Source organism: Pyrgilauda ruficollis, unplaced genomic scaffold, assembly GCF_017590135.1.
Source record: "Pyrgilauda ruficollis isolate IOZ18807 unplaced genomic scaffold, ASM1759013v1 scaffold101, whole genome shotgun sequence".
Classification (NCBI taxonomy): domain Eukaryota; kingdom Metazoa; phylum Chordata; class Aves; order Passeriformes; family Passeridae; genus Pyrgilauda; species Pyrgilauda ruficollis.
This window is the reverse complement of record NW_024508213.1, coordinates 948,536-1,016,526: the sequence shown is the minus strand read 5'-3', so window position 1 is coordinate 1,016,526 and position 67,991 is coordinate 948,536. Positions and strand designations below refer to the sequence as shown.

Genomic DNA, 67,991 nt, shown 5'->3' with positions numbered 1-67,991 from the left:
ACAGCAGCTGCTGTCTTCTGTCGTGTTAAGAAACACGTACGACTTATTTAGGGAGTGAGGAAAGGCAGGTTCTTGGGTACGGTGCTCCTCTGCCAGCTGAGGCAAGTCCTTTCCTGGTGCTCCTGGCCCCGGCAGCGTGGGAATACTACAGCTTACCTCCTCGGCTAAGAAGGGGAAGGGCTGTGGGAGACGAGCGCTAAGGGCAGGAACACTTGAAGGCCGCGAGGCCCCCCGCTATCGACAGTACCGAGCCCGAAGCAAGCCCGGGAGGCGGCGGGAGAAAGGCCGGCTCCCTGCGGCGGGAGCGGCGGGCGGGCGGCGCCGCGGTGGAGGCGGGCAGGGGCTGCCGCGGGTTGGGCGTGCGGGGGGCGGGCAGCGGCGGCCGCCCGGCTTTATAGGGAGCGAGGGAGGCGGCGTCTGCGGGAGGGGAGCGGAGGAGGCGGTTCTCTTCCCGTTCCCATCCCCAATCCCGCCGGCCGAGTGCGGGGCTGGGGACGGCGGGGTGGCCATGGCCTCCATGGCGGCGGCGATCGCTGCTTCCCGCACGGCGGTGATGAACGGGAACCGTCCGCTGGACGAGCGGGAGCGCAAACGGTTCAGCTACTTCTCCTCGCTGAGCCCCATGGCGCGCAAGATCATGGCGGAGAAGGAGCGGATCCGCGAGCGCTACGGGCCCGAGTGGGAGCGGCTGCCGCCCCGCCAGCAGGACGAGATCATCGACAAGTGCCTGGTGGAGCCGCACGTCCAGGCCCGCTACGCCGCGCACCGCGGCACCACCCGCCCGCCCGCGCCGCCCGCCTCCTACCCCAGCCTGCGCCTCAACACCGGGCAGAAGGTGGTGCGCTTCGGAGACGAGGTACCGGGCGCGGGGGAAAGGGAAGGGGTGCCGGGGGTCCGGGCGGGAGCGGCGCTGCCCGGCCCCGGCACCGCCGCACGGGCGGGGCGGGGCGGGGCGGCCGCGACCTCCCCGGGCTGCGGTGCCGGCGGCGCTGGGCTGCCCGGGCTGGCGGGCGTTCCGCGAGTTGCCCGGGTGATGAGCTTGGTTCCTTTCCCCGCTGCCTGGCTGTGCGGCAGGGCGGGATGTTCACCGCGCGAGAGGCGCTGGGTCACACCGTAAAGGCAGGGAAGGCGCCGGCAGCGATAGCGCTGAAGTGGATTTTGCAGCAACACTTGGAGACGAGAACGGTCTCAGTTCTCCCGACGGCGGGGCATGGCGCTGGACATAGTCCCTTGCTGAAAATGGGCTGTAGGGAATGTTTACACTGAATTAAATCTCTTCCTTTTCGTTTCTAGTTTTAGACATGGTTAAAAATACAACACTGAAAACATTCCAGCTCTTGGCATGTTTGACACCTTAAAAAAATGCAGCCTGTTCCATGTCACATGCCAGGAAAAACAAGGGTGTAGAAAGATAGATGGCAAAAAGTATGGATTTTGAACCTTCTGAGAGCCATCTATCCAATGGTGAAGCGTGGTAGCCCTTCTGGAAATCCACAGTAAAAGACTACCCGGTCTGGAGCAGTGGGTCGTGTTACCGAGTGTGAGCCCTTGAAGAGGAAGGTCTAACAATGCTTGAGGAGACCTGACAGTACTCTTCAGATATGGTGTCTCTTATTCACTGTATTGATTACCTTAGTTTTCTATTCTTTTACATTTCTCTTATATTCTTTTATTCTCATATGATTCCAGAGCTAGTTTCTTTCATTATGTCCACATAATAACTTTAACTGACCTACTGTTAATTACGTGGCTTCTACCAGAAAAAAATAAAAATCTGCTTCTCCATTTGTAATCATCAATCCAGTTTAAAGAGAGCAGGGCTACTTTTAGGCTCCTCTCCAATATCCCTTGCAATGGGATTTCTAAGAAGCATGTGGGGCATACTGATACTGGGCATCATGGTTCCCAACCGGCTTTATGCCAGGAGACTGCTGCCTGTGTTTCCCCTGTCAGGAGGGTGTGATGCTGTGCTGCACACACATCATATCTAAAGCTAGAGAGATTAGGATGTAGCTCAGGTTTGTCTAGTTCATGATATCCAAAATTCTAGATAAATATTCAATAGTAATGGCCAAAAAGAGGTGTAGAAGAAGGACACAAGACAACAAATTTGGTTGTGCAAACAACCTTTGAAAAGAAACTTAAATCTGAAGTTAGTAGTGAAAGAATTTAAAGAGTGTGGAAAATAAATATGTTCAGTTTTCCCAGCCTTGGAGAGCTCTGCTGTGCTTTCTGCTTTGAATTATGTGGATCTGGAAGGAAAGCAAGCATGTTTGTAGGCTGTTGTGCTGCACTGTATGGAAATAATAATTTCCTAAACATCCAGAGAGTCCATCTGAAACTGGGCAAAATAGTTTTCCTCTCTTCTCCCCAAATACAGTTACAATATGCATAATGTTAATGTTTTTGTAGCCATTAACCAAAGAATGCATGGCTCATCCAAATACTTGATACAAAACATTTAATTTTGGAAGCATCTGCCTCAACTGACTTCCTCTTTGACTTCTAAGCAGAAGTTAATATAAATTGTTTCTATGAAGAAAAGAGATTCCACTCATTTTGGCATTCATCATTGCCATTTTATTTCTTCCAACTGTACTACCAAGCCTAGGAGCCTTTCCTGGCTCTCCATCTGATAGCTTCCTCTCCCCTGGCTCCCTTGCTGGCATTCAACCTGATTGTTGGACATTTGCCCTGGCTGACAAATTGTTCCTCCTTGTCTTGCTGTAGCAGAGCCACCACCACGCCGGTCCCTCGCTGGTTCGGTTCAACTCACCGGGCTCGCGAGCACTCGCCCTGCAGAGCTCAGTTATCTCTGTGTCCTGCTTGGGTGGCTCAGGGATCTGTGCCCCTGCTGCCTGTGTGAGACTCAGCTGCTGCACACACCGTGGTCACCCAGCCCTCGCTCAGGACCATTAGATTGGTCCTGGCTGCTCTCCCTGGCTGTTGGTGTATGGCATCGTAAGGCAAGGAAACGGGGAGTAGCCCGCATGCCTCAGAATCACTTGTGCATGCTGCAGCGCTTTCAGTGAGAGTATTTTGGCTTGATGATGTTCTTGCTGATACACCTGGTCCAAAAGTTTCATGTTTCCAGCCACAGCTCATCTTCCCTGTTAACTGATGTTGAAATGTCGTGATCTACCTGGGCTTGCTTAAGCACAGAAATTTGATCTTTCTGACCTTGTGTTCTTTGGAAGACGTGGTAGAAAGCAAACCAAGGATGAATACTGAAGATACTGATTTGCTGGTCTGGGCCTCTCACTGTTTCAGTCCCATTTTCATGCATATTGCCATTATGATAAGGTGGTCCAGAGGATATGTGTAGTGGTCTTGTATTTCTGGACAGTTGCTTCCCTCTTTCTCATCCCCACCATTTCCTGTGTATCTCTTCTAACAACAGATTTATCTCCTGAACTTGTAGCCCAGGACTGTAAGTTCTCAAACTATAAACATCTCTTACATTCTCAAAACACCTTCAAGTATGTTGGCTGTGTGGGAAGGGTGTAACAGAACATCAATGTGCAGTAACAGGACCGTGGCATCCTGTAGCCATGATCCAGTCATTTTATAATGCTAGAGCACTGCAGCACCATGTGTGACTCTTAGCAAATGCCTGGAGTCACTGCTCCTTCCCTTCCATCTTATCCTCATTGCGGCATCAGCAGTCATGGAGTTGGTAGTGGAAGCCCTGCAGGCACTGTGAACACAGTTTCAAAAGAGAATTGGGCTAACAGGGTCATTTCACACCCCAGTGAAATAAGTTTTGTCATGTTTGCTGAAGACTGACTTGCTATCATCACACGTGAGCCCAGCACAGGAGGCTATTTGTTGCTTCACCATAATTTTCTGTGTCTGGACAGCCCAGGCCTCCTGACCAAGGGCTTTTTGATGCTGCAACAGAGCTTCCTCCTTCCAACAAGCCTCCAATTGCTGGCATCTCTCCATTTATAATTTCTTCATTCTAATGCCCATATCAATAGAAATGGAGATAACTGAGCAGGGAGAAATCTGGAAATACAAGCTGAGATTGAGCATGACTGTAGTATAGATGCATTATTTTTGAAATATGCTGTAAACCATGAGAGGAATAGGTGGAAAACCAGCAGTACGTGAGAGGCTACCACCCTTTGCATGCTGTAGTGGCCAGCCTTTGGTAATGCAGCTGATTTGGTATCAGTTGATGCCACTGGGTTCTCTCTCGTTCAGTGAAAGATAGTTTAGATAGTCAGCTTACAGCAAGTTCTCACTGTTCTCTTAATACCATCCCTCTTTATCTGTAAGCATGTGACGTAGACATGGAATCAAGATCTGATTTTTCCTTTGTTTTTTAAGTTTGGTTTTGTTTTTTTTTTTCTTTGCATGGATATTAAGTATTTGAACAGTAAAAGATCTGGATGTGAAAGAACTAAACTTTACATTGGAAACAATACCATATGCTTCAGGAAGTGGTAAACATTTTATGTGGAGGAAAGACAGGTAAGAGATTGGTTAGCTTCATTAATTGAGTTTTAAGAGGGAAGCTTGACTTACCTGCCTTCAGGCAGAGATGCTATTTGTTTTGCTTAGCCTTAAGAACTTTGGCTTCAAAGGATCAACCCTTTTACCTCCCTACTTAAAATTGCTTTAAAGTAACAAATAATCAATATAGCAAAAACTTTTAAGTTTGGCCTTTTAGAGATTTGCTTTTTAAACGCCCAAAACTAGAAGGCAGCTTTTGAGTGCAATAAAACCTCAATAACCAGCAAGCCTGTTCTAATAACACTTCTGAGAAGCATTTATTGGTGGGTTTGTGTCTTGCCCAGCTACTGTCAGCTGTGCTGAACAATGCTCATGTCAGATACAGGCACACTTCTAGCAGTGCCTTCCATTTTGAAATTCAGATGTTGTTTTGCAGCAAGCTGCCTACATATAGCAAATGTAATTTGTGATTCTTTTTTATGTATTTTGCAGCTGGTTGTTGAAGTCAAGTGTATGACCAGATATTTGCCTCTCTTTCTCACTCATCTTTTTCAGCTTTGAAATATGTTGCATGAGGCCCCATTTCTTACAAATAGGTTCTTTTTTTAACCCTGGTGAACAAAAGTTTATTTATTTGCCTTCTTGCTGGAAGAAGGCATTGTTGTGTGCTGAAAACAAAAGCTGATCAGATATGGATTTTTTCTAATCTATGTTGATGATAAATGGCCTTGAATCCTTTTTCTCTAGAATTTCCAGTCATAATTCACTTTTGTTATTATTGAAATAGTTGATTCTTTTCCTCCCAATTTCTTCAAGCATGTAAGAACTTGTATATTTTACAAAAGAACTAAGTTACTTCTCATATTTTGTTGGTGATAAACATGAATCAGGCAGTTTAGGTAGCACAACACAGTTCAGCAGTATCCTGTATTTTCACTTGGTCCTCTGCATGTTCTCTGTGTGAAGACACATGAGGTTCAGACCACAAACTTCCTTCCCTTCCCTAACAATGGGCAGAACTTGTCAACTGTCTCCGTATCCTAGCCCCAAGTACACTTCAAATAACCACAGACATCAATTGCTTGAAGGTTTGTATCCTCTAGCCACGTCTTATCCTATTTTATTCTTTGCTATATCCCATAGATGATCTTGTGAATGTGGACAGGGTTCCTCAGAGTTAGTCTCTGAGGAGGGCAGGGCTGTGCAGCCCAAGAAACAATGAGCCACCTCCTTTTAAGTTAAAAAAAAAAAAAAAATAGGATCCTTTTCTTTTAATGAACTGCTGCCTAACATGTGTCTACTACTTCCATCTTATATAATCTGTGAAACTCTTAGGTTCTATCTCTGACCAGAACTTTTGACAACTGTTACCCAAATTAATTCATTCCAGGAACTTTTTACTTGCCTGTGCTGGAAGTTGATGTTGGAAGTTGTGGTGCAAACAAGGACAATGATGCTTAAGAATCAAGCTTCTATCAAGTGGGAGGCTGACTTGCTCTGTCCTGCAGGGAATAATGTATCCTGCTGCATGACAGCCTCATACTGCCACTCTGCCTTGCCCAAGCTGCTTTCTCATCCCTCTGTGATCAGCCTTTTGTCCTCAGGGCTTACTCACAGCAGCGGTGTCACAGCTGAGTTGAGGGTGTGCTAGTAGCGTTGGGTAAAGAGCTGCCCCTGCCGTGCTGTCTTCTTGTGCCTCAGATACAGCAAAATAAAGAACTGGATGTCTTGGATCCAGGATGAGGATGAACTTGGCTTACTGCCAAGTTTAAAACTGGTCCCTGGCTGGTTTGCTTGTCCTGTAAATGGCAAGAAGACAACTCTTCCTTTAAACTCTTTAGATAAAACCCATTGGCACCTATGCCTACACATCTGGAGCTTCAAGGTGCTGTGACTGCATGTAGGAATGTTACACTGCTCTCTGGACTTCAGTTCTGTCCTTTACTGCTGTGGTTGAATCAAGCCCTGATTTATCCAGACCCCACGAAGACAGAAGTGTTATAGTCCTGCTTGTGTGTGAGACTCAATCCAATGGTTATGTTCTCCCATCTCTCTTCCCTTCTGGGCCGTGATTCCTCTCTCATGCATGCTTCAGAAATTATGAACTCCAGTTTTTCAGAAATGAACAACTCCATTTCAGAGGCAAAGGATATTGTCCTAGAAGGAGTTTGAAATAATTAGACCTGTTGTGAGGTATCACACGTTGAGTGGTGTGGCATTCCCATGCAGACAGCAGCACACCACAGTGCAAATGCTGATAGATCCTAAAAAGCAGCCTTCTGCTCCTTTTTTCCTGTAAATGTTAAAACATCTGAGAATCTGTTTCCTGAATTGAGAAAACCTGAATTACATTTATGTTCTTGGCAAAAATTTCCTATACCAAATTTCCTTTTGGCCACAATATGTGATTGAGAAGAGCCCAGGCCTTTCCTCTTAGATGAGCTCTACCAGGCCACTTCTTTTTAAGAGCGTGGGATCACCCTCATATATACCACAAATACCTTGCTGCTAGAAACCCTGTATTTCACAGATGAGTAATAGTTGGAGTATGCCGTGTTTTTATGTTTAGGAGATGGTTTTAGACACTTCTAATCATGATCTCATAGCTCTAGGCCATAAAAATCTGCCTACGGTGAAATAAGAGAGGGCAGATCAGGAGAATATTATCAGATGTCTAAGATACATATTCCTAGAAAGGCAGAGACCAGAAATAACAAGAAAAAAGCAGCCACGGTGAAATGTGGGGTTCTTGTGTTGTGTTAAAACTTGGTTGAGTTCCGTTATTCTCTGAACAGCAGGAGTGTGAAAATCCTGCATGGTTACTCCTGACCTTTCCCTTTCCGTATAGTGCTCCCACTCCTGTTCTTCCCTGGTGTGCTGTGGTGTCCACAGGCAGTGACCTCCTCAGCGTGGAGGGTGCAGCTCACCACCTCTACCTGTGGGACCATCCAATGTACCCCTGAGTCCCAGCCGTGACTAGGGATAGAAATGCAATCATGTTGTAATTCTTCAACAAATAGGAGCAACAATAATTTTTCAAATTATTTTCCACCATTTTTTCAGTGTGGGCTGCATGTATTTCTGGAGGGCACACCATGTGTGCAGAGATTGTTTAAATTTCTCTGTTTGGGATCAGTTTCAGAAATGCAGCATCTTCAAATAATGGATTTCAGATTTTGTGCTGTGGATGCCTTGTGGCTCCTTCAACACCACTGAACATGTATTTCAGAGCGGCCGTCACTGCCCTGGTGCGATGATGTGTCCTGTTGGGGCTGGATCCGGCTGGGGCTTGGCCCGATGGCCATGCAGCTGTTTCACTGCCCCACTACTGCCTGGTTGTGCATGTGCTCTTTCGTCTGCCGAAGGGAGTAAATGGCACTTGATTTCCCCTTCTCCTTTTGTTGTTTCTGTCCCTGTGTGTTGCTAGTGGCTACCAAAAAAAAACGCCTAGTAGAAGACTGGAAATCTAATACATTTTAAAGCTATTTGTGGAGAAACCATTTCAGGAGATTTAGACCAGGTTAAACCTTCATATATTTTGTAGATTGAATTGGTATAGTATTGATAACCTTCCCCTCAGAGGACCTGCTTTCAATCAGTCTTAAAATGTAATCAGTGCCATCTTTAAGTAGTGCTTTCACTTTCTAGTCAGTTCTGTAGCAGTGGGTGTTACAGTTCCAGCAGTGTAACAAAATGTCATCTGTGTGATGCTTCTGAGAAGATGAAGCTACTCTTCTGATTTTTAGTCATTCTTCAATTTTATTTCAGGACATAACTTGGCAAGATGAACACTCAGCTCCATTCTCCTGGGAAACAAAGGTAATTAAACAGCTTTTTTTGTTTTTTTTCTCTGTTGCTTTGTCATTTTATACCGCTTCTACTGCATTTATTGTCTTCATTTTGTTATTTGATAGATTAATGTCACCTTTATTCTATGCAAGCGGTATGAAGTGACCATGCTGCAAATCAAACAGGACTGGTATGCTTTGATTTACATCAGGAGAAACTCAAAATGTACTTCATGAACTAATGTTCTGGCTTTGAGTGCAGATGTAAAACCAATTCATTACAATTTTATTTTTTGTTGCAAACTTTTTGATCAACTTTCCATGTTTAGTAAGACCCTTGTCTCAGATGCTGTATAAACATAGCTGCATTTCACTTTTAGGTCAGGAGTAAAGTAGCTAGAAGACGGTGTGAGAAATGTGCAGGTATCTCATAACTTCACTGGATTCTTTCTGAAAACCTGTCTAGTACTTCATCTTTTTATTATGAACTAGAATGTTGTCTTAGGACAAATATAGTGAAACTTACTAACCTAGGGCCATGCTAGAAGCACTATGTTATTTTCTTTCCAGAAGTCTCCTTAAAAGAATAACATATTTTTCTGTGGTGAGTTGGTTTGGGGTTTCTTTTTTTTCACTTTATCTCTGGTATTTTGTTAAAGCATTATTTATGATGGGATTCTCATATGGCTAACACAGAGCCAGAGTTCTCCATCTTTCTGAGCCTGCAGTGTGAGGAAACACAGTTGTGCCATATGTATGGTGGGAAATCAAGTTTAGTTATTCTTGTTGGAAAAATATTGGGAGCAAAACCACAGCTCATTGTCTTTCTCAACTGGGTATGGCAGGCATGTTAATTTAATCACACATTTCAGACTTTGTGTTTTCTGCCCTTATCTGCCAGAGAAAGCTGCTACTGCCCTGTTCCCTATTTCTTTCTTTTTTTTTTTTTTTTTTTGCCCTTGAACTATGTAGATAATCATGTATGACCTTATGAATATAATCTTAGCCTAATGCAGAGTAATTATTTGGAAATACCAGTGAATACTAAATTAATCCAGTTGACCTGAGACTTAGCCCTCCCTGCTCAAGGTCACTGCCTGTAGCTGCACCCCATCTGTGCTTTGCAGAAGCTGATTAACCTATAACTTGATGTGACTCCTGGGTCCTGGCAGCCTGCAGTGCTGCAGTTTCAGACAAACCAATGCCAGTCTTCACTTGCCTTAAAACTCCCTTAAAAGCTGTGAAGGTTGAGGAACCAGTAGAGGATTTTCTGTGTTTCCCACTTTCCCCTCTCCCTCCTTGCTGACCAGAAATAAAAGCTGCGCCGCAGATGTGGGCTGAAAAGTTGCATGACACCTTTTTCTTTAGCAAAAGTCTAGAGAATCCATGTTGTCTGGATTTATGTGTATGGTTTGGTCAGTTCCTGTGGATTCTTCCTTTTGGTTTTTCCCCAGTGTATCAATCTTTCAACCAAATCCTTCCACTGCTGAGTCTTCCTTTTCAAAAGTGGGGATCTTGCTTTGTGCTTACTCTTTGATCTTCCCTAACTTTTATGACCTAATACTGGAAGGCAATTTTTAATGAGGTATCAGCTGAGGAAAAAGTAGCCTTACTCAAGTGGTCCCATGTGAGGAAACCTGAATGAGCTGTTCAAGAAGGTTGGTGTGTTGTAATGCATTGTTCAATGTCCTGTGAGCCAGACCTGTTCCCACTGTTATTTAAAGCTGTCAGGCTCTTTCCATTCCATGGGCTCTCATGGAACAACCCATCCTGGGTTGTTCTTTCCATAACACTCTTCTCCCTGATCTCCCTTTAATGCAGAGCTTTTTGTTTGGTTTGGGATTTTAGAATGTTATTGCCTGAATGTGCACAAATATGCTCTGGCTTACCCAAGGAAGGGAACATGGCTTTTGCAGAGCAGAAGAAAGTAGAGATGTAAACAGTAAAACCAATAGGCTTTTTTTTTTTTTTTTAAACACTGAGACAGAAAAATAAAGCAGCAAAATGAGTATTTTCTGTAACTAACATGAAGGAAACTGTGAGGGTAGTGAGAAGTGTAGAGAAGAGGAGAGGGTATGTATTCTCCCAGGCTGAAGGCTCTCAGCTGTAACCGTGATGCCAGCAGGGATTCTAGTTGATAAGGTATTGACAAATTTTTCTCATTGTAGCTAGTGCCAAAGATTCCCTACTTCCATGGCAGTCAAACTTACCCAGAGAGCAGTGTACTGAATTGCTGTCATTTTGTTCAGAACATTGTTGAAGGGCTTGGTGACTTCACTTGTGTTACAAGTAAACTTTCTGTATTCCCATTTTAAACACAAATGTGAGATAGGGCTGCAGTTGTTCGTATCACAACAAACACTCGCATGAATATCTCCACTATTTTTAGATGATGATTTCTTGTCTCTCCTTTTTATTTTTAAATCCTCAGACAAGGCAAACAAGGTAGAACTACAATGTAAATGGCCAAGTTAGCTGTTAGACAGCATTTAAAATAATATTTTCAGTAGATAATGATAACATTTCTCAGAAGGAAAATTTGGGAAGCAGTGAGTTCACTTGGCACTGCAAAAGGGCTGACACTATAAAACTAAAGATTGAATTGGAGGGAGCGATTTGGTTCATGGGTGGAGCCCTCATGGACATAACATATCTTGAAATGTGGATTACATTTTTAACTGGAGCTCTACCCAGGTTTATGAATTCAGGGCATTCTGTTTATGGCTTCAGGTTTACATGAGATGAAAGATGACATTTTGGCTGAGTTTAGCCTTTGAGGTTTCTTGGTTTGTTTGAAGCAAAAATTCAGTGAAACTCAGCACGAACCTCAAGATACAAATGGAAAACAAGAATCATGCCTGAACTTGGAAGTAAAATTTCTCTGCAACTCTTCCTGAACTCAGAACTTTATGGGTTTTGTGATTTTAGATTTGGGCAGGGGCAGGGGGGGCTTAATTAATTTAGTAATGGGCAGAAAATATTTCATTTTGCCACCTCAGTTAACACACAGAATGCACTGAGCAGCATGGGAATAAATTGCAATTTACCTCTAATTAATGCTATTAATGAAAATAGGTTTTATTCCAAATACTTTAAATTGACACATGCATATCTAAAGATTTATTTTTCTTGATACAGGTAGAATAGTTGCCAATTCTCTTCTGTTTTCAACAGGCCCTCAGGTATTTGTTGAAAAGAGAAGCCTCTGAGGTGTGTTTAAAATAAAACAAAGAAAAAAATCCCCAAAAATGTAAAAAAAGCTAAATGAGGAAGTGACAGGCTTCAATCTCTTCAATAATCGGGTGCTGCCTCCCTGTCTGAATTCCCTAATTATGTTGCTACAGAAGTGATCTAATCCCAGCAATCATTTAGGAAGAAAACAGCTATGTTCCACTTGTAATAAACACGCTTTACCAACTGTTTCCTTTATCTAAAATCGAGGCAGTCTTCAGTATCCTTCTTTGTACAAGCCCTAGTTAGTGTTTTGTTTTAAATAGGAACACAGTGGTAGAAGAGAATTTTTTCTGTCCTTCCTTAGCAGCGTTACATTATAATTGTTTGTTACAAGCTATAATTTGGTGTGATTATTTTTACCAAGCTGGCCTAAATGGCAGCACTTCCTCGGAAGGAGAGTGATCCCTGAGCTTTTGAGATTAGCCCTCTCTTTTTGATTTAGACTATATATGTTTAAAACACAGTGCTGTAAAACTTCTGTTGACTATTAGTTCTTGAGCAAAAAAATAGCCCCACCAAACCCAACATGTGGTAATAGAAGCTGTGCTCAAGGTTTATTTTAGTCTGTATGGCCAAGTGTTAGGATTTAGTTACCTGCAACAGTCTTTGTTGGTTTTGAGCATAAAACCAGGCACTGTCAGTACAAGCTTGCTCAGGCTAGCCAGAAACAGTGGCTGGCTGGATTCAGTTCATAGCAGCAGGGTATAGAATGGAATTTCCTCCAAAGGTCCATACTATATAACATTAGCATTGTCCTTCTGTATGGACTAAAATTACTTAGATTGGTTTTGAGTGCTTTGCTCTATTTTTTGCCCTTGCAATTTGCCTCTGCTGACCTAAGAATTTCTTTCTGACTCTGAAAAAATCCTGAAAACACCCACGGTGTGCACAGGAAGCAAAGCAAAAACTGCAGCTGCTTTGAGCCCTATATTTATTTTGGTTCTGTCTATTCAGCAAAGCAAAGTCATCTTCTAAATCTTTTTAAACTGGCTTTTTTACCTCTGCATTTATCAGGCTGTGCTTAAAACAAGTTGCTTTTGACAGTGTTTCTGTAGTCCTTGTCTCAACAATTTGGATTTTTCAGCCTGCCAAGCAAAACAATTTGTTTTGGCTCTATTTGCATGGCTGCTTAGTAAAATACTACACATTCCTGATGAGTGAATAAGAAGCTTTAAAAGTTCCTGGGTTCTTTGTGATCATCTTGCTTTTAATATGTACTTATGAACTGAGACCTGATTTCATACAGCATAATTAAATCATGACATTCTCAGTGCCTCTGTTGCCTCTCTTTCAGCATACGTTGTCTCCCATGAGTATATACAGCCACTGTTACAATTTAGTGGATTATTGCTGCCTTGAGACTGAAGTTTGGTCTAAATTCTTTAATCCAGTAAACAAAATTCCTAAATACCTTTATATGGTCTTTTTAAGGAAAGATGGACATGTAACCTCCTAAAACCTGCAATTTGTAATATTGTTTATATTTATGATACAGAAAAATGATCAAGACAGGACATCCTTTATTTAAACCCTTGCAGTAGTTTGGGACCAGAGAGATAAGACTGAAAGGAGCACAGGCTTCTAGCTTTGCTTTACCTCAAAATACTTCTTTGTGCATGCTTTCACATGCACTCTCTAGCCCCTCTCTCTTAATGAGTTGAGAAAGACTTGCTCATGCAATATCTTGAAAATACTGCTGCTGTTAATAGCTTTTATTTGAATTCCAATAATTTCTAGAAATTACAGTTGGGACTGTACTAGTCTGTCTGTAAACTCTTGAGACTTTCTGGGCTGAACAATTCCCAGAAATACCATTTGGACAGATGGTAGGAAAAAGAAAATATTTTTATTTTATTCCTCAGATGGGGATTTATACGTACAGAAACTGCAGCTCGCGTAAAGTAATACAAAATCAATGAAAGCAGCAGGGAACTGAAACCCTCTCTCTAGAATCCCAAACTGTGCCTGAAAGACAATTCACGTTTGACCATGAAATCACACCCCACTTTTCAGTGTTTGCCTCCCCAGGGTGGCAGCTGGTAGAGTGCCACAAGTGCAGTTCTGCCTCTGAGCGCTGCATGGGCAGGTGCAGCTCACAGCAGCTCTGCCCCAGCCTGGGGAAGGCAGATCTTTACAGGTGAGCTGCTATCCTAAGTTTGACTGGGGCCAGGAGAGATGTGCATCAAGATATTCTCATAGCTGGCAAACCTAAAGGAAAAGGACATTTTTTGGGAGGGAGGGAGGGAGGTTGCTGTCTTTTAAATATAGTTTGCTTCCTTCTCCTGCTGACGCAACCAATTGCCAATTTGCAATCTGATGTAAGAAACTGAGAGTAGAACTCTAATTAAAATCACATTTGTAGTGTCTAGTGACTCATTAGAGTGTACAGTACTATTCATTACTTCGATATCAGCATAGGGCGTTTCACACATGGGCCTTTTTTATCTCTGTTAAATTATCTTCCTACTTGGGCTGCTGCTCTGTTGTTTGGTTTGTTTTTTCCTTGCGGAGGAGGGTGTTTAATTGCCAATTTTTTTAACTGGAAATGTATTGCCTATTAATCATTTTCTTTCGTCAGCTACATTTCTTAGGGGTTTAGATATGTTAAATAACCTCAGAAGTCAAATAGAAGCATTATGTATTTCAGGGAAAATAGAATATCTTGTGACTGGTCCACAGAAGTTCTTGGCTTCTGGAATTAAATGCTAGAAGCAGAATTATCCCTGTGACCTCTCAGAGCTGTATTTACATCATGCTGAGACACAGTGCTTTCAGAACCTGTCGGGGTAGTCTTGTCTTCTTTGCCTTCCTTGTGGGAGAACAAAAACTCTAGAAAAAGTATTTTCATTTGGATTATTCTGTGTCAGGCTATGAACTGTTTGATCTCCAGAGCATTCCATGAGACAGATATGCAATCTCAAATGTCAGGTGGTCCTGTCTTCTGAAATGGGTGCACCCCATGGTCTCTGCACAAAAGGGCAAAGAGGACATCCTCTCCAGAATATGCATCCATGAGCAGGTTGGAAAGGTACAACTGCCTGAAGTGCTGCTGCAGTGCTACGCTCTTCTCTACACTAGGAGCGATGTGCCACTTCCAAACCACATCTCTGAGTTGATATTTTTCCCCATGAAAAGAACATAAAATATCACCACAGTCAGTGGCTTTAGCTCCACAGCCTGAGAACTTCTCAGAAGGCCTGGCTTTGCTTGTCTGGCTAGGTGCTGTTGAAATGCAGAACCATCTTCTTGGTTTACTTTTTTTCTAATTTTTGTTCTAACAGACCCATACTTCCCTTCCGTGGGTGTTTTTTCTGGATTTTATTTCCAACGCTGCCCTGGTGGACCTGGGGGCTATGATGGCTCTTCTGCACTCTGGGCACTGATCTTCCCTCTCCCTTGGGCTGGGGGGTGAAGGAATCATTCTACTGAAAGTGACTGCTGCTGTGATGGCCTTTAGCTACTGTCACCCCCAGTGTGAGCCCCAGGGCAGGCTATTCAGAAGACAGCAGACTGCTGCAGGACAAAAAGTAGTACTGTTTTAATTCCTACATAACTTAAGTCTTCCAAGATGGATTTTCTTTTTCTGAACCTGTCTTTGATTTTTAGAATCTGCCTTTTCTTTTTTCTCTTGGCTGTTGGGGAATTGCAGGTCTATTTTATATTGTGTTGTGGGTTTTTTTAAGCTGGGATTTTATCAGTTCTAAAGTCTTAAAGCATCTTAACTTCAGGGTGGTAAATCACTATTCAGTAGTACTGCCAAATGAGCTTAGGGAAATAAATCCCTATATTTTAATATAGGGAATGGCAGTCACTGTAATTAATCTTCAACACATTGCATCTATGGTTTGTTTGTGCAAAATTTATCTGTGAATAAATATCCTGCTCTTAATTTTACGTCATGACTTGTTTAAAAAAATAAATCAGAGCAGTAAGGTTTTTCCTCATAGTTTTTTGCAGGCAGGGTAGGGTGTTGAGTTGTTTGGTAAGACTTGCGTGTATCCTTACCCTCACCTTATTCTAGCTGAGCTATAATTACTTGCAGCTTGTTTATGTTCTGCATCTTTTGATAGCACAGTGTATTCTTCATGAGAACACGGAGCTTGGTGCTCTCTTGCCTACAGCCTTGGAAAAATGATGCATCTAATTCTTTAGAAAGGTCAGATCTAAGTCCATGAATCAAATTATGTGTAGTCAGCTGCTGACTATTTAAAAAAAATGTTTTATAAATAATCAGTTGCTGGGTTAACAGTTGTTCTTTGATGAGAAGTTTCTGAATATTAACTACTAGGCATGTGAGTCCTGCTAGATCTAGAGTCCCTTTGAACTTCACATGCACAATAATGTAGGACTCATGATCAAACACTTCAGTGAAAATTATATGCAACTAGGACTTGTTTTAGACTGAAGTCCATAGATGCTATTGCTGTTTTATTCAGGAAAGGCTCAGCAATGAAGTAGAATGGTGAAGAAACATCACAAATTTGTAATGAACTTTCAAAGTGTCTTTCAACCATTTCAACCAAAAGCTAAAAGTCCTCTGGAGTTTTTTCAAACCCAATCAGGCCCATGATGACAACAACCCAGCTTTAACAGTAAAAGCATTTTTTTCCCTTGCATTTTTTGTTCCTTTTTACAAACACAAGTCTGTGTATTAGGTTGTTCTTTCCTGGCACATATGCTTACATGTTTCTCAGAGGGTAATAAGGCTTAACTTTTATTAGCCTGAAGAGTGTCTAGCTCATTGAGAATCATTTTACTGAGGTGGCAGTAAGTAAAACAAATATTTTGAAGTACTGTTCACTTTTCTGTGACTTGTAAGATTTTTTTCATGCATTAACTGTGGTCACTTGCTTCCTTGGCCCAGTGTTACCTCTCAGAAGTGGGTACAGCTATCTCAGCACTCCAAGTGAAAACAAACCAGGGCTCTGGAATAGGTGAAGAATGGTCCTGATGGAGTTATTTCTCTTCGTTCAGGGGCATTAGAATTATACAATGATTCACCTATGCATACCCATTACATCTAATCCTTTATATTGGAAGCAGATGGACCTGTAGCCAGCTATTTCAAAGACTATAATGGAAAACTGCCTTTTGAGCTACACTCTGAAGCTTTTTTTGCTTAAAATTTTCATGTAAAACATCTCTGACTTTCAAAATGCATCTGCAGCTGTTGTAATGTTTTAGTGCCACTACTCTAATGTTTCAGTGCTGTGCACTGCTGCCTTAGATGGCACTGAGTAACTCCAATACAATTGCTTTCCCTGTCTCCTCTGCAGCAGCTCTGGGACTTTTATGTTTGCTTGCAGTTCAGACTTTTAAAAATCATGATTTTTATGAAACTACAAAGATAGACATTTATGGAGGAATTAAGTTAGCTTTGCTGTGGTATCTGTTGTCTGAGAGCTGTCTCACAGTGGGCTGAGGTGTTATCTGTGTGCACCAGGGTCAGAAAGTCAAAACTGTATCTGTGTGAAGCTCTTTGAAATGCTGTTTTTCTGTCCCTGAACAGAGTCAGATGGAGTTCAGCATTGCATCTCTCTCCATACAAGAGCAAGGTGGTGCCCAGATGCAGAATGAGCAGAGGCAGCCTGTTAAAGCAGCACCTGGTGTCCAAGTCCCTAAATCTTCTCAGGCCAATAAGACCCCTGGCTCTGAGGGGTTGATAGCATCCAGAAAGGAGGAGGAATCATCCTTCTGGAAGATAAATGCAGAGCGCTCGAAGTTTGAAGGAGACAAGTCTGAGTTCCAGTCCCTGACCCCCAGCCAGATCAAGTCCATGGAGAAAGGAGAGAAGCCCCTTCCCTCTTTTTACAGACAAGAGTCTGCTCCAAAGGAGACAACCAAAGCTGAGAAGCCCAGCATAATTAAACCAGAGAAGTCTGTCGCTCCCAGCACACCTTCTGTGTCTCTCGAGTGGGAGAAACCTCGACCTACTCAACTCCCTAGTTCTCTAGATGACTTCTTTCTTCCCGATCCACCACAGGATCTGGCATCTTCTAGGACAAACAAGGAAGATACTGATGGTACTATACTTACAGACCCACAGATGCCTGGACAGGTGAGTACTGCTATACCCATTGTCCTCATATTAAAAACTGTACAACAAGTACAGTTGCCAAGGCCCCTCTGGAAGATTAGGGACTCCAAAAATCACTAAGCCATAGCTCATCTTGATGGCTTTTTTGTCTTTCAAATGTGAAGAAGTCTATTTAATCTGTTATTTAACAGTCTGTTCAACACGTTAACTTCAATTAAGTGCTTTTTAACATACAGGATAAAGGCACAATTTAAATCTAACACCAGAAATGCTGACAAGGCACCAAGTAGATCATTGACAGCAACCTAGCAAGTAGCTGTATCACATAAAAGAGGTTGTGGGGTTTTGGGGTTTTATTTGAAAAAGCAAAATACTTAATGAAAAGAATAAGCTTTTTACCTTGCAAAGTAGGTGAACTAGGGTCTAGCATACTTAATTGGTACAGCATAGTGGTGAATGGTGAACTGGTTCTCAGCTGTTCCAAGCAGTAGCCTGACAGCCACTTCCCAGTGCTTTGTCCCAGGCAGCTATGCTGCTTTCAAATGTGTTTTCTGTTAAAGTCCAAAATAGAAATAGAATGAGCTTCCAGAATTAGCCTTCTCAATGTTTTTTTTTAATGAAAAAACCCAAACAACCCAACAACAAAAAATAATCTTAAGCAGCTCAATAGCCAGTTGAAGCTATTTTAAAAAGCAGATGCTGATCTGTGAGAAAAGAAAGGAAACAGCAGGATATGGTACAGGGAGGGGGAAAAAAAGAATGAGATCAAAAGCTTGAAAACTATGAAGTAGAGGAGTGGTGCTTCAAGCAGAGCTGTGCAGTTCTGTTTGAAATCTGTGGCATTGCTCTGGCAATAGCCTGACACATTACTGTACACCTTCAGTGCTTCACACAGCTTTTTCAATTTTCTGTTTTTCTATTTTTCCAACTGTGATTGTTCAAATTCGAAACAAGATGCTGTAAAGTCAGAAAGATGCAGAGTGAGGTAACTGGTTGCAAGAAAAGTAAGTGACAGCACTTAGGAGAGAACAATACTTAAGCCACTCCAGTATTTGAAGCCCTCTGTTTAGTTACCATCTTCTGAAGCTGAGGGATAATGTTTCCTGATCTGCCTAGCTACAGTTTGTGAACATGGTAGTCCTTTAATTTGAGTTAAAGGCTTTATCATGTTTTCTTACAAATTAACAGTTTCAATTGCTTTTTGAATGTTTTCAAGATAACTGAAATAGTTTGAAAAGCATGTTTTTTCTATTTGTGGAGAAACAACCCTCCCATGTGAAAATGGGAACAGAGGAGCAGAGAACTTAATGTATTATAAGGAATTCTTCCTTTCTTCTTTTCTGGATTATCTTCCCTGTTCTGGGAAGCCATGCTCTAAGAAGAGAATCCAGAGATTCAGCTCTGGAATACTCTTCCTAAACTCTTGAATACTCTTCCTAAACACTAGAATCACCTTAAATGTCATGGCTAACACTGCAGGAATGAGTATGTTCTGGATAGCCTAGTAAATAACTTGTCATCAAAGTTTAATCTGTGTAGTTTTCTGCAAACAACTGACTCTAATTGCAACAGACAATCTGTTGAATTAATGATGCTTGCCTTCTGTGTTTGTTTCATTCTTTGTAATTCCCAATGTAGTCTGAAAAACTGATCTTCATTAATTTTTTCCACAAGGAAAAGAATCAAAATATTTTGCCTGCATACCACAAGAATAATTTTATTTTTATCTGGAATGGCCTTTTTGGGCATTGTGAGTATTTTGCCATGTCATGTCTAGCATTTTATGGTGTAGGTACTTAAGTATGCTAGAGCATAGTAAACATCTTGAAATATTGTCAGACAACATTTAAAACTTTAGTTTTTAGATAGGCAGTCAAATATTGAGTTTGTAATACCATAGTTAACAACTACATCTTTTTTTTTTTTTTTTTTTTTTTTTTTTTTTTTTTTTTTTTACCTTGCAGACTAGTACAAGCAATGTAATCTTGAAGACTGGCTTTGATTTTCTAGACAACTGGTAAAAGATACTGCAAAACAGATCAAATCAGTTTTGGGGAAGGAGTGGAACACCCTTCTCCTTGTATGTTAATTTACTAGCATTTGTGTCTTTTTCTAGAAGTAACTTTCAAACTCTTAAATGTTGCCTTTGTATAAACTTTTGTAATACCGTATATGTTTTTGTTTTTTAAACAGTGATAGAAGTGTGGTTTCATTTGGATATTTTTTTAATATCTGTTAAAATTTTTAGTAGCTACTGTATTGAGAGGATGGGAGAAGTTACTGTATACATGTTAAAGAAACACAAACGAGTCTCTGTATCCTAGAGATGGAACCTACAGGACCAGATTGCAGTTTTCAGTGGAAACCTTGCTAGCGTGGCTTGTAAGAAATAGTGTTGCACCTGCAGTGGTTCCAGCCATACTTTAGATAGCTAGCAAAAAAACACTATGAAAGCAAGCGCCCAGAATTGCTTTGATTTGTAGATTTCGTTTCCTTTGAAAGTATCTTTTGTACCACTTACTGAAGACACTTTTTCTTCTGAAGAAGGCAAAGGCATTGCCAAAATGATGGATCCAAAAAAGCACTGTGTTTGTACCTACAAATCTGCTAAAATAACTTAAGAGTGTTAAAAAATTACCTGGGGAAATGGTGTTTCTGGTGTTTGGATTGAAGATTGGGAAGTGGGTAGAAAGGAGTGGGACAACACCTAATGAATTGGAGAAATTCTTCAGGGAACACAATTTCACTGCCTCCTTACTAGAGCATAACTCTTCATAATACTAGTGCTGGAACTACAGCACTGAGGATTTCTGGAGTGTAGATTACCTTTGTGTCGGTAAACCACTATGTTTATGGGAGGTCACAGCAGTGTGAGGCTTTTTTGTTTTTTGAGCAGCTTATCGTCTCAAGGACTCATCAACTTTGGTGCTTTTTCCTCCTTGTGGGTTCATCCTCTTTAGTGTTCAACATCTGGCTTACATTTATGCCTAAGGTGCAGAGAGGCATCTCAAGGTGGCCCTTGGCAGTGTTGCCTCCAGTTCTGCTTTTGAATGATCTTTGGTGTTTAAAATGTAGAGAACAAGAGTAGCTGTCCTTTGGATCTGTTGTCTCTGAAATGCAGCATGATTTACACACTGATTCTCACTGTGTTTACCTCACCTTGAAGCCTTAATTCCCCTACGCACAGCCAGTGACTGGTCTGCTCCAATGCCAAAGGTTTGACTTTTCCCTTTACCTCAGCAATAGTCCCATAGCATTTGTTTGGGGTAGAAGGCAAAACATAGGGCTCTCATGGGTCCCAGCCAAGGCTGTAAGAAGGTCACCATCTCCTAAGCCATAGCTGTGCTAGGCTTCTCATGGATTAGCACTTGACATTTGGTTCAGTGCCAGGGGCAGTTAAATGTGCAGAATTGGATGCAGCAGGATTTTTTCTGCTTGTTACGGGAAGAGTTTGCAATGTCCTGGAAGAATCCTTGCCTCTAATTGGTGTGCTGCTTGCTCTGAACAAGCAGTGTGCTGATAGAGCATTAAAATTTACTTGTTGGACAAGGAAAATGCTGTAAGCATATCCCCCCTTTTCTTGCCCCCCCACCCCATCAAAAAAAAACCTAAAAAAACCAAACCACCAAGGCCAAAACCTCCACTTTTTATAGTGTTTTCTTAAAGGGTTCCTTAGCTAAATGGTAAGATCACCACAGAGTAGAAGCCATTGTATAGCATATTCTTATTTATAGGCTTCTGAAAGCTTTTTACATTGTTCCTGAGATGTACAAACTCCTTGTCATGGGTTGGCGCTGGCGCAGTGCTAGTGCACCTATGAAAATATATTTTTCTCAAATGACTGCTGTGATATGTCATCAGGAACAGAGCAGAGCAGGCTTAAGCTTAGAAATAAGGAAAAAAACTTTATTAAGCTACACCATTAATAAAAGGAACACACACAGTTCAGAATGAAAACTTTCCAAAACATTTTTCCTCCTTCTACCTAATTTCTACTAAAGCACAGTGAGACAAAACCTTGGATTTTCAGTTGTTACCACCTCTCAGATAATCAATTCTCAGTCTATCAAGGGAGAGAGGAGTTTCTCTTGTACCATAGTCTTCTCTAGGAAACACAGTTGAAACTTTTTGTTTCCATGTCACACATGGCACCACCCGAAGAAAATCTGCTATCATGACATCCTCCTTCTATGTACAATGCTCTCACTACTGTCTATGGACTAAAACTGCTTAAAGGTTTCTTTTTAAAGATGCTTTGCCAAGTACCAAAAAACAACAGTCTCATTTTTGTGACAACAGTCCCCCCTCTTTTCACCGCCCCTGGTGCCGAGGGTCTTGAGAAAAGAGATCTTCTTCTCTGAAGACAGAGGGCACCACTACACCCTCCTACAACAGTTTCCCATTTTGGGACAACAGTCCCCCTCATTTTCACCTCCCTGAGGCCGAGGGTCTTGAGAACATCATTTTGGGAAAACAGTCCCCCCCCCATTTTCACCTCCCTTGGGCCAAGGGTCTCGACAACAGCAGGTCACACTCTCTCCTGCACGGGCAAACACTACAGCACGTCACTCTCTTGGCTCAAACCACTGCATCCCCCAAAATGCAGTCTCTGTGTTACAGGAAAATTGGTTCAGTCTATGGCTATACAAAAAAGTCCAGCTAAAGGCCACTCCATCATTTCTTCCCACCTAGAATTCTTTCTCATCTTCTTCTGACAACTCAGGTCCCAGGCTGTTTCTCTTCTCTCTCAGATGAAGGAGGATTAATGTTTCGCAAAATTTTCTTTGTGTAAGGGAGGGTTAAAATCTCGGGCTCTGCTGCCCTCAGGACGGCTGAAATCTCACAGCGGCCTGCCCGGGATTCCCACGGCTGAGCACCTTCCCCCCCTTCTCTTTCTCCTCTGCCTGCGTGCTGCTAGCATATGATACCAAATTTCAGGGTGGCACAGGCTCTCTCTCTCTCTGGGGGGGCTGCCTGGGACATCCCTGTGTTTCTCCACCCTTCTGTCCTGCAGGGGCCGGCCCAGTTCCATTCCCTTCACCATTCCCTTCAGCCCCCGTCTCTGTCCGGGGCTCCTGGCCTAGCTGAGCCTAGGCCGCATGGCTTCTCCTGCCCCACGCACCTGTGGCTGGCCACGGAGGTCTGAACTCTTCCTGGCTGCAACAAAAGCGGGGGTTTCTCTGGGAGTTCTCTGCTTTTAACGCCATCTTCTCAGAGGCGTATCCATGTCTTTAGTGGTTACGCCAGGTGTCAATATTCAAACCTGACCACTGATTGGTTTGGCTATAACTTCCTAAAAAACTCACTTCCTTGTCAATGTACGACACTCCTGTAGTTCATGGATATTATCTCTGCATTCAGCAGTTCAGAAAATATTTGTTGTTACCATCCTGGACTTTTCTGCTGTTTTTTTTTTTTTTTTTCTTTTGTAGCATTTGCTACAAACATCCAGAGGTTAATACAGCTTAGAATAACTTTAACACAAATTCTTTAGGTGTATGCTTGATATTGACCTGCACCTTCCTTCTAAAGCTAACAAATGTTAATCTTGGGGTTTACAGTTACCAGTGAATCTGATTTGCTGTACATTGAGCTGCTGAAAAGTAGTAAATCCAAAATAAAGATGCACATTCTAATCTTATTCTGATTTGGGGAGATCTGAAAACAAAGTCTCCTACTGTCAAGGAGTGTTACTTTAAATCTCTGGTAATACCTTAAAGCTTCTTAGGGAAGAATCTGGGCTGCCTGTCTCTTCCATTGGCTAACTTGACCCTAATACACATTGGGACCAGCTGGTAGAACATGCTGCAGAACTTTTTACTTATCCTGGTAGGTTTTTCCTGTGCTTTGACAAGAGTTGATGCTCCTTCTTTCTTGAATATGTTTTTATTAAACATTCTTACAAAAATGAAATTGTATTTGGTCACATTTTATATTAACAATGTTTTAATAAAGTCACTTTAAATAGAACTGTCAAGATTTTTGTGCTGCTTTGTATGTTGTCCTTGATACTCTGCTTTCCTCGGTGCCATTGGAGTTGTTTGAGGCATCTTGAATCTGCCTGAGAGACAGCCAAGGATGATTTGATCGAGAATTTAGAAACCAGATTTTTATATTTGGGAAAAAAAAAATCAACACACTTCAGCTGTTTTTTCAAGCCTTTAAGTGACTCTGTGTGGGGAGGTGGGGAGGTATCCTTGCTTTATAATGTAATCTGACAGCTGGGGGCAGGATGAGATTTGGGAAGACCAAAATCTATTTGTACTTCACTGTAAGAGATTAAACCTAACACACATGCTCTCCCACCAGTATCTGCAGGTAATCTGAAGCAGTATCTGGATCATTATTGCAGAAGCAATTTGAAAACTTCATGTTGTGGTTTAGCCCCAGCTGTCAATGAAACACCACACAGCTGTTCCTTCACTTCACCCAAGCAGGATGGGGGAGAGAATGGGTTATGTGTGGGCTTTAAAAGTATCTCACAAAAAGGAAGGTGCTAGCAGAGGCCACTGGGTAGTCTCACTGCCTGCCTTTTGTGATATGCAGCAAGTTCCCAAAGTGTAAGAGAATCAAATGTGCAGCCACAAGGATAGTTTTTCTTCTGCATGCTCACATCTACTTCTTCCAGAAATGTATTTGGAAAAACAATTTCATTTGTACTCGAGCTGGATTTCCAGCAGCTAAAAAGGCATTTGAAGAAGAATTTGGTTTGGAAAGACTCCACAGCCAACTAAGGGTGATATTCCAACTATATTTAGGATCTGGCCTACACATAATTTGCTTCAATCTTGTCTAAGCTCCCTCTCAGCTTTTTGAAGTTCTCTGCTAAAGGCAAATCTACAGCATGTGGACACTGTTTCAGCATAAGGAGCCAGCAGGTCCGATGTATGAGTGAAGACTTGTAAGGGCAGAGTAGAAAAGATGCTGTGGCTGAAGAATGGTGATTGACTGATTGATTGATTGATTGATTGATTGATTTAGTGTTTACTTTGGTGGTATTTGCTGAGGTTGGGATAATGTTTGAGGTCATAGTTGTGGGTGCTGGTGCAGCACGCAGCAGGCAGAGTCCTGCTGATCACTCAGCAGCAACAACACCCACAGAGTGTGCAAGTCACGTCCCTGGGGGACAAACCCAACTTTGTAGGCATTATTTACAGACAGACCCCTGGGCTTTGCTGTCCAAATTTGCCCATCACCCATGTGAATCAGTATGTTACTGTATATGACTCTGAGATCAAAACCATAATGTGGTGACCAGTGACAGGGCCTGAGGGAATGGCCTGAAGTTGTGTCAGGGGAGGTTTAGGTTGGATATTAGAAAAAAGTTCTTTACCCAAAGGATGGCTGGGCACATGGCTGTGAAACTTGGACCTTATGGATCAAGATTTAGGGCTAAATGCCCTTTGCAAGTCAGGATTTGACTGGGATGCCAACAAAACAAAAAACATATAGCTGCCCTGAAAATAGCTTACTGTAGTTTTCCTATAATGCTTGTCTCCAAAATGAACAAGGGAATGAAAAGAAAATAAAATGCAGAGGGAAGGAAAGAGTCTTCTGTGCTTTTTGGATGGTTTGACTTCAGTGACCAAACAAGGGCCTGACCTGAACTGTAGCTTCTCTTCTTACCAAAAGTGTCGAGTGCCAGTGACCCTGAAATTCAATGGGTCATTTGTCTCCTGAGTTTGTTCTCTGAAGTCCAATAACCAGAGTTGAAGGCAGTGTTTGAAAATCTCCCACTTGTAGTAGGTGCAAATTATCTCAGGAGAAATGTTTTTGTTGCTGTGAAGTGCTGGCTTCTATGAAAAGGTGCAGTGGCATCCTGATGGAGATAGGAGAAAAAGAATAGGTGATGGAAGAAAAACCAGTATTCAGCTGGGAGGAGAAAATTCACCGCATGTGTCCTCTCCACCCTGACTTTTCCAAGCTATGTGAGCTGGAGCACTGGCTCCAGCTGGCTCCACTTAGCTTGGTGGCAAAATTTATTTTGACTTTTGGGAAGCCCGGGCTTTATTACAGCTGTTTGTTATTAAAGTTCTAAATTAACATCCTGCTATCCTTGACATATTTTTCAGACCTTACATCTGCCAAGAAAGAAACTTCTGGTGTGTGTCTATAAGCTTATGTTTAAGAAACCCTGCTCTGGCCTGAGTGTTGCACTGATCCCTTTGGGTTCCACCCGTTTGGCTGCAGCTCAGTTGCTCCAGGGCAAGAATACTGCAAATGTTTGTGGCCAGTAATTAAAGCTTTTTTTTCATAACTTCTCTGTCCTGGAGCTGCTGCCAGTGATTCAGAGCACGTAGGAGGGCATCTTTGAGCTCCCACCAGGCTGGCAGCAGTGCAGGCAGAGACTGCTTCAGGGACTGAGGGATTGGGAGCTGCTGCCCGGGGCTGTGCCACTGCCTCTAAGCCCTCAGCACACCCCATGGCCTGAATCTGAGACGCACTGAGAAACTGAGTCTGGCCAAAGTCCCTGCAAAAGTACTGACTTCAATACTGACTGAAGATGAGAGCTTCTTGGCCCACCATTCTGCCAACACAGGAGTACTGCTTTGTGCTTGTCCTCTGTTTCATCCTCTCTGTCTCCCATCTCACCAGGAGAGTGGTTTAGCAGTTACTAAGAGCCATGCAGTGCCTTATTAGTGAGAAAAGTTAAAGTTGCAAGACATTTTGATAACATAGCGAGGCATCAGGGACCCAATTTCATTGGGGCACACCTGGCATGTTACATTTCATGCAGATCTTAACTGCTTTTCCTCCAGAAACCACTAAAAAGAGTTGAGAAAGGGAAAAAATCCCAGATAAAATAATTTTGAATCCCCAATCTTAGGGCAAGTTGTACCATGTCTCAACCACTAACCTTGACCCAAGCTTTGAGTCAACCAGCTAACTTAGGCATCAAATCATCTGAGTGTGGAAATCCCACAGAAGTCCCAGGGAAGCTTCTCATCACTGAGGTTCCACAAGTAATATTTCAGGAGCACTGGTGACTAGGAGCAAGCTTAGCAAAAAGCAAAGTACCCTCCTGGATGTTCTTTTCACAGCTGGTTCAAAACCAGACCTGTCTGGCAACAAGTAAATCTTGCTTATGACTTTGAACAAGCTTCTTCCCTCCAGTCACGTGCAGTTCCTTGTCACTGATGTATCCAGCACCCCTCCACCAGGAATGACACTTGCTCCCCTCCTTCCCAGCAAGGCATGAATATCCCAAAGCTTAGAGCCAGGTCCCTCAGGCCTACAGCCGGTGATGGAGACTTCTCCCTGCCCCCTCACTGGTCTAGGTCACTCCTGGCAGACAGGTATCCCTTCTGGGCTGTCAGGGCTCTCCAGGGCTCAAGGGGTGGCTTCCTGTTGATGGATGGACCAAGAACCAGGAGTTGGCAAGGTGGCTACTTGCTGATGAGCTTGTCAGCCTCCAGTCCAGCCTGCTCCAGCATTGGGAAGCTTCCCCTGCTGGCTCGCCCCCAGCAGCAGGGATTGTTGTTGCAGCAAGAGCTTAGCAAAGGGCCCCATGCCAGGATGGGAAACTTTCCCTTTGAGGCATTTGACCACCAGTAGCTCATAAGCCAGGCACCAGAGCTCACCTGCATCCCATCGGTGCTCATGACCCTCAGCACAGAAAAACCTTTCATCTTGAGCTGTTATTCACTCTCCAGTCTTCTGCCATCCTGCCAAAGTCCCCACCCCTGCAGCAAGCACCTCGGTGGAGAGGCCACAGGAAGGCTTCACCAGCTAGAGCAAAGTCTCCTAGAACACTTTGTTTAAAAACCCCTGGGCAAGCATCTCACACATGCCTGGAAAATCAGGCACAGAAGTATTTGCAAAGCACAGCCATTAAGAGACCGCTGGATTTTTGTGGGCATTCTTTAATTTTTTTTTTTTTTGTCTCTATCAACTTCCTTTTTTTATTTTGTACTAGAGGGTGCAGAGCCCTGAGATGTATAGAGCCAGCCTTGGTCCCTCTGCTGGCATCAGCCCGACCACCAGGTCACCAGCCTTGCCCTTGCTCTTTCCACACACTGGAGCCCAGTTCTTTTCGGTCTCCAACACCACTCTCTGAAGCTAAATGACTTTCACCAGTGTAGGGCCAGAAGAGCAGATGGAAAAACTGGGTTGTAATGGTAATGTCCTGGTAAGGGAAGTTACATGATAATAAAAAACAGATGAGGGGTGGCTTCTGAATCTGGTTTCATAGGTTTTGTCCAGCAGTCAGTGACCCCAGTTACAGAGACATGAAAAAAATCCAACTTATGATTCCTTTTAACTGTACAATTTCAGTTAAAATCCATAGAAGCAACATCACTGAGTTCTTATTAGTTAATTTGCAATGAGTCCCCCGGGGTATTACTTTTGATAGAAATGCCATTAGCATTTACAATTAAGTTCACTGTGAGGCACTTCTGGTTTTAATTATACAGCATTTATAATGCTTCTTCTGGCACTCTCTTAGCATGGAAAAAATGAACCTAGGATGTAGAAAGATAAAAAAGCTATTAATTCCAGGGCTAGAAATGCCGGATCAGTATAGTTACAAACAGATTGCTCTCTGTAACCCAGCCCAAACAGCTGGCTTCAGTGTTCAGATAGGAATGCACCAAATATGACAAAAATGTCTTTATCTGGGGAAGCTAATTTTAGACACTTTTATTTTGGCCAGGCAGTAGAAATACTTACAGAAGAAATCATTAAATTTCCAATGAAAAAGCTGTTTTTGTAGGATACATTGCACACAGTGTTTCTGCAGCAGCTTCCCTGTGTGTCCATCACAGGGAGACTGGAGCAGCTGCTCAGCCCAACCTGACCAACACCCAGCTGAAACACATGGGCTCCAGGGAAGTTGCATTTGCCAGTGGCGCCAGCAGGGCTGTGAGAGGAGATTGCCAGCACCTGTGGAGTTTCAGCCTCCAGACCAGCACACACCCCACATCCTCCCTCACCTTGGAAATACAAAGGTCAGGCACAGCAACTGATGGGGGAGCAAAACAGCTTCCTGCTCCATGAAAGGGGAAATCCAACATTTCAGATCTTCCCACTGCCTCAAGATAGGGCTGAGGTTCTTCACAGTTTAAATTTAAAAAAAAAGGACCAACAGCTCCAGCATCCTTCTGGCACACAGGTGATGTGGCTCAGTCTCTTCTCTGCTCTAGCAGCTGTTCAGGGCTGAGAGACTCCAAACCCATCTTGGTGAGGCAATGACCCTCCTGAGATGAGAGGACCAAATGCCAGCTGTCAGACTGGCTCAAAATGAGCAGGCAAGCCAAGTAAGTGCATGCACCACATAGCTTTGTAAAGAGAGTGATTATAACCCAGTTACAGAGAGAGGGAAAGCACATGGCACATAAACAAGTTGTTACTGGAGAGGTGCACTGAAAGATTTTTAATTGATCCAGAGCTTGGCTGTTTAAAAATTCATAGGCTTCAAGTTACTCTTGCCACATTTAAAATGAGTTTAGCTTTTGAGTTTAGCAGCCTCAGCACTTGCAACCAGCTACCTACAAAATGCGGTCAGTTCACAACCTCTCGCAAACAGCTGATCCATTTGTGCAGAACATGTTCTCTTTCCATGCCCAGTCATTGAGGGAGACTCAAAACTAGCGGTATTTGTAGGAAAGGGGCGTTCACAGTCCTGAAGGACACCAAGCGTCAACAGGATACAAACAAGGATATACATCTATTTTTAAACTCAAGAAACTGGGGCTTAGAAATACGCTTTGTAATAGCAACTGAAACACTGAAAATCTGCCAGCGGTTCTGCTTTCAGCAAAACTCCAAAGATCAGAGTCAGCTCCATCTGTCGTGTTGTTTCCAGAGCAGATTGTGGCACAGCCCAGCTCTTTGCTGTCCCTTTTGGCAGCAGTGCTGGGCCTCCACCCCAAAGTGCCTCCTCCTGCTCTGGTGCCGAAGGGATGACCTGGGATGGAAGCCATGGACAACCAAGCTGCAGTGATGGGGACATATTGCTGCAGGACACCTCCACTGAAGTCTTTGCCTGCAAACTCAGTGTGACCTCAGATCCCTCACTTCACCTAGAGATGCCCTTACAGGCTGTCCTGCAGGGATGCTGGTCATGTGTGTGTGTAAAGCACATTCAAGCCCAAGGACAGTAACACGGACATTTGTTGTCATCTTTTGAGGACTGGTGAGATGAAGGCCATGGGGGCCTGTAGGTTAGATTTTTTACATATAAAATACAAAATGAAAATAGCCTGGCCAGAGCAGTTGCTAATAACCGTGGTAAAGACGAGGTGCTCATGGCCCTCCTGGCCTGTCTCAGCCTCAGTGGTGGAGACCAGTGATGGATGGCAGTGTTCCTCTTCCCAAATTACTCACAGCTCACAGTTCTTCTCTGTGAAGAGCCAAGAGGACACCCCTGCCTCGGCTGACTGCATGACGCATAGCCCAATGAGTGAACATGCCTATTTTGTTATTACAGGACATAATTTTTTCCAGTGTTGAAGTTATTCCAAAGAACTTTTCTGCACTGAAATCCCTTGGGTAGTCTCTTGACAATGCAAAGTACATCAAGACTCCCATTCAGAGACTTCCAGTAAAGCAGTGGGCTCTGATCCTGGCATCACCTCTGGCTGAATGCCAGAACACAGCTCAAAGCATCATTTTAAGCTCCTGAAAAGCTGCAAAAAGTATCAGCTGAAGTCACTTGGAAGCAGCCTCATGGTGGGAAGGACAAGAAATAGACCTTTGTAAGTCACTTGAGATAGTGGCAAAGATGCCTTTCTGGATGCTAGCTGAGACACAAGCTGCTGGTGGAGTAAATGTCCCCGCACTGTGACAGGCTCCATGCTGGGACCTGCACAGGAATGCTGCTGTGGGATGAAATTGTGGCTGGCCAGTCTGCCAACAGCAGCCCCAAATAATTTCCCACACTGAGATGTCCTGCACAGGTAGCACGCACTGGTATGCAATAAAGACAAGCCTTTGCTGAAGCAGTAGAGTTTATGGAGAAACTTAAATTCAAAATACACCTACAAACAGAAAAGGCTGCTAAACGTTCCTGAGAAAGAACTCTCTGTAGTCCATGGATGTTTTAGTACACTCACACAAAGTAGGACAGGAACTGGCACATCCCAGCTGTGTGTAGTTGGTGACCCTTTCTCAGGGGGTTCCCAGTTCTCAGCAAGGGTGCTCATCCTCACATCTCTGTGTGCTGTGTTTCTGGCAGGCAGTTGTTGCCCTGAAATGGAAATGTTTTCCTGCTTGGAAAACAGGGCCTTATTGTGCGTCCGGGGGAAGGCAGACCTGGCATTTCACTGGTGCTCATGCTGACAGAAGGAGAGACAGCACCTCCACAATGCCTGCCATGGTGCACATTTGGGGCCAGCTTGGAGCTGCTGCTGGATGCACTTTCTACTCATGGATCCATAGCTTTTTGTGTATTTTCAACCTGCTTTGCAAACACAGCTAAGCATCCTGCCCTTTTGCCTAGAGGAAGTAACGAGGTTTCTCCACTAAGAATGTCCCACTGAAGGCCACTTTTGCAGCTTTCACAGCTCCCCTTGGTTCAGGGGGACACTGCTCAGCTCTGGTAGTCACCCCACTGTGGAGCATCACACCCCAGTGTGACAGCCAGCAGGGCCAGCTGAAGCAGAGGAGGGCATCATGTGCTGCCAATGCCAGGATGGAGCTGCCACGTCTAATTTGAGCCTCTTTCAGGAGGCCTGAAAGCCGTCTTGAGCTGCCACATACCTTGATAAATTGTTTAAGTCAATGCTGCTTTCAGATCGGAAAGGCTAAGTGCTGAGTGTTAAACATTTTGACTGGAGCTGAAGATGTCTGCCTTCAGGAATTACCCAGGGCTTCTGAGGCTTCTAGGGACTGTGAGACACGAAGAGGCAAAAATGCCTGGGATATTTTTGTTTTGCTTTGTCATGCAAACTTGACTGAGAAGAACTCTTGTGTGTGCAATGTACATGCAGGGTGAAAGCTAGAGGCATGGAAATAAGGAGAAAATACCTGCAGGGTGCAGAACATCCTTCAGATCCGTAGCTGGACACCAGGGAGACCCGATTCCTTGTTTCAAGGAGACCAATCACATTGTAGAGACTTCAGCAACCTACACAGCAAAGGGACCAACTGGGAAAAAAAGGCATTTTACTGTGTGTGAGTTCTGCATTCTGTTGCCTCCTTGGCCCTGCCACTTGGAGAATATTTTGAGTTTTGAAGTCTGGCTCCCGTTTAGAGGCAAAACAAGTGGTGCAAAATTGATTGACACACCTTTGTCATGACAAGGTTTGTTACACTGGCCACAGGGGTCTCTTCCTTGCAGCACCACAGCCTGGTTTCCACATGGATACACATGCACAGTCCTATGTCTTTCCCTTCAGAGGTCCATGAAACATAAAGGAGATTTTTTGGGTTCCACGTTAATAAGTAACTGGAGAAACAGAATTTTGCCCTTGGGACAGAGGTGAGTCCATCATTACAGGTAATTGTCTGTGCAGGGCTTTGGTACTCTTTCCCAGTTAATTGTGAAATTGGATAATCCATGCATGGTGAGCCCAAAGTTGGCTGTCAGTACATTCAGGGGACCAGCTGCCTCACTACTGGCAGTTGTGACTGAAGCCTTGCACAACACACAAGCTGTGCTACATGTACCTAAACCACATGTATATCTCTATATAAAAATAATAAATTATATTTCATATTTTATATAAAGTATATGAACCTACCTTAACATACATATTGATATGCTTCTGGAGCAGTAGATTTCCATATCTCCCCATCTGAGAAATGCCTGAGAGCAAAGAGAATCTGGAGAGAAAAGGAATGCTCTTCAGTCAGTGCAGCATTAGAATACTGATGTTAGGGCTTCATAGGTCTAAACAGATTTCCACTCTTGGGGTAGTTTGGTGTTAATGCTTTTCAAGAACTGGTTGTTAATGATCAGGAAATTACTAAATTAATGACTCTGGAGAGTTAATTGACTGAGCACTTTCAATCATTTATTGGGGAAGGAAATCCTTGCCTGTAAACAAAGCCAGTGTAGGGTTATTTCATGTCAGGAGCAGTAACAACATGCCAAGACTTATACAAACCATGAGTTAGGGCCACTGAAATCATCAACAGGATTTAGACTTCAAAAATAATAAATTTGGATTAATCTTTATTTCTATTCAGTTTTCTGAAGCTTTAAGACTTGCTCTAATGCCATTTTATAGATTTTCTTGGTAATCATAAAAAGCTGAAACTTCCAGTAAAAATCCTGACATTTCTCACTTTCTCAGAGGCTTCTGTAATAAATGAAATTCTATGGCACTGACAGTGCAACTGCAAAGGCTGCCAGCAAGGAAGGCGCCTTTTTACTCCAGACTGAAATTCTGAGCAGAATTCCACCCCACATGAAGAAAAGAGCATCTTTTCAGTTAGCCCAAATCATGAGTCATATCTTTCTGCTGTAAGCAGGCCAAAGGAACCACTTCTGGTCTCTTGGGCCATCTCTTTGGTCCAGGTGTGGTGTGGTAATGGAGAAATTTGCTGTGGTCTGTGGAGGGACATAAGGACAGGGCTGCATTTGCCTTGTGCAGGCATATTGTTCCTGTGCTTTGGGTGTTGTGGGAATATCCCTGCACCCAGCCACAGCAGTGGGCTCCAGCTGCTGCCTGCCAAGCCCCTCACACCATCCTCATCAGGGTGTCTGGGGTGCTGCATGGCTGCATCCTGGCAGCAAAGCTGCTCTGTGTGTGCAGCTCTTCAAATGGGCTTTGGCATTGTGGGAGACTTTTATACTCAAAAATAGGCATCTGTTTTTAGGAAATGCAGAAGTTAGGTGGCTGTCCTCGAGGATATGCCTTAGAGAAAATGAGGGCAGTTTAAATGCAAAATCTGTACACAGTTGGGAAAGTTTTTTTCCAATGCCATAGGTGTTTGATGAATCAGATTAAATGGTTTTACTGGAGGTCTCTGTAGGCTACAATGAAAAAATTGCCCTGTCCCCAAAAACTGCATACAGGCAGCCCTCTTCACCAAGAAGGATTTGCCCCATACATCATTCCCCAACATCAGTGAGCTCTATTAGACACTCAGCCCCCAACACATGGGTCTTTTCTCCTCAGAACTTTTGGGGTGGTGATGGAGCCTTTGCTTCTGGTTCCCAAGACTTTAACCCATGATAATTGTGGCTGTTTATGTCTTACACTCTTTCATCATCCTGGAAGAAGGGAGCAGCATGTTTGCTCCCTAGTGGGCCAGGAAAGCTGTAATGCCACCCAGTTAAGCCAGACTTGCTGTGAAATATTTGCAGACTGCAGTACGAGCTGCTGAGGGAGCGGTTCCTCTCCTTGCAGATCCCCCATCCCACACTCAGCCCAGAGCTCATTTTCTTCTCCTCACACTGAGTTACATATCTTTTCCCCAGGGGTTGTGCAAACTGCACAGTGACTTTTTTTCAGCCTCCCAGCCAGCCTGTGCACCTGGTTTTGATCAAAATTTTTCTACTGTAACCCTTTTTGGCTCAGAAAACTGCTTTGACAAGCTTGAAATTTCCTGCCTCAGGAAGGAATAACATCTCTCTAAAAGAGTGCTCTGGGTTCTGTTGGAAAGGTATTACCCATGAGCTGCAGAGAAAGCTGGACTTATTACAAGGATCAGAAACTGAAACAGCCTCTGTCATGGCAGGACTAAAGATGTCTCAGAGCTCCTGGCTCCAACAAAGTAACACACAGCTTGGCCTGCTGCCCTTGTGACATGGTGCATTTATTAAGAAACCTCTCAATCTCTGTGTCTTGTGCTCAAAAGTTTTCCTACCCCAGTTCAAGAAAATACATCATATATGATGCCCCTGTAAAGAATAAAGTCAGACAGTCTACAGTTGAACCTGGTAGCACAGAAGATTAAGCTGATGCTGCAGTTCATTGTGACTCAGCCAGTTCCCTTTCCCCAGAGACATGAAGAAACCCTCCCCGAAATGGCAGAAATAATTATGCAAGTTTCAATGCTGGAGAAGAAATCTATGAGGATGTCAGTGTCTGTACAACAGCCCCCTTGAGTTTTGTCTCCACTCTCCTTGACCCGTGTCCTGATGGAACTTTCAGTAAGCTATTTATCAGGTAAATAGATAAACCAGCCATCATCCAATCAACATATGGTGACAGTGACTGAGAGCTACCCTATTAATTGCTGACCCCATTTCTATTTCAGTCACTTGGCATGTCCTCTAGGAAATGAATGGGATCAGTCATGATAAATCCATTTTCTCTGGCACCAAATAATCTGCTTTCAAGCTGGAGCAGATGCTGATTTGCCCATACTGGCAGCCTGCAGCTGGATGGCCAAGGGGGCTGTAGTGCAATGTGAGTGCATCCCTGAAGACTTGTGTTGGCCCCCTTTTGTACAATAAATGGTTCTGCTACATGGTATCATGCCCTAAAACGGCCTGCTGATATATCAGAGAATGGGTCAGGTTGGAAGGGACCAGAGGGGATCATCTGGTCCAGCCTCCCTGCTCAAGCAGGGTCATCCTAGAGCACCTGGCACAGGATTGTGTCCAGGCAGTTCTTACACATATCCAGTGAGGGAGACTCCACAAATTGTTTGAGAAATAAGGTCCCACAGATTATTTCCTGAATGAATGACAGCCTTGAATTTGGGTGTTAAACCAATGCAGAAAAGCTGAGTGTCTAACAACCAGAGGAGACTGGAGAGAGGTAAATGCTATTTGAATCACTCAAGGGTTTTAAGCCCAGATTTCCTATTTCAGCTCTGATCACTGGGATATGAGACACCATGCTGTGGTGGTTGGGATCTTCTCAGCTCCCTGTGCCGGGGCTACTCTGCTTTGCAGGGAAATGGGGCAGTTCTTTGAGAGGTCAGGGATGGAGGGAGTGTGCAAGCATTGAAAAGTATGATTGCTGGTCAGACAAGGAGAATGTTTGCCATAAAACACTTAACTGTCTAGGGGCACAGAAACTAGCATCCCAGCCGTGGGTGCCCTGAGTGCTGGGCTGGAGAGTTGGACACAGATTTTCTGTCTGGCCGCAGCAGTGCTCAGTGCCCTGCACAGGCACAGCTGGAGTTGGGGGCTGGAAGAGCCAGATGTGTGCCCTCAGTCAGCCTTCTGCAGGCAGGTGTGGGCTCCCAACCCACCGAGAAGAGAAGCCAACTCAGCTTGGACCCTGCCTGCCCAAAGCCTTGCACTTGCCATCCCCCTCACTGAGGCCCTGGTCCAGCCCCATAGAACTGTGGGCACCTGAGCGAGGAGGGCAGAGGAAGCCATGGGTCTGGAGCTGGAGTGCCCTCCCAGAGCAACGCAGCTGCTCTCCCTCGGGACATTTTGTTTTCACTTTATTTGTGTCCCTGGGACCCAGCTGCTTAGCAACTGGATAAAATTGTCACAAAATGCTGGCATTGCCCCCCTCACCAGGGCAGTGGCTGGGCTGTGTCCTTGGTGGGGATGTCTGCCAGGTGAGGTGGCCACACAACACTCATGAGGGGACCCCCCATGCCTGTCCTTGTTTTCCTGGGTGGCCTCTCCCAAAGTGTGAGGGAATTTGGCCCTCATGCATGGCAAACACTGTACTGCAGGTAAGGCATGTAGGCAGTTCCATGTGTCCAGAAAATGAAACATGGACACTTTTTTGATCTGCAATAAATGCTTTTTCCTCTCTGAAGAACCAGGAAAAAAAGCACACTTCAAGTAGTCCAGTGAAGTATCTGAAAAGGAAATTATTCACCATTTCTGCTGTATACTTGGGGGAAATTAATACACCATCTTACTTTGGTTCAGGGCTTTTTATAAAAAAAAAAAATTATTAAAAATGGCAATTAAGAGTAATAGCTATATATTCCTTGGGCCAGAAGAAGAACAGACATGTATCTAATGCCTACTGCTATCTTTGCTCTGAGTCCTCTGCCTCTGTGGATAATACTCAGAGGTATCCAGGCTACCCAGAAGGCCAAATCCTGCTCAGTGGAGCTCACTTCCTTTGAACAGTCATGCAAAGCACAAAGGATGAAAATAAGAAATTTTAGGAGAGCAATTTATAACACACTTGCCCTTATAAGTGCCTGACGTGCAGAAGATAGTTGCTGGCAATCGCTGACATCTTGTGTATTTACCTCAATCAGCAAGAATTTATAATTAATTTTTAAAATGCTGAAGTTCCAGCCTTGCTGGGAACATTGCAAACTGCCCTCAGCGCTCTGATGTTCTTCCAAAACACATGCTGCCACAAGTCAAAAAGCACAAAGGCTCACATATTTCAGGGGGGAGGTGGAGGACTTGTGAGAGATAATGCAGTTCAAATGAAAATTATTTATATAACTCATCTCTATCCACAAATATTTAATTTTCATGACTGGAAGCAACCACAACTGTTATAAATGGGGTGAACTGCCACATCACTTCTAGCATTTCTCCTACCTGACACCACAGCCTCCAAAATATAGAGGATTTGCCAGCAGTGGGATGGCCAGATTTCACTTTTTTTCTTTCCCCTCACTCACCCCGCAATGTCTCAGCCTTCTGCAGGCAGGTCTTGTGCACCACCTGTGCTGACACATGAATATGCAGGCTCCCAAAAGACCTAGTGGGACTTAAAATAGGTCTGTTACAAAAAAGAAGAAAACACAAACAAACAAACCCAAAACTCCTACCAAAAAATACACAAAAAACAAACAACCCCCCCCCAAAAAAAACCCAAACCAAAACAAACAAACAAACCCCCCCCCCAAAAAAAAAAAAAAAAAAAAAAAAAAAAAAAAAAACAAAGCTGAACCACTCCTTGGGAGCTTTCTGATGAAGCATGGGATGCTTCTGCCACCCTTGTGCCCACAATGTTTACTGATGGTTTCTGTCTCTGTTTGTATGGAGAAAAGACAGAGCACAATTTCACAGTTTTTCAGATTTTTTATTTTTTTAAGTTTTTTCATGGCAGTTTTCTCTATCTATCTCCCTTCTGGCCTCAGCAACAGGCTGGGAAGAAAACCTACTGCAAGGCAGGAAAATGCCATTGCCAAATCTAGCAACCTGGTGGTTCGGGTGGTGGAGGTGGTGGAGCTTGGGGCAAGCCACAAGTGAATGCCCTCACCAAAGGTTTATGCCTTGAGTTGATGTTCCTTTAAACTCAGAAATGTGCCACTGCCCAACATCTTGGGGTGCCGAGGTGGCTGAGAGGACACAGGGGAGCAGAGGAGAGACAATCAGCTCGAGGGTAGCAGCCAGCCCCTGCTAACTCTAACCTAAGGCTTTAGCAGCAGGTTTAGGGCGAGATTTCCATTTTGTTAGGTAGTGGGAAAGCACGCTCAGATTGCAGCTGTAGCTAAGTGATTCTTAGCTTTTTCCACTCACATAATTAAGAAAAATGACTCTCATGTTCCCCATTAATGTTGCTATTAGCAGACAAGGCAGGGCTTCCCAGCATGAGCCATTCTTGCTAACAAGGTCTGTGTGCACCACATTAGGGAGTGGACCACTCCCAGCTTTCCGAGCACTGGAAGGGATTTACCATAGCTCCTGTAATGGTACAGAGCCAAATACATCTGCATCTCCTCTCATGTCAGAGAAGGCAGCAAGATCTAGCTGCAAGGTCCCTGATTAACAGAAAAGAAGACCAGCAAGCCCAAACTCCTGCTTCTGGGCAAAGTCGAGCTCCTGCTCTAACACCAGGCGGGTGCTGAGGACGACTGTCTTCAGGTGGGGCTGTGAAATCAAACGTCTCACTCTCCCACTCAGTCACTCACACAAACAGTCTAATAGCACACAAAACCCCCACCTCACCAGGAATTCCATCTTCATGCCACAAAAGTTACTGCCAGTTACTCTTCCCTTTTTAAGGTGGGCCTTGCTCCAGTGCAGAAAGGAAAAAGCTTAGCACATAGGACAAGCAATTACTGTTCTTCACCTTGATATTGGCAAGGCTTTCAGCACAGGCATCTGTAATAAACCTACAGCCAAAGTGGTGAGACAGGAACTGTGCTGCAATGGAGTCTGAGTGGCCACGGAGCAGCCCAGCTGTACCTACAAGTTCTCTTGTGCTTAACTCCTTCATGTGCCCTCTGCTGTGGCTGTGGGTGTTGTGTAAGCCCCAAGGCAGGACTGGGACTGGGCTCTCTGCAGAGCTGGCTGCCCAAGAAAGAGGCTGATTCCTAAAGAACTCAGATGTTACCTCCCAAGTTCCTTGTGGTACAGTCAGCAGGCAACTGCTCCAAGTGGGCAGAAAACTCCTCAGGGATTTCTTCCTTAAATGCATGAATTTTGTTTTTAAAGCCAAGGAGATTTTTGTACCTCATTGCTCCCACCTTTATTCATAATTTTTGTACAGCAATCCTGATTTCTCAAGACAACACCAAGTCTGTGGAGAGGAGCAGAAAGCTACACTGGTAATGCCAGGTATTGAGACATCTCTTTTCTTCTGCATGGCATGTGAACAATGGTATATTACAACAAATTTTGTATCCACATCTAAGCTTGTACAGTGAACCAGTTAAGGATATGTGATTTGAGTTTTGTTTTTTTTTCAAGTGTGTGACTGAATGCTCACAGGACAGTCTAGATTTTGATCTAAACTTTCACAAATTTAGACAGCTGTCTCTGGTGCTGTAGAAAAGCATACAATCAGCACATCTGAAAATCAATACACCTCATGGGGCTGAGTACCTCAGTTAATCAAATACTGCAACCATCAGCTTTTGCTTAGCTTCCAGCTAGCTCCAGAGTATTTTCTGCATAGTTACAAGTTTGTAACTGCTAGAAAAAAGGAAAGTTGGTATTTTAAACACCATGATCTGTATGTTTTTTCATTATTTGAACTTCACCTTTACTGCAGCTTGATTTTTTTTTCCTGAATTGTTCATTGGGTCTAAATCTAGAGAAAACAAAACCCTGTCTGTGTCAGTGATCCCAGACAGTAGGGAATGCAAGGCTAGCCTAGGACCATCTGTTACACTGTGAGAAAGGTTTTAGGAAATAAAGCCAGCCAGTTGATTCATTATCAAATAGACATAAGTTATGAAGATTATCATGGAAACAAATCCTATGAAGACCTCTTAAGTCCCTGGCTGCTATTACTGTTACTTTTTAAGTCAGCACTGGCTACCCACATCACATGAGTAATACTGTGTAAGTCACAGATGCAAAATAGCATCTGCAGAGATCAGGACCTTACCGATGGGTACATTTAATTAATCTAAAATGATTATAGCTGTTCTTCTGGAGCATGGCTGCTATGGGACACAATCTTGGACTGCCTGGAGGAAAATGGCCCCATGCAAGTGCTCACTGTCTCATCTCAGAGGTCACGTGTTTCTCTGAAGATGATGACAAACTATGTGCAACTCTGCAGAGATGGGCCTGAGGGACACTCTCTGGCTACACAGCAAAATGTGAAGCTGAGGAACTTTGTTGGTAGCAGAGGAAGGACTAAGAAAATACAAGATGCAATAATTCTTCCTTAAAGTATACCTGTGATGAATGTCAAACCTCAGCTTAACCATCCTTCTAAGGAACCCTGGACCTGGGACCACAACTATTAAGAAGTGAATTTTCATCCACACAGTCCCTAGTCTTTCTTTGTCCACAGTTCACCAGGCTGCAATTCATGTGGCTACAATGGGGTACTTGTCCTGTAGCCACACATTATGCCCAGAAATAAATTCGAAACTGAACAAGTTTTATGCAACTTTGTATTTTCGAAAGCACCTTACAGTAATCAGTAGCCAAACAGCAATAAAGTATTTTAATCACTGTAGTCTGTGCTGTGCTGAAACTAAACACAATCCTATTTCATAAAAACCTATGGTCACTCAGGAACAACAGCTTCAGCCTGCTTGAGAGGCATATGTGCCCCATCCAAATGCTCAGTGCCAAATCCAGTATCAGGTTTCACCAAAAACACATGATCTGACACTTGAATTCATCCACAGGGCTGGAGAACAGAAAGTGGGGGTAGCATGCACGTTTCTGCAGGATATCTCCTGGTGAAGTTTGCACGTGAAGGGGACCTCAGCTCTTGGGAAAAAAGTCTTGGCAGCAAAGTTGCAAGAAACTCCTGGTATCCAAATCAGATTTCTTCAGATGTTCATTCCCAGGTTGATAAACTAGTATCAGAAAAGGATCAATTTTACAATTAAGTATTTCAGGCCCTTCTCCCTCCCCATGTCTTTCCCCAAATGAGAGCCATTCCAAAGCAGTGCTTTGCTCTGAAATGACCCCAGGCAGGGAAAAGGACCTTTGCTCACTTGGCTTTTACACCCTGTTATTAAGGAGAGACCTCAGCCAGCAGGGAGGAATAAGGCTAAGCACTAGATACTGGAAACAGCAGTTACTTTATTTGCATCCCAGCTGTTTTCCTTGGTTCCCACATTTCTTTTCCCTGGGAATTCATTGTGCCTCACCACAGGAAGCTTTGGCTTAGTGTGAAATGAGAGACGGCTCACAACAACAGGGAGACAAGGAGAGCACAAGAAAACAAGAAACCTGTGCTGAGGATTGTGAGAAGCAAATGATAGACATGTACAGGCGAGGCTGATCTAAATTCTTGGGGGACTCAGGGGGAGTGAAAGACCACCCATTCCCCATCTGCTCCTTCCTCTTTCCCCCACTGAAACCTGGCACCCAAGGATGGAATAAAAACAGAGAAACTAGAAAGGGGCATGGGAAGCTGTCAATATGCCACAGGGCAAGGAAGGAAGGAAACAGCATGGAGGAGATTTAATCAGTGTGTGGGCTGCAGTGGACTGTAAAATTCCAGCTGTGGTGAAACCTATAGTAGATATGCCCTGCACTCTCATGGACACCTCAAGTGTCATGCAGAAATACTCCAGCTCTTAGAAGAGGACAAAGCTCTAGAGAAACCCCTTCATTTTGTCAGTGTTTATGAATCTGTGCTCATACCTCGCATATATTCAGGTTAATGAACTCCTTGTTTTCCACACTCAGTGCTTGGAATACTCCTGAAATGAGAAACGGACAGCAGTGCTATAAATACACCTCATACATATTCATACACAAGCTCTCCTGCTCACAACGATGGACGACAAGTGGCCATGCCAAGGAGAGGGCAGGCCTGGTGCAAAGGCAGATTGCTTAGGATTGCTTGGTGGTGGTAGCTCCTCTGACAAAGCAAAGTCCTTGCGAGAGGAAATGTCTTGCTGACTTAAGGCCTTTATGCAAGACTCACTTCAGGACTTGTCTGGAAGAAGTGTCCTGAATCTGCTAAACAGTCAGATTTGGAGTATACTCTGTAATCAAGCCAAGCAATTTGCCTTCCTTTATATATCTTATTTAACTTCTCTCTCTCAGAAATGTAATAATTCTATTGCTACAGTCAAGCCAGAAAGTAAAGAGAATCTTTACTTTTAAAAATCAGTGAAGAAAGTTGATTTTTCTTCTCATAGAGTAAATTGGGTTTTATTTGAATTCACAACCACGCTAATGATCACTTTATCCAGGCATTTATCCAGCCTTTTAACCTATCTCTACTACTAATGCTTTGTAATGAGTGTGACCCTGCGCCAGAAATGCACTGAGACCTTGGGTGCCTTGATGTACAGGGAACCACATCTGAAGCCAAAAGGGAACATGTGTAGCAGGTACAGGAGATACCTGCCCAAGCACATGTCAATTTTCTCTTTCCAAGAGGCACAAGTAATATTTGAACCTTGAACTTGGGTGATCCCAAATAAAGCTCCTGGGTGAGCCACAAGGGTTACAACATGGGCTTTACCAGCATTCTTCACATGCCTTCAACATTGCTGCAGAGTTTATGTAGCAAGCTCTATTCACATGGGGAAATTTTCCATTGGCAGCAGAACATTTTTCACATTACAGGAGAAAAGCCACTCTAAATGCAAATGCTAAACACAGCTCCTTTCTGTTAGCCTTGTACTTCATCTCAGATATTGTGCAACATGCTCAACAGCTGAAAACAGAACATTTTCTTTTTCAAAGGGGATGAAATTGCAGAGGAAGAAGATACTCACGACTTGCATTCTCCAGGCGTATTAGGCAGTTCAGAAAATCATCAAATTCAATCTGGAACTGCTCATCAGAGTATCGGAGGACAATCAGTTGCAGCAGGTAATTGTTGAGTTGGTATCCTTCCCAAAGAGACACACAAAGAAAAAGTGAGCAACCTCACAGTCAGGGGGAATCTACAGACCTCTATTATCTAATCTTGAGAGCCACTTAATGGGAGGATACTCCATGGTACACATCCATCCAGAAAGAGATCTAACCACAAAGTTCCTTAAGTCTGCAATGAATAACAAACTGAACAATAAATTTTTCAGGCACTGCAGTTTCTAGTCCATGCACACTATGATATATGAGAGACCATTCTGTCTTCTTCAATTTGGAGGGATTTCTGCAAAATTATCTGCTTTGATAAAAATAAGTTGTATGAAATGCTAATGCAGTGATTTCTCTTCATAGCATGTCTCTTACTCACTATTCCTTCAATCCTTGAAAATAGATGGACTGCAAAGTGGCCTGTTTCAAGGTCTAACCCTGCACATGTGCAGCCCTGTTGAGTTTAACAGAGGTCAATAAAACACAGAGATTGCTCTCATTGCCTGCCCTTCAGGACTGGGGGTAACTGGGGCAAAATTCCCCTACTCAATGTGCCCAGGTTCTCTCTGGGGTTTAGACTTCCTCCCTGTTCAGGAGCACCTGGCCTGTGTGATTGTCCTCTTCACCCACACTGATCTGCCTGACAGGTTTACCAGATAAAGTGCAGTGCTTGTCTTACCTGCAGCTTTAAGAGCACCACGAAGCTCGTAAGAGGACATGGAGCCAGATTTATCAAAGTCAAATTGAAGAAAGATATTCTGTTATGAAAGGAGCACACAGAAATACTGGCATATGAAAGGGATAGAAAATGTTTATCTCCAACTGCATAGCATAAGCATTTAAGAAAGCTGACAAGACTTTGGTCTAGATCCAGTCTGATTTTATAATGGAGGAGCAAATCTTGGTCCCAATTCTCTTTGTCATATGAATGGGTTGTTGGGACTTAAACAAGTACTGCCAAATCCAAGCATTAAAAAATAATGAGTTGCTCTTCATTAAAAATATTGTGATTTTTTGAAAAGTGATTTTAACTGGAAAGATGTATTGTTCTCTGTGTTTTAACTCTTAACTGACAGATTCCCTTAATCTTCTTTTGTGTTTTTCTCTGTAGTTCTGAACACTAGAGACAAATTTTAACATGATGTTAATATTGTCACCTACTCATTTGCTTCTAAGTATAAAAGATCTCAATAGCCACATTCATGGTACAACCAAGAGAACTGGTCAAACAGTTTGAGGTTGGACCTACATATTAAGCAATTTTCAAGCTGGAGTTAAATTCCATCCTTTTATTGAGACAACAAATACGACTCTCCTTTGGAACATGAGTTATTTGGAGCTGTCATCACATTCAGCTTAAAATTTTCCAGCAAATATATCTGCAAATCTTCCTACAGGATACAAGGACTTCTCAAGCTCCTTGCTGAGACACAATGTGTCCTTTGTTAAGAGAGATGTGGCATTAGTACCCAGAAAAAGTGTTGGTCATTTCTGATGGACTAGACAAGAAGCAAAGAACTGCATATTTTGAATGCTTTGGTGAGCACGGATTCAGAAAAACCTATTAATGGCCATAAGGAAACAATTATAATGTCTTTTATTTCAATATTCAGTCTGTGATTGATTCTGCAAGCCTACTTATTCTTACTGCCATATACAGTGGCAGGGAAATGTGTTTAAAATTAGAATCAGCACTTTCCCAGACTTCAGTACAGTTGACTCCTGAGAGACCAGTAATGAAAATGCAGGGACTTAGGAAATTATTGTTTCCTACTAGTCATGAATCATCACTTTCTTCTGTACAACAGCAACTATGGAAACTCCTTAAGTTTCCTTTTGAATGGCTTGCTTGTGTCCATTGCATTCTTTATCCCAAACATAGTTGATTAGCTTACAAAAATCTCAGTTATTTCCAGAAAACTATTATGGTTTATCATCATGGAAAGCTAAGAATGTCTCCGACTATCCAAAACAAACTGCATGCTTTTAAAACAATTGTTTTGTGTTAAAATTCATGCTTGAACACACTCATGTCTCCATTTTTGTCTGCTTAGACCTAATAAACTCTTTGGAAAGTAGCTAATAAAATGGAGGAAAAATTACAGTGGATAATGTCACCTACTATCCATTTCTTCAGTTTTTCCCAGAAAACTTTGAACTCACTGAATTCCAGTTTCCCGTAGCCATTGGTCTGGTAATATGAACTAAGGAAAAGGACTTCTTATATGAAAGTCCAAATTCAGTCTGAACTTATAAGAGTAGCTCCCTTAAGCAGAAAATATTGACTGGAAAGCTTATGGTGCTGCTGAAACTGGCATTGGAATTTCTCAAAAGGTAGAACTCCAGCAGTTACAGTCATGCCTGTGGCTGTGATATTGGAGGAACATTATGTGATATAAAAACACAGCTGAGCAATTCAGGCACTACATGAGGAAGAAAGATTATTCTAAGGCAAGAACAGTTTTGGATGTAAATGGGATATAAATGACTCAGAGAATTAAATTACCTGATTAAAACAAATTGCTACTGTACCCAAAGGAGTTAGTCAACCAATGTGCTGTTCAGTATTTTTATCTAGAGACCAGGCTTTGTTGGAATGGCTCAATGAAAAATTCATGGGAGTAGTGGGGTGAGACTGGCAAAATCTGGTCCTTATGGTCTGAAATAAACACTTGTACAGCAGTTCTAGGAGGCAATGATTAGATCTGCCTGACCTTCCTTCTGCCTGAAGTGAGGGACTCATTTCACTGAGTTACTGATGAACTGAGCACAGTTCATTTCCAGGATGAGGCACCTGCTCTGAAATGCTAAGTAAGGAATGGTCCCATTCCCCTTCCTTTTTCCATCTTGCCTGGACAAAGCCCTTGCTCAGATGGACACTGGCTCAGTGAGCATTCACAAAGGTCAAAACATGCTAAGCAGGGTTTAGCTAACACCTGCTGTTATTTGAGCTGGTGACATTATTGAGGGCACCCACAGATCCCAAAGACATTCTCATTTTTGCAAAGAGTTTTTTTTACCCAGCCTGATTCTTCTTCCCAGGGTCATGTAGAGCAACGTCCTTCTCCTCACCACCCCATGGTGACAGTTGCCAGGGAATTCAGTAGCACATGACACAGAGGAGACTGTGCCAGCATTGACTTGGATTTTAGTTTTTATGGTTTTGCTCCTCCATTGTGCTTCAAATAGCATATCCAGAGTGGGATGATTGTGTCTGCATTCCTTGTGCTTCCAAAGCAGAGGAAGAGATGTCTCCCCATTTATTCAAAACTATGCAGAGATTTGCTTGGAAGCATTGCAAATCATGGAAACTATTCAGTTGTATCCTAAATAGTAAGCCTAGAACTGCTGCCATGCTCCAGGGTCAAGCACAGGCCCTGGCTCTGTGCCAATACCATGTAAGGATGAGATGTGAACATGGACCAGCTCCCTACTGAAGCTTGGTTTTTAAGCAAGGAAATTTAGGACTAGTCCCATTTCTCATTGTATGTGCAGGGTGACTAATCTGCATTGAATTTTAATATTATAAACTAGCTTTAACAGGATAAAATTCTATCTGCTTTTGTTTTCTCTAAATGTTTGAATGGATATTACCTCTGTCATGGACTGGAGCAACAAAAGCAAAAGATAAGAACATCTCAGTTGAACAAGCAAGACATAAACCAAACATTAGATACTTGCCTTGATAGGACTGTTTTGTCTCATGTGTAACAAAACTGTTTATTGGGAAAGCACACTGCAAAAGCAGCTCTACTTGAGGAGAAGCCATACTCAGCAAACTCAGCAGGAACCAGAACTGTACAAAGGACAAAGCTGGTGGGGAAGCACCAGGGCTAGGATTCACCTCACCTGATGTCTGAGCAGTCTTTTAGCATCCCTCAGTTAGGAACACCCAGAACAATTAATTAGCAACCACCCCTTTTGCTGTCTACAAAGGAAGTCTAGAAAGCTGGCTTAGATGTAAACACCTACACCACAAATGCCTAAATTTGGACAGAAAAGTCTCACCCACATGTCTGCTTCCTGGAGTCCCAGGAACTAGCTGAAAGACCAGATTTTCCAGTTTTTAAACTGATTGTTAAAAAAGAGCTTCGATATCAGCAATTTTTGCCACTGCTGATCCTTAATTTCTGACGCATAACTTGCATGTACAACTCTGTCTGGTGAATTTAGCCCCCTAGACAACAGACTTTTCTTGAGTTAAGTTTTCTAGGTCTCTTTCAAATAAACAACAGCTTGAAAAATGCACTGTCCTATTCAGAAGTAGCTTGAGATTTACTTCTAAAGGTGGTCTTCTAAAGCACTAAAGCATCTGCCTCTAAGTCTGCAATATAAAACAGTTTGTGCTGAAACTCCTAACCCTAAATTTCTAAAATAAAAATCAGGATAAAACGGTCACGTATTTTTGTTTTCTTTGGGTAGTGATCTGCCACTACATTTGACATTACCAAATCCATTTCTGACATCCATGACATATAATGTTATGGACAATTATATTCATTCTTCATTTAGCCTCACAGGCACTTATTTGAAAGGATACACCCATAAGAGAAATGATATTTCGGCATGAAGTGAGACTTAAGTTCTTGAATTTTATATTCTTTGCTGGAAAAGAACAATAATAAGAAAGAAATCATGGGCAAAGCTGTCTTTTATAAGCAGAAAGGAGAAAATAGGACTCATGGACAGAGATAGCTGACTCTTAGTCCTCATTGTGGAAGGGCTGTGAACTGGAAGATGAAGGCAGCTCTCACCACAGTGAAGTCTCAGTCCAGACAGAAGATGCATTTACTGGAGACATGACAGGAAATACTGTCCTTGATTTGTAAATCAGGGGATGAGGTTCAGGGAGTGACATGTTTCCCACTATACAAAGGGCTTGCAGCAGGGTCATGAGCCACATCCCGGTCTTTAAAGTCCCATTCTAGTGCTTGTCTTTCCACAGCAGAGTGGCAGTGCAATAGAGAGCTGGCCTCACTGAGCTGACATGGGTCATGCTGGAGGCAGGGCAAGCTCGTGGTTAGATCATGGACCAAATGCTTTCCTGGCTCTGCCCTCGCTGGCTCAAGGACACCAGGTTGGGGTTGTAAGACAGCCTTGAATTTTCTATATGTAAATTAATTAAATGGCAGATTTTATAAAGTTATATACAACCCTTAACTTAGAAGTTGTCAGCACTTACTTTTTTTTAATACAGCATTCAGAACATATTCAAGCTCTTCTGCAGATATCTCCATGTCCTGCAGAAGAAAAAAAGAAAAAGAAAGTCAAGCATCTGTTACTTGAATGTTTCTGTAATCAGACATACCAAAAACCTCAGAAAAAACAAACATCACTCATCTGTACTTTACTGCAACTCAGCAAAAGAGAACCATACAAAACCCAGAAAAAGCTAAAAAATTTAAGGGCTGGGAAGATACAGGAATGCTGCTATGCATAAGTCTGTCTGAAGGAGATCTCAAGTGGGAGCTGTTGATTCAAAGAAAACTCAACTGCAACTGAACATTAAACCAGGCAGGCTCCTTCAGAGCTTGAGTTCTAGCTTTGGTCCTCTGCTTGCTCACCAGGGACTGCACCCTTATCCATTGAGCCATAAGGCATGGTGACATCTGGTGCCTAAACAACACACTACAAGTAAGCATACTCCCAAAATATTTTGGGTTTGTTTCATGTATCCATGGCCCTGTAGTGGAGCAGAAGTGTTTCCACTCTTTTTACATCTTGCTTTGACCCAAAGTGTTTTGTACTCACCTTTCCTGAAATCTGCTCAAACAGTGCCCGGAATTGCTTTTCTTCTTCAGTTTCTTGTGGGCTTGGGGTTGGAGGTAGAGGCTGCAATACCAACCACACAAGTCCTCATAAGAATTGTAAAACATCACATTTCTCCTGCAAATAGCCCTTCTGTGCATCCTGGACCAATGTATATCTTAAAATAAGGGTACATATGCTTCTGAACTCTGCCAGATCTGAGGCCTCCCAGCCACCTCTCTGCCCAAGGGGAGTCTCACGCTCTCATTCCCTTCACCTAGGCAAGTGTATAGTGTGCCATTGCCTTGGTAAAAACCAAGAGCACCCATCCTGGAAAACACCTCTTCCTCCTCTCATCCCACCCTACACCATTCAATTTCCCTGGGCCTCCAACAACCACAGTGCTGTTGAGCTGTCTCCTGTGGCGCCATCCTGGGACCTTCTTGAGAGCAGCAGCCAGGGGTGGCTGCACTTCAGCCACCTCTGTTACACAGCACAGATTTATTTTGCTACAAAACATGGCCCTGAGATTGTGGAAGTGAAGATGGCATTGTTCGCTGGGTCCCCGGAGAAGAGTTTTACTAAAGAGGGACAAATTAGATCTTGGCTTAGCTTGTTTCCATGGAAAGGCACACCACAATTAATGGCTTATTTGCAGGGATACATTTAAACAGGAGCTGACTCAGACCCAGCTGCAATTAGTGCTCAGCAGGCAGACCAAGACATTCAAAAGCAAAAAGAATTCAATCATTTCAGTAAGCACGTGCATGTGTAAGCATTCCCTCTCAAGTCCCGTGGATACTGAGAAGTAAAATAAAGATATTTGTATGCAAAATTAATGTAGGTCTATTGGACATTCTCTTGCTTCCTATTTTTCACAATAAATAAAATGTTAAAAGATGTGAACAGCCGTGTGGCTCCCCAGTGCTAATGGGTGGTGCTTTCACTGTGCACGTGGTGGCTGACACCCACCTCTCGTGCTGGCTGGCACTGACAAGGGGATGCGAGACATAACAATTATGATTTTGATTGTTACAGCTCTTTTACCATATTCAGCAGAGCTTAGCATTTCAGTGACATGCACAAAGCTGGCAATTGTGTAACATTCCTGCAAAATTAACATGGTTTGGCCAAAGACAGCAAAAGCAATGAGTGCTGGCTTCTGCTGAGCTATTCTCTTGCAACTTTAACTCTGTGGACTTACCTCAGGAAGATCAATGGCAACGTTTTCATCTAGATCCCTGGGGAAAACAAAACCTAATTTGGTATCTGAAGGTATTCAACATCTGCTTGGGGTGGAAGCTTGCTTATTACCTTTTCCCCAGGTGAATGATAAAACCTCTTTTTTTACTTAAGAGGTTATGTTTAGCTAAAATTCATCAAAATCAGACTTTTGCACTGTTTAAATTTTGGTATAAGCCCTTAGAACAGACATTAGGCAGAACTCAGGGAGAACACAGCTGTGCATGTCATCTGCTAAAGAATTCATCTCATTCTTTATTCATTATTCATTGTGAACACATTGTTTCCTCAGTATGCTTTTTTAACATAAAACTGTCTTTTGGACAAATTTTGGGAGGAAACAAACAGGAAGTAAACACTGCTGTAGTCACAGAGACACAGACAGTGCCAGCTAGCAACCCTACCCTGTCAAACTTCCAGCATCAGGGCACACCCTATTTCCCCATCTCCTCAACTCCTCTCAAAAAGAAGTCAGGTTTAGCAAAAATGGGCAAGTACAAACAAAAAACCCCAAAAGATCAAGAGCTTGCCATGCTGTAGAGCTGGGTGCCTGGCAGCCACACTCTCCCCAGCAGCCAACAACCCCATGTGCAGGAGAGCACTGGAGGGTCCAAAGCTTGCTGCTGACTTACTCAGTGATGGCCTTCTTCTCAGAGAAGATCCTCAGGCAGAAATCTGCCTCCTGGTGCGGCTCAAATGTGGTCGGAATAAGAATGTAATCACCCGGTGGCAGCTTGAATCGGTGGGATACTTCCCTTAAATTGATGTAGGTTTTGCTCCTGGCCTTGGAGGGGTGGTACTTGAAGAAGTCTTTGCCCAAGCGTTCATCTCTGCCAGGGCTCTAGGAGGGGAAAAACAGGCAGTGCTGCACTGGTCAGGGTGTGCTGAAAGCCATACTCACCCCTTTCCTAATCACAGAGACAAATTCTGCCTGGCACAAGTGTCACCCCAGGCTGTGATCCTGACTCTCATTCCCTCTCTCAGGTACTTACAGTAATTTAGCTCCCACCTTATGGCAAGGACCCACTACCACTGTCCTTTCCCACCCAGAAGGCAGTCTCAGAGTACTCTGGGACATTGTCTTTCTACTTAAACATTCCCTGCCATTAAACACCACAATTCCAGATAGGTGTAACAGAGCAGTGACAACAGATTCCCCAACCTCAGCCTCACTTGAGAACAGGAATCTGTGTGTGATGTGCCCCAGGATGCTCAGAAGAAGCAATATTCCCTCTCCCTAAGCCAGGTAGGGGGGTAACAGAATGGCTGAGGGGTCTGTTCTAGGAACCCATGGCCCTGTGGGGACTTCTAAATTCTCCTCTGAGAGGACTCCATCCTCCACAGGTCTTGATGTAACTGTCAGGTTACATACTGAAGGTTTTAGGTGCAAGGGCCCCAAAAATGGGGCAGAGGAAAGTTCCAAACACCAGTAGTGCAGCTCCTGTGCTGTAGCAGCAAAAGAGTACCTCATAAATAGAGTAGCCAATGGTCAGCATTTCTGCTCCAAGCTTCTTGAGTTTACGGCGACCCTTTTGCATCAGTGCTGCTATGAATGTGCAGCCATCTTGTCCATCGTCCTTCTCTGTCAAATGCAGCTTGATTTGTGGATTTGTCCAGAAAGTCTCTGCCAATGTAAAGAACATCAGAGAGTTTCTTGACTCAGAATAATAAACCACCACTACTACTACAAAAATACCCCCATCAAACCAAAAAAGACAATAAAGCAGAGGTTTACTCAAACTTAGTTTTTCCATTAATTGTTATACTTTTTTCCACTAAGTTTTGCAAAAAATAAGCCAAATCCCAAAGTCCTTAATGGAACTAGGTGTAGGAAAGATTTAGGCCTGGGGCCTTATTAAGTTACTATGGTTCAAATGAAGTTGTGAGATGAAATTTTGTTAAAATTACATAGCTACAATGATCCCATAGTGCTGGTGCCATTCCGCACTAACACAGTTCAGACTCATGACACAGTTTCAGAAGCACATCAACATGTTGGCTGATCTGGGCTTTTTGTCTCATTTTACACTTGCTGCTGCAGTTTAACTGGCTAATTTGAACCTAGTGCTGCAAATGTCATTAAGAGGTAAATCAGATCCAATGAACCTGAGAACAAAACAAGCAAAGCCTTTCACCACAAAGTCTCAAGTGGGACCATATGAACATTTATCACTTTGTGCATTGCTGGTTTGTTCATTCGAAAAAGTCAACCACAGAAAGATCTTATCATTAAAGTACAGCACTCTTAAACCACACAGTGGTTTGAGTTTCCTCATTTGTCCCTTTAGCTGGTTCCTGTCAGCTGAACTGTCCTGCACCCACAGCTCTGGCTACAGAGCTCCTCTCTGAAGAGCTATAGCTGAGGGCGGGTAAAGATTTCAATGCCTGCTCCTCATTTTCAAACGTTTGTTTACTTACCTAGGAAATTCCTACATCCTCCTGCAGTGGCTCCCCGGACCCAGCTTCCTTGGTGGATGGCCACTTCCCATTTGTGGGCTGTGCTGTCTTCCAGGGCATCTGGAGTCAGGTTGCAAATCTCAACTTTGTCAAAATGCACTTTGAAGTCTTCAAACTTCATCCTGAGCAAAACACATGGTAAGGAACAGGCAGCTATTCATCTTTGTGAAGGACGCCCAGCAGAAGTATTTATCCTCCAGAGCCCCAGGGCCAGATCACCAGTTCATGTAGAGTAGTTTTGGTGACCATGGATATATGCCAGCAGGAGAGCAACTAGCTTTCACTCACTTATATTCTAAGCCTGAGGGTAGCCTTGATAGGCTGGACTTCCCTCTGTAAAAGACCTGATGCATTAGGCCTTCTTGAGGGCAATTTGACATCTAGATATGTCCTCTGCTCTGAATTGCTGTCTGGAAGAGCCCCCCTCTCTCCCTGGACAATAGAAATAACACACAGAAATGGATCTCCTCCCTAATACAAGCTTCTGTAACTATCCTTTTCCTCCTGTGGCAGATGCCTAACAACAAAATGGAGTAGCAGGAGAGCAAACACCCTCCAAGATGCAAGTTTATCTGTGGCAGAAACAGACAGGATCCAGCTAGCCCCCACTGTGCCTCGTCCAACACAGCTAATTCCATTTTTCTTCCTCATAACAAATAGATGTCTGTGGTGGTATTAATTTACAGTTGTTATGAGCCATTTTACAACTTGGTTTTGGTGTGAAAAGAAACAGCAGGGTTTGCTTTACTGAGCTCTGCCCTTTCTTGTCAGCTATTCCCAGATATTGCTAGCCCTAGGCACTGCTAATTCTCACTCTGATGCTCAGGACACCAAAGCAGGGACAGCATAGCAAAATCTGTCTCTAAATGGCTTGGTTTCCTGGCCACACAATGCAATTTTGGGCCCTTTGGAAATGCGCTGCAAAGCAGAGGAAGAGGTTGCCCTTTATAGATTAGATTTGACCTCAAGGAGGTAAAACACCTGTTCTGATTTCCCTAGAGCTGTTCAGGGTTTGTACTTATGAAGGGAAAAGAAGATTGACCCTGTGATCTCTAGGAGGGAAGGGACTAGGGCTGAGAAGCTGACTTCTTAGCCAACCACAAGATGCCCTTTGCATCTATTAGAAGCACCTCAACAAGACCAATCTGAAATGCATTAGACAAATGCCAAAACATTTTTGGGGTAATTAATGAGGTCAAAATATCCCCAGCATGTCACCATGAAGATTTTCTTCAGTTCTCACAAGTCCAAAGGACCTAAAAAGGGATTTTTTCCATTCATTTCACTGGTCATTTGATGTCTACTTGCACACTTTTACCTCCATCACATGGTCAGGCTTTAAGTTCTGCCCTGTATTGAGATACTTGCTGGAGTTGCTTGGGTACTGTGTAAAGTCTTTGTCTCCTTTACACTCACCATGTAAGCTACAGCTGTAACCAGGTCAAAAACAGACAAAAAACCCCCACCAAACCCAAAACCCAAGCAAACACAAAAGCTTTTTGAAGAAGCTGCAAATGCCCTAATGCATTTGCTATGTCAATAGAAAATAACTCCAAAAACTTTATGTAAAATTACAGTAACAGAACAGCCACTGGACCTACTTCCTTCAAGTTATCAAAAATTGCGATAAATTATTTTGTGTGACTTAATGCGCTGCACTGTCTATCTCAAATAACTTCTCAGGCCTGAAGTCGAACTTTTGTTTAACTTGCAGGCAAAACCTGGAATAGCTCCATTGCATACCTCTCTAGATTTACCTATGTGTAAAAGAATTAAGCATCTGTCCCCAGAAAATGTGACCCAACACATTGTCACAGCACAATCGATATAGGGCAAGGGGACCATGTGCAAGTCAACCATCTGCTCTGTCTGAGATCATGAATTTGGCATGAAGAACACTTCACACTTCTAAAGCAATTTCCACCATGTTGGTTTCATTTTTTTTTTTTTATTTCATAATTTCATTTAATTTTATTTCATCTCTTCTTCAATTTTTCCACAATTTCACACATATCTTGGTCCTGTTTACTTTATGCAACTGGCAGTATTGCTGGTAGCATTGCTTCTCAGGACTCATTCTCTTCCAGTACATGCCCAGAATGAATCTTGAAGGTATTTCATAGCTGATACAGTGCAATACAATGCTCCCTTTTGTATATCCTGCCTTTGTTCATGGGAAGGATTTACAGGGTGTTACATTCATGGGAGACACACGGTATTTGAAATACCAGTGCCATTAACTAAACTGATTTTTGAGGACTTTTGTTATTAAAACAGATACAGGCACACATGAAACATAGAAAACAAAGGGAGCATTCTACCTGCCATCTCTTAGGGAGAAACTGAGAATTTCATAATGCAAAGGCTTCTTCCTTTGTTGCTTGTTTTGGCCACTTGCACCTTGATTTCTGATTAGAGTCCCACACTTTAAGAAGCTGTGTCTTACCAGAACTCTCCATCATCCCGTGCTGCCTGAGACAGGCGTCTTTGCTCCGATGGGCTGACGGAGTGCCACTCTGCAGAGCTGCAGGAGAACAAACCCAAGCTTTACTACAGGCATGTGGCAATCAATTTTCCCTGGCTCAGAATGACTGGCAGAACATAACAGCAGGCTGTTCCTCTCTCACATGTGCTTTATTTGTGCAGCTTACACAAACACAGTTGCATTTAAGAGGTTTCCTGACCCCACTGGCACTCATGGTCACAGAGACCCAATCAATGCAGCCAAAAGCAGCACCAGGCCAAAAATCCCAAAGCTGTTCCAGAGTGGTCTTAATGTGAGTTATTGACATTGGGACTGGTCTGAGGTATTTGGGTTGGAGATAATAGGGCTATTGGTAAACCTCAAGACATTAGTAAGTAAACTCTCCTTAAATCTCTATTCCATCTGTAGCACCACGAAATTTTTCACTCTTGTGGCTAATTTAGGACCAGATGTTTGTTTCAAAATTGAGTAATAGGAACTGAATAGGTTCCTTCCCCTGCACAGAGAGATTCAGTGAAGTAACTGGGGCCCCAGATTAAATCTTTGCCTCTTTTTCATGCACCCCTTTGACTCCACCTGTGGCATATCAAAACCACACAAAAACATGATAAAGCTTTCCAGGAAACTGGAAGTGCACTACTGTATTTCCAATTTGACATAATAAACTTAGGGAGTAGAAGGCACCTTGTGTTGTGGTTTTTAATTCCAGGAACCACTGCAAAATGTTAATGCAGGCTCCTCTATTGACCTGCAAGCCCCTCTTCATCCTTAGTTCCAGAAAGCCTCCCAAGTGCAGAGTCAGAGCTCTGCTTTGCAGAGACAGCCCTTTCGATGAACAGCATAAACTGCCAGATGCCTGTCCTGATCATAACCTCTCCATGTTTTTCAGATTTAAGAACTCATTATTCACGTCAATTATCCATGTTTTTCTTCAAGATAAAGGATTTGAGCTGATGAGCACATTTTTAATTTACTTGTGAGCCATGATAAGGACAGGGAAATTTGAAGTAGTCCTACAAATGGTTACACGTCTCAGCAATATTAAAGGGCCAGGCAGATTATGGTTACTCTCCTCTGTGTCTAAGAGAATTAAAAAAAACTCAGTAGAAAAAGTGAAACAATGCATATGTACAAAATTAAACAATGCACATGTACAAAAATATACTGAAAAGTATGTGTTGGAGAGGAATGTAGTGTTGATTTTTTACCACGTATTTTTTTCATTTTGTATTGTTTGCACTTTGTTTACTGTTAGTAGTAAAACCTGACTGATTTTCAGGCCAATGCTGTTGTGGTTTGGGGTCCTTCCACAAGTTTGTCATGGAGAGGGTCTCATTTAATGGCCATTTATTATTATTAAAGTATTACTCCTGATGTGTTTAAGAAACCCCAAACAATAAACAGAGAGACGTGAGCTATTCAGAGGGGTTAGTACATTATCAGTTTCAGCTTATCTGTAGTAGGACAAAGTATGGATGTTGTGTTACAAGTACTACAGCAACAGGCTTAAATATTTAACCAAAAATATCACTCCAAATGTGTTATTTTTACAATTGGGAGTGTATTAATATTAACTTATCTCATTTGTATTCATGCATGATTTCTGCTGATGCTAGGTTTTGGGGGTTAAACAACTTTGACAGTGTCCCTGGATTGCACTGCTTTGAATATGCTGAAGGGGAGATGCTGTAGGGCCAAAATATTGTTAGGCACATGCAAACTCTTGGTTTAACTTCTCGTGGAGCAGTTGGGGCTGCAGGAAGCCAGCTATGGAGCAGAAGCTGAGATTTGGCCTTTGCAAGGCCAGTGTGTAAGGGACAGTGCACCTACTTGTCACTCCAAGGGCCGTTCCACTCCACCTGTCCCCACGGGTTCCTTATCCTTATGAGCTGCACTTGCTGGCCCCTGTAGCTCACCTGAGGAAGAAGAAAATACAGAAAATATCAAGTGCCAGGATATAGGGAGCAAGGCTTCTCCAATGTGCAGAGGCTAGTGTTAACGGCTGAGCAAAAGGTGCAGAGTGCCACCGGAGATGTGGGAGGGAAAGTTGGACTGGAATTTGGATAACTTCCCCAGGATAAGTTCCCCCATCACCTGAGGCTGAGAGGACACTCCCTTATCTTTTCCCCAGGTGTCTCCTTGCCCCCTGCTGCTGGACATACCTCCTCAATGCCAGTCACAGAGTACGCATGGCCTTTCACAAGGCCAAATGGGGTTCGGGCTTCTGACTCGGCAGCACTGCTGGTCTGGAATAGGGGGAAAAAAATGGGAATTAACCTCTCTCTTCAGAGTGAGATCACAAGTGGTGCCACCTGGTCCCTTCCAAGCACCAGGCTAAGCAGTGGCTAACCTGTACTACAAACAGGGAACTTGGCTTTCTGCTCAACCATGGTGCAGTGGTCCCCTTTGGGGAAAAAAAATGGAAGGTTTTAAACATTGTTTAAAATTAGGTGGTTCCAGGGTGGAATTCCTCCTCTGCCCTTTGATTTTGTTTCAGTACCATCTACATTTCCTGATTGACATCAGGTGTTCACATGGTCTCATTTCTTGTAAAAAGGCTTTGATGGAAAGTGATGGTGGTGACGGGTCCCATCAGCCAGCTGAGTATCACACTACCTAGTTCAATACAATTTTAACTAGTCTTTGCAAGCAGCAAACTTCATCAGGAGGAAAAGTGAAACTCGAACCAGAAAACACTGAACCCCAAAGTTGTGGGCATCAAGAAATTGAGATCCCATTTCTTACTTACATCAATAGAACAGCCCACCATTGAGCATCTTTTCAGGGCTTTTCCTAGAATTTCACAGAAATTGTCAGGAGCCTCCTTAACATCATACGTTTCTCCTATACCCCCAGTGAAATCTTCCATGGCCTCTATTGTACTGCCACCCTTCAGAGACTCGTAGCTGCCATTCAACCTGGAAAACACACACTGACTGTGAGAGTTGCTTTCAAGATATCCAGGTTTGAGAGCTTTCTTGCACATGTGTAGAATTGCAGCAATAGCACTGAAATCAAAATAAGAACCCCACAGTGTACCCAAGCAGTAGTATTCGGGCCATTCTGCTTCCCTTTTTAGTTGCATTCTTAATTCATCCATTTCTCTGTATCCTTAAAGACCAAAGGTGCTCTTTCTTTAGTGCCAATTGTCAGGCTGGCAAGGGCAGCAGCAAATGCTAGAAGCTGCTCACTAGAATTGTGAATACCATATGAACAAACTGTGAATAATGCATGTACAAGTAGCAAATTATGTATGTGCAGTGGGACTTACTTGGCATAGGCTTTCTCTAGTAAGGCACTCCAAAATTCATTAAGTTCTGCTGAGTGCAGGAAAACCAGCCGGCCCTTGAAGGTGGGCAATCGGTCATCAATCACGACATCCAGCCACTCGTTGTGCTGCCAAAACTGTTCAGAAAGGATGGTGGATGAGTTTGCTGACAGCACAGCATTTCCTGAGAGCAGAATTCTGGTGACACAGCATTTCTAATTGTAAGGCTTGATTAGAAGACATGTAAATAATCTGTTCCTGCTCTGCCCTGCAAGGCTGCTTGCTAGGAAGGGTGGTCTGTCTTAAGAAAACACGAAGACATAATGTGTAGACCTGCACTGTAGCTCTTTGCCTGGATTATGTCAATCACATAGCTACACCAGTGTTCACCACATAATTCAAAACTTCTTTAGGACACACTGTGTGCTACAGATACCAGTTCAACTACTTTAAGGACTTATATCCCAAGTGAGGTGTGTGTGCCCAGGAAAATGTGAAATTATTTCTAAAGCCATGTATCTGTTCACATAATAGGAGTGGCTGTGTTTGTGCCTGTATGAGGCTGACATAGCCCTCTAGTTTGTTTCTCAAAACACGTACAACACCGTAAGCTCAGAAAGCCTACTTTTTTCAGTGTCTCCTCTGTAGTACCTGCCAGCCTCACTGCAAAATAGACCATGAAATGTAATGACAGAGATGACAGGGTTCATTCTGTGACAGATGTTCACCTTACCTGGAAGTGAAATATTCCTGCATAATCTGGCCCAAAATTTTGATCCAATGGCACCACTCGTGCTAGTGTTTTTTCATTCAGTGTGAGAGAAGCTATGGCTGCTAAAAGCCAGCAGTCACCTGTGGATTGAGAAGGGGGAAAGAGGAGAAAAAGGGGCCCAGAGGAGATGTTATGACAGTTAGCTGCCACTTCCTCTGCAAACCAAAAGACACCCTGCATGTCCCCAGACAGGGTATCTCTGCCTGGCCAGGGCAGACTGAAGTTCAGTCTGGAGGGGCTGGTAGACAAAAGACTCCCTTGGGCTCACAGTACCCCGAGTGAAGATCCTTCCCTGATCCTGAATCCCACTGCACCAAGATGGCCCCTGGCATGGATGGGTGGGAGCTATCCAAGAAGCAGCTGTGGGCCAGGCTAGCCTAGACAGGACCTCCAGCTCCACTGCTCCCACCAGCTCAGGAGGGACAACATCCCCCCCCTCTGTGAGGACACCGCTGCTGCTCCTCACGGTGCGTACACACGAAGACATCCACCCAGGGGGAGTTACTCACCAAGATCCCCTTGACAAATATCAGTTCTGGTGGCTCCTCCAAGGATAAACTTGGGGTCTTTGACAATGTCCTGCAACAGTGAGACATAAATCACTTAGAATTTCGAAGGAAAAATAGAAAAATATCACCATCACTCTGAACCAGACTTGCAGCAGTGCTGACAAACCCTGTGTGCCACACAGGCTGTATTATCCTGCAGCAGTGTTGCCACCACAAAGAACAAGATGGGGAATCCTTGCTAATTAATTACAGTGTAGAGCAATTAAAGAATCAACTATCCCCACTTTTTCATAATTAGTTGGCTGCTAATGAAAGGCTGGCATTCTTTATTCATCTGTATGCAATTGTTAAAATATCATAGCACAAACTCATCCAGAAGATTGATGTCAGGCTGCAGCCCTGGTTAACAAGGCTTTTTGTTAGCTTGCTTTCCTCCAATGGTTGGAAAAAATAAAATTGGCAATTTACTTTTAACTGAACTAGTAAGCCTTCTATTTACTTGCATGTAATACCTGGAACATACAGTGTCTGACAACCATGAGACAATTTCCTTCTCAAAAAAGCAAACAACAAAGACAGCTTCAGTCCTGCTAATTTTTAGGAGGAGCTAACACTACCCACCACGTGTGGTCAGAGGTCAGAGGGAATGGTGCTCATGGTGGCATTACAGCAGTTCTCAATCATTCATTAGACTGGTTTAATTCAATTACTAGTACCACGGCTGGGTAGAAAAATTATTGTAATAAAACAATAAATGTGGCAGGAATTCTTCTTCCTCCATTTTCCCATGAACCGTATATTGAATGTAATTGATTGAACTGCATGGAAAAGGGGAGAGGAGAATATCTAATATATTACTGGAGGAATATGCCTGCAGTTAATCAGCCTGCCCTGATACATTATTGCAGACCCTGTGGCATGAAGCAGATCCTTCTGCTTAAGTGGCAAATGAAACAAACTAATGGGGAGGGCGGGGGAAATAGAAGAGCACATTCAGTCATTTAATCCCTGCATTTGGCTGATTGAATTGAGTTGCTTTGCGTTCATATCACTGCATTTTCTCAGACCATAGGGCAGAATATTGATAGTTTTGTTCAGCTTCCTGCACTTTTTGCTGAAGCACCCGCTGCTGGAGCCAGGGCACTCCCCTCAGTGAACCAGCGCTGCTGCTGCGGAGCTCCCCCTGCAGAGGCAATATTCAGGAGGAAGCTGGTTTGCATATTTTTTGTTTGCCTTTGCTGGGGAGGAGGTGGTGGCCAGGTTGTGCCTCAGGCACAGGTGCCCCGGGGAGGAGGTACCACTGAACACCACGTCCCCAGAGTGTGGAGCACAGGGAAGCAAACAGCAGCTCCTCCTCACCTGGCCCGCCTGCTTGTTAAATACACTCAGTCTCCTTGGGACTGGGCATGAACAATAAAACCACAGCTCATTGCCTTTAGACATTGATAGAGCAATGGCTGATAAACTAGCTGATGTTCAACAACACATTTTGTTTTAGCACCGCTGCTCTCAGGAGAAGTAATTCTCATTGCAACTAATGCATTTAGCTGTTACCAAGAAGCCCTGTATGTTAGCAAGGGACAAGATAAAAAACCTTTCCACTGACATGGGTTTGATTCATGACTCATTGTTTATTACACATCTCTGTAACTCATACATGGAAAAATGCTTTCAACCTCCTATGTCTAAAGAAATCAAAAATCTTTTTTTAAAAAAATCAATTAAAAGGAATTGAAAGGGTGACGGGTGTTGTGACACATTTTCTGCTGAACAAAAAAACCCACACTCTACAGTTTTTCAGTGGGTGTTGCAAAAAATAATACTAATTTTGAAAGTACTTTCAGATGGTATAAAAATGTATCAGGACTTTCAGCATGTTAAAGGACAAAACCCAGCATTCACACACAGCATCCAGTAATTTAAGGATTCACCTGCACAAAGATATTGCCTGGAAGTAGGAACATACAGTCTTCAGAGAGATAAAACATAGTGACTCATGACTGTCCTGATGCTGCATTAAAGCTGTATTTCTTTAAACCCAAAAGAAAACAAATTGCATCCCCGTGCCTGTCTTGCAGCAGTAGAGGGGGTGCATAGAGACCTAAATCACAGTGGGAGTGAGATTGTTTGTGATATCTGTGATTACATTTCTCTGCCTGGTCCCAACCTGTCACACTGGCTGTCCGTGGCTGTTCATACTAGGAATATTTCTTTCTTACTTCCTCCTGTAGACCATAGACTCATTTGAAATTGGTAAAACCTGTTTGTCTTTCCTTTTTTGGGTTGGGTTCCGTTCTTTTCATTCTTCAATTTATATGTCTACCTTTCCCAGACACTGAGCTGTTGAATTAAGGAAAGGAAATATAATGAGAAAAGAGTCTTATGTTCTTCCGATTGTTCTAAAATTTTGATAAAGGACAGTTTGAATTTGTAATTAAAAAGGATTTAAAAGGATTGCTAAACAAAATCACTAAATGCCTGAATCTAGAAGCACTTCACTTATGTAGAAAGTCAGATATTGATCTAATGCAGATCCAGGTAGCTCACTGATTGCAGTGGGAGATTTACAGATTAGTGCTAGTTGAAGGTCTTGCTCCTGCTGCTACAAATATGCATATATGCAGATACATGCATGTCAAAGTAGTGACAAAGACTTCTCTATTCTCATTACTAAAGATTAAACTCTAACAGACTGTAAATCAGAAGATTTAGATTATTTGTCCCTGCAATTACCCTCATGTACTGTGCTACACTTCAACCAAGCTACTGTAAAATACTGGTGGGCGAGGCAGTAAAAACCAGCCACCATGAAAAGAAGTTGGGATATAGATACCCTGCACAGAGGCCATGCTTTTGTGCTCAGCCTCTCCAGCTGTGGCAACTCACCTGGCACATGCTCCAGGCCAATGTTCCCTTTGCAAAGTAAAATGTGTTAAATTGAAATTGTTACACCACCTCTATTTTGCTGCTGCTCCTGGTGGATAATAGAGATGAAAATGACTTAGCTTAAATGCTGAGGAGCCAGAGCAGAGCATAACTAATACCCTGTCCTTACACATCCTCTCAGCCTTCCTGAGTTTTATTTCTTGCTGTGCAGCTCACAAAAGTGTGTGTGGGGGGGGGGGAATTGGAGTGTAAAGGCAGATGCCATTTGAGGTAACTTACTCATCCTGGTGTAATAAATAGGTGTGATTCGTGCTGATAAAATTGAAAAAGTAATCAATATTGATACAGTAGTTAATATTTGGAAATAATAAACAGTTAAAGGTGTAATGCCAAGAAAGAAAGGGAGAGGAGGGGCTCCCCCCCACACCTGCTCCTGCAGATGTTCAGAGCAGGAAGAAGCAAGGGATAACTATTACTAAATTTAGTTGGAAGAGAGGAAAATTTGGTTGGACATCCAGGAAAATGTTAATTATATGAGATTTATTGCTTTGATGCTAGAACATAATATTGTTCTAGCTTATATTATATTAGCTTTGGCTTACACTATACCAGCTTGGTGCACATGTGTAATCCAAAAGGTGAATCAAAGGACACCGAGGAAGAGGAGAGGTCTTCATCAGAGACGACCCCAAAGAATAGTGCAACCACCTAAAAATGGTGGAGCATGTGTGATGAAGGTGATGATGAGGGTGGAGATATAAGTGTGACAAATCAAAAATGGGAGGAGATGGTGATGACATATAGCATAAAAAGGGGAATTTTGGGCTTGGCAATTTGTACGTGAGGGGACAGGGGTCAAGCCCTGCACTCCGTACCCCGCACGGTTATTTTTGCTTATGCACTATTATCAGAACCAAAATTATCCCTTATTTTAACCAAATTATATTGTCAATATTTTGAGTGTGTTTAATTTGACATATTTTAAGTTAATTAAAATTGCTGCTATATTTTTTTTTTTTTTTTTTATGATGGGGTAATTGGGCAAATATAACACTGGAAACGTTTCCAGTTCAGCATACAAAGATCCTGAAGAAAACAGATCATTCTCCACTGCCCCTGTGTACCATACCCAAGGGCACAGAACCTCTCAACCAGTCCTGGTCATATTTTTCACCAAATTTTAACTATTCTGAGCCCAAAACTAGCTCTTTAAGATTTAGTGTCACAGCCATGTGTCACTTTTGACACCTCAGCACTCTAGAGTCACCACACCCAAAGCATCTGAGCCTCACAGCCCTCTCCTGTGCTGGGAGGGCAGCCCCACAGGCCACCTGGCTTTCTGGAGCACAGGCAGCAGTGACTGTGGGGGCTGCACTTAGCATGTGCTGGGATCTCCAATTTTTTTTCACAACTGAAACTTGCCCAGGAGTAACAGCTGTAATTCTGCTCTGTATCAGTACTATGTTAACTACCAGATGCTGAGGCACTGAATGCTTATCACTGGGATTTAAGATAATTCAAACCCTTCTTTAAGCTCACTTTGTTCTTTCTCTCCCTTGGTATCACTATCACCAACAAAATGTTTTTTATAAAGGAAGAAACTTCCAGACTATGAAGAAAACCCAGAATAAACATCAGTCCTTAGCAAAGAAATTAAATGTTGCCACATTTTTTTCTGTGGTTATTAGTTCCAGAGTGAAGTGGGAAGGAGGAACCTGGAGTGATGCTGGGTTTGTGATCTGAGAGCATGCGACTGGTGCAGCTTCAGGCTCCCCCTGTGTTATTTATGGCTGTTATGCAAGATGCATTAAGAGATACTCACTGAGCCCTTGGCTACTGCTGAATGGCTCAGTAACCACAGCACGCAATTGTAATCTCTCAGTGTTCCCTGATGGAAGTGAGCAGGTAAGTGTAAGACTCTAGTACTCTAAAAGTTAAAAGGTCTGAATTTTTGAAGTTGATCTTAATTATGAATTTCCTAATTAACAACACTCAATTTTACACAGTTAGAACATTATCGTAATGCATTTTAGCTTTAATTCCCTGCATGCCCTCTTATTTTCATCTTTTGTCTGGCAATAACATAAGAGAGAAGCTGATTACAAGTTCTTTATGCATGCACTTAAATACATGTGCATAAGTGTGTCTGTACAACGAGCTACACCTGAAACATGGGGTGAAGCCGTCCAGCCCTTTCATCCTGCAGCTTGAGCTCTTTGTGGGGAGCATCCCAATCCAGAGCCACTCTTCCTGAGGTGAGAAGGGTTTCCCCCACACTTCATCTCCACACCTCCTGAACATGTACTTGGTGCAACCCACAAGCACAGCTGCCTGACTTTGGGCAGGACGGGAGGCACAAACACAACGGCATACTCACCCCAGGCCTCTTCCAGATGAAGGGAATGGGTGGGTTTTCACTGAAGAAGAGAGACGAATTGCAGGCGGGGAAGTCGGGGTCCTCAAAGAGGACTCCCCTGCGCAGGCACTCCTGCTTCAGCTGCTCGTAGCCCTTCCCCGAGCTGTGCGTGCCACGGGCTCCCCCGGGATGCGCAGCCGGCCGCGGCTTCGAGTTCTGGAACAGGCAGGGCATGTCTGCCGCCCACCTGCCCGGGAGAGCCGGCGAGGCAAGGCTTAGCTGGTGGTGGGGACAGAACAGGTGGGAAAAGAGAAGGGAGCAAGGATACAGAATGCCTCACGTGCCTTGTGAAGGACAAGGGGGTAAAAAGGACTCTGTGGTGGGACAGCCGGCAGTATCCTCCAGCCTTCCTCCCTGTCACCTCCTTGAGCTGCTGCTGAGTGAGTCTGACCTCCTGGCTGCTCTGCACAGCACCCGAGACAAACACCCTGAAAGCAAACAGGGAGGGAAGGCGGCCGGTCCCGGACGCCCTGGGAGCGGCCCGGGGCTGTCCTGTCCTTCCCCGCGGCCGCCGGGCGAGGAGGGGCGTGCACGGCTCCGGTACCGCTCCCCGCCCGGCACGGCCCGGGGTGGCTTCGAGGTATGCAGAATTCTGCCAGGCCCTTTGAGCTGAGCCGTGGCAGGGAAACCAGAGCCCACGGCGGCGTGCGGCCGCTCTGCGAGCTTGCCTGGCTCTCCCAGGTGGGAGAGCAGCCTGGCCTGCCTGCGGCAGGGCTGCCTTGGCGGGCAGGGGTTGTCCCGGATGGATGTCATGCAGGAGGAACAGCAGGGCCAAGAGATGCCGTGGCCATGGCCATGGCCATGGCCGCTCTGCTGGCCGGGGCCTGGGTGTGCACACGAGGGGTGTGCAAAGCTAGTGGGGAGGACTTGGAGCAGGATACATCCTGGGCAAACACAGGAAGAGCATTAGAAAATGTTATCCTGAGGAGGGATTCTGATGGGTCACACACTGAAGGAGTTCTGCATACACTGTGTCATGTGATTTTAAAAACATATACCTATTGTCACTGATTTCCAGGTTTCATGACCTTGTTCATCTGACCACTGGTGAAGGGTTTGGAGTACAAGTCTTACGAAGAGCAGCTGAGGCAGCTGGGGTTGTTTAGCCTGGACAAGAGGAAGCTGGGGTGGGGTGTGTGTGTGTGTTATTGCTCTCTACAAGCACCTGAAAGGAGGGTGTAGCCAGGTGAGGAGTTGGGCTCCTCTCCCCGTTAACAAGCAGTAGAGCAAGAGGAAATGGCCTCAAGCTGCACTGGGGTGGTTCATATTAGATACTGAGTAGAAATTTATTCATGGAAAGTGTTGTCAAGCATTGGAATAGGCTGCCCATGGAAGAGGTGGTGTCACCATCCTCTGGGATGTTTAAAAGATGTTCAGATGTGTGTGCTCAGGGATGTGATTTAGTGGTGGACTTGGCAGTGCTTGGTTGGTGGTTGGACTCAGTGATCTTATTAGTCCTTTCAAACCTAAATGATTCTGTGATTTTTCTGCTTACCAGCATTCACCTGCACCATTGTATCTTACATTGGGCAGTAAAACACTGGCTGGAGAGAATGCCAGACAATACACCATGGATGCACTGAAGGAATAATACTTAGAGCCAGACATGGCTATTCTTCTCTGCTTGGAAAGGGAGGAGATGCCATCCTCTTGGAACAAATTACAGTTCCTGTAGTATAAAACACGCCCCTGAGTACAAACAGCACTCAGCCTTCCTTTGCTTTAATTGGCCCTTTGGTGGACCAGTTTAGCCTGCTGCCAAGAGATGATTTATGGAGAGCAGTTAGGTGAAACAGAATTAGTTCCTCTCTGTTCTGTTATTTTTCACAGCAGTGCTGGGAGGAAAGCTTTCTTTTTCAGAGCATATATTCCCATGTGTATTCCCCATAATTGCATCTATTGTTGATGTCTGAAGGCTCCCTGCTGAGACAAAGTTCCCATTGTGCAAATACAGGAATACTGTCCAAATTTGTGAGAAGAGGCAGGCCTCGTGCTCCAAACGTGACTGTCATTTGACCAAACTTTAGGTTTGCAGAATGGAGTCCAAGTTACTCATGTCAGCTTTTTCCACAGCTGTTGAGAAGACTGAAACCTCCAGAAAGTGACTCACTGTGTACTCATCCTTAAGATCCCTCCGAAGATGACTGTGTCCTTCATTTGCCTCTAGACAGACCCTCATGGACTAGCTTAGGGTAGATGCCCAGATTACATGCATGGAGTCAAGCGAGAGGAATACCAGACAAGAGGTTAAGGCAGGTAAAAGGCATTTTAGTGCCAACACAAGCCCAGGGATGTGAAATACCCAAAATCTCATATTCAACCATCAGCAAAACCAGGAACTTTATCCACAACACCTCTGTGTGGGCCAAGGCACATTCTCACACACCAGAGTAACAAGTTGACTGAGGAAGGAGACCTTCAGTGCCCTAGACATACAGACTGCACACCTGCTGTGTCCCAAGGAAAGTAACCATGTATCACTTCAGGAAATTTCTTCTTTTCAGAGTTCAGTTGCAGATGAAAATGTGTGGGCTGAGCTCTAGGGGTGCTTGTCCTGCTGGAGGGAAATGGATGCAGATTGTCTCCTGGGTGAACATTCTGGTGTGCAATAAGAAATTTTTTAATGCTGTAGCCTTTCTCCCAGAGAGCAGGGACAGCCTTTCCCTCTCCTCACCCTGCTGCTTCATGTCATGGCACTGCAGGAAAATTCATGGCTCTGAGATTTCAGCCTTGGTGTCAAGGCACAGGAGAGATGGTGTCTGGGGAGTGCGGGTGGAAAAAAGAGGAACTAGCAGAAAACACTTCTAAAATGTCTCAGTTTTTATGAAAATACAATACCTTGCCTGACATAGGTTAAGAATCATAGGCTCATCTCTTGAAGGGAAGAAACACACAAATCTATGTATCACCTACATGTTTACCCCACTCCAGAGTTTTACAAGGACTGAGCAGTTTTCTCTTTTACCATGAAATCTCCTTTTGAAAGCAGTGAAAGAGCATTTTCCCCCTTAGATGGCTTGTTATTCCTGCCACTTGGTGCTCTCTACAGATATTCAGGGTGGGAGGAAAATGCATCTTGTCCTGTGATAGTCTCTTATGGACAGACACCAGCAACACAATCCTACTTGCTCAGGAGAGTGGCGAGCAGGATTTGAGCCACTGACCTAGAACACCTTTGCTCCTTGGGTGTCCTGGCTCAGTGAGTAAAAGCAGGCTGCATTTTAACACTCCCTGGAACAGCACGTGAACATAGACGATGAGAGGCTGCGACACCAGCCTGTGTACATTTCCATTTGGCACGCTGTCGCAGCAGACATATTGTGACATTTAAGCAATACAAGACAGCACTAATACGGAAGTCTTGTCACACTGAGTAACAAAGTCCTTCCTCCAGGATTCCACTGCCCCAGGAACTGTGGGTCTGCAGCCCACTGGGCTCTCCCAGCAAGGGGGACAGAGCAGGTCTGTCCTTGGGCTGTGCAGGCAGTGAGTGAGTGCCTGCCAGCCTGTGAAAGCGCTGCTGGCAGAGAGGGAGCTGTCAGATCAAATGCAATTAATTCCTAGTGGGACTGCTCTGGACACTATTAGGCTCCTGCAGACTGCAGAGATCTCTCTACAAGCCACATGACCAGGCAAGATTTCAAGGTGACAGCATGACAGCATCAGTGATGCA

General features: G+C 43.6%; 2 protein-coding genes across 4 annotated transcripts; one reads left to right on the top strand and one right to left on the bottom strand.

Annotated features, from left to right (window-relative positions):
- The first annotated feature begins 419 nt into the window (after positions 1 to 419).
- On the top strand, positions 420 to 23,487 carry CUNH1orf198 (chromosome unknown C1orf198 homolog). The gene is made up of 4 exons (XM_041468817.1): positions 420 to 856; positions 8,227 to 8,277; positions 16,990 to 17,538; positions 19,482 to 23,487. The coding sequence occupies exons 1-4, from the start codon at positions 509 to 511 to the stop codon at positions 19,536 to 19,538; spliced, it is 1,005 nt and encodes a 334-aa protein (XP_041324751.1). The 5' UTR covers positions 420 to 508; the 3' UTR covers positions 19,539 to 23,487.
- Positions 23,488 to 40,153: 16,666 nt separating this feature from the next.
- CAPN9 (calpain 9) lies at positions 40,154 to 64,492 on the bottom strand. 3 transcript variants are annotated; one of them, XM_041468616.1, is made up of 20 exons: positions 64,280 to 64,492; positions 59,017 to 59,086; positions 58,469 to 58,587; positions 57,739 to 57,872; positions 57,217 to 57,385; positions 56,630 to 56,713; positions 56,298 to 56,383; positions 54,429 to 54,506; positions 51,944 to 52,104; positions 50,992 to 51,149; positions 50,158 to 50,366; positions 49,488 to 49,524; positions 48,287 to 48,367; positions 47,718 to 47,775; positions 47,076 to 47,140; positions 44,658 to 44,726; positions 43,215 to 43,293; positions 42,448 to 42,564; positions 41,360 to 41,418; positions 40,154 to 40,563 (listed from the first exon to the last, which is right to left on the bottom strand). In XM_041468616.1, exons 1-20 carry the CDS (start codon positions 64,490 to 64,492, stop codon positions 40,537 to 40,539), a joined length of 2,073 nt encoding a protein of 690 aa, XP_041324550.1. In that variant the 3' UTR covers positions 40,154 to 40,536. The 3 variants fall into 3 exon arrangements, with proteins under 3 accessions (XP_041324550.1, XP_041324557.1, XP_041324565.1); XM_041468623.1 differs by lacking the exon at positions 54,429 to 54,506; XM_041468631.1 differs by lacking the exons at positions 58,469 to 58,587; positions 59,017 to 59,086.
- Positions 64,493 to 67,991: the final 3,499 nt, after the last annotated feature.

What these genes read in the sequence shown, in the direction of transcription:
- CUNH1orf198 (XM_041468817.1), top strand. Translation starts at nt 509, where the DNA reads ATGGCCTCCATGGCGGCGGCGATCGCTGCTTCCCGCACGGCGGTGATG. An exon ending in TGGTGCGCTTCGGAGACGAG is followed by an intron (nt 857 to 8,226) that starts GTACCGGGCGCG and finishes ATTTTATTTCAG; the next exon opens with GACATAACTTGGCAAGATGA. An exon ending in CATTCTCCTGGGAAACAAAG is followed by an intron (nt 8,278 to 16,989) that starts GTAATTAAACAG and finishes GTCCCTGAACAG; the next exon opens with AGTCAGATGGAGTTCAGCAT.
- CAPN9 (XM_041468616.1), bottom strand. Translation starts at nt 64,492, where the DNA reads ATGCCCTGCCTGTTCCAGAACTCGAAGCCGCGGCCGGCTGCGCATCCC. An exon ending in CAGGAATATTTCACTTCCAG is followed by an intron (nt 57,873 to 58,468) that starts GTAAGGTGAACA and finishes CTTTCTGAACAG; the next exon opens with TTTTGGCAGCACAACGAGTG. An exon ending in AGGATGTAGGAATTTCCTAG is followed by an intron (nt 51,150 to 51,943) that starts GTAAGTAAACAA and finishes TTACATTGGCAG; the next exon opens with AGACTTTCTGGACAAATCCA.